This window comes from Numenius arquata, unplaced genomic scaffold, assembly GCF_964106895.1.
Source record: "Numenius arquata unplaced genomic scaffold, bNumArq3.hap1.1 HAP1_SCAFFOLD_45, whole genome shotgun sequence".
In the NCBI taxonomy this organism is placed as follows: Eukaryota; Metazoa; Chordata; class Aves; order Charadriiformes; family Scolopacidae; genus Numenius; species Numenius arquata.
Window position 1 is genome coordinate 410,725 of NW_027415589.1, and position 69,954 is coordinate 480,678.

Sequence of the window (69,954 nt, forward strand, 5' to 3'; positions counted from 1 at the left end):
GCTGTCAAGAGAGTGCTGCACGGGTCAGGGCTTCTCAGGGGTTAAGCTCTTCCTCGTGACATTTCTAAGGGGACTTCTCAGGAAGCACATTCACTCAGCAGCATCTTCCCCTTTGCAGCCGCATCAGGTTTTGTGTGATCTGCTCTTTAGCCCCTGCACACGCAGAGATGCCCCTGGGAGGTGTTTGCAGGCAGAGGTGGGCGCCCAGCGGGTGGGATGGGGTTTGTGAGCACTGGCAGGAGTTGAGCTGGGGACAGGGAGACGGCTCCTGGCAGCAGAGACATGGGCAGGGAGTGAGAGGGAGCTGCTGCCAGAAAGGCTGGGGAAGGGGATGTGGGCACCTCCCTGCTGTCCCTGCAGCACAGACACCTTCCCCTGAGCAGCTCCTCCCTGGTCTCCTTTCCCAGCCCAGGCAGAGCCTCTGTCCTCAGGCCCATGGGGTCTTGGCTGCGCATCACCCCTGCGGCAGCCAGAGCCCAGGAAAGGGCAAACCCCTGATTTCCATCTTGTTTGTGTGTCCCTCCTCCCTTGGCCAGGAGCATTGTGGCATTTCACTGCCGTCCCCTCCTGCCTGTGCTGCCCTGGTTCTCACCATTGGCTTTCCTGAGTCAGTGCCGGGGGTGGGGGTCGGGGGCGGCAGATTCAGCTCCTGTTCAGACTCCCATCCTTTGGGTCCTGCTCTACAGACGTGTCTAGGGGAGAAACGTGCCCAAGTCTCCTCCAGGCCAGCTCAGGACATTCAGCTTTTTCCCTGGGGTGTCCTGTGGGGCTGCAGGGTGCCCTCCAGAAGTATCTCTGTGCTGCCCAGGATGCCCATGGAGAAGACATCTGGGTGCTGAGGCCGTGGAAATGCTGCTGGGCAGCGTTAGATGGGCCACTGCAGTGATCCCTCTGTGTCCCAGTCTGGGAGGGGAGAGATGAGAAAGGGCGAGGAGTCTGTGAATCTGCTCTTTGAACCTGGATTCCTCTGCTCTCTGCAGCGTCCTCTTTCTTTTTAGGGGGACATCGGAGTGTGACCCTCCTCCAGGTCCAAGCTGCCAACACAGGGCAGCTGAGAACAGGACCGATGGGCAGAGCAGCTCTCCTCTCTCTGCACTACGGGACAGTCCCTTTGCTGCTCGGGACCCACAGGATTTCACTTGGAATGCATTAGAAATGTGAAGGATTTCAAGCATCCAAACCCACTCCTAAACGTGGCAGGTGAATCTAGAACACATTAAACAAAACAAAATCCCCTCAGCTCAGTTCTGCAGCTGGGAAAATTGCAGGGAACAGAGACAAAAAGTTCTTTGATGTCTCACAAGTACATTTAATTTGAGATCAACCTGTGGCACAGCCAGAAGGAGTCCTCAGTTTCCCATTCCGGAGTCCCTGCTCCCAATGGCACCCTCATCCAGCAAAAGCCAGGGCTCAAGTGAGGGAGCTGCAGAGAGGTCTTCCTGAAAAGAGAGAGCCTGAGTGGGGGGTTGCAATGAGACATGCAATCAGTTTTGCTCAGAGAAGTCAGGGTGAACTTTGTACTGCCTTTTCCTTCTCAACAGATAACCACAGCCAGTGGTAGCAAATGCCCAACAGCAGCTCCATCACCCAGTTCCTCCTCCTGGGATTCACAGACACACGGGAGCTGCAGCTCTTGCATTTCGGGCTCTTCCTGGGCATCTACCTGGCTGCCCTCCTGGGAAACGCACTCATCATCACCGCCATCGCCTGTGACCACCGCCTCCACACCCCCATGTACTTCTTCCTCCTCAACCTCTCCGTTCTTGACCTGGGCTCCATCTCCACCACTGTCCCTAAATCCATGGCCAATTCCCTGTGGGATACCAGGGCCATCTCCTACTGGGGATGTGCTGCACAGCTCTTCTTTTTTTTCTTTTGCATTGGTGCAGAGTTTTATCTTCTCACTGTCATGGCCTACGACCGCTACGTTGCCATCTGCCAACCCCTGCACTACAGGACCCTCCTGGGCAGCAGAGCTTGTGTCCACATGGCAGCAGCTGCCTGGGGCAGTGGGTTTCTCAATGCTCTCCTGCACACGGCCAATACATTTTCCCTACCCCTCTGCCAGGGCAATGTCCTGGACCAGTTCTTCTGTGAAATCCCCCAGATCCTCAAGCTCTGCTGCTCACACTCCTACCTCAGGGAAGTTGGGCTTCTTGTGGTCAGTGCCTGTTCAGGCTTAGGATGTTTTCTTTTCATTGTGGTGTCCTATGTGCAGATCTTCAGGGCCGTGCTGAGGATCCCCTCTGAGCAGGGACGGCACAAAGCCTTTTCCACGTGCCTCCGTCACCTGGCCGTGGTCTCCCTGTTTCTCAGCACTGCAGTGTTTGCCCACCTGAAGCCCCCCTCCATCTCCTCCCAAGTTCTAGACCTGGTGGTGGCTGTTCTGTACTCGGTGGTGCCTCCAGCAGTGAACCCCCTCATCTACAGCATGAGGAACAAAGAGCTCAAAGGTGCAGTGTGGAAACTGATGACCAGATGATTTTCAGAAACAATAAGCTGTTTTCTTTTACAAATCACTGTTAATGTAACTCATTATATGTCAAGCTCATGTACTGTAGTTTATGTTAGTTTTAATTCTGTGTTTAGGCCTTTGTTTGGTTTTTGTTGGTTTTTTTTTTGCTTTACTTTGTATAATGTTTTCTACCAAAAAAACCAACTTGTTTTGCTGATTCGAATTATGTATTTTTCCAAATTTGTGAAATCTACATACTGTATAAATGAGGACCTGCTCTCTCTGTGGATTAAAATAAAATATAAAACCATCCAGCGACCTGTTGCCCGAAATCCTTCCTCTCAGGCTTTCTCTGGAGCTGCAGGGCAATGCCTGTGAGCAGAGGTGGAGGGGAAAGAGTCCGAGCACAGCAGCTCTGTCAGCGAGCACCAACCTTGGTCTTTTCCAGCTTGTGCTCTTTCCACTCCCACGCTCTCCTTCTGAGCCCTTGCCTTGCTATGGAGCCCGAGTGCTCTGGCAGCTCATCCTCCTGCTGTGGGGCAGCCCTGGACCACAGGTCGGGACAGGCACTGGGCAATTCCCTTCCAGAGCTGAACTCCCTAACTAGCACCAGCCACACAAACCAAAAAATAAAGAAACCAAACACCAAAAACGAAACCGAAACCACACAAAACAAACACCCACAACCACACAGCACACCCACCCACAAACAGGCACAACCCAAGAATCTCGGGCACTAGAGCATGCCCTGAAGTGCCATGGCTACACGTTCCTTAAATACCTCCAGGGATGGTGACTCCACCACCTCCCTGGGCAGGCTGTTCCAGGGCCTGACCACTCTCTCACTCAAGTAATTCTTCCTAATATCTAATCTAAACCTCCCCTGCTCCAACTTCAGACCATTTCCTCTGGTCCTGTCATTATTCCCTTGGGAGAAGAGGCCAACACCCACCTCTCTACACCCTCCTTTCAGGGAGTTGTAGAGGGCAATGAGGTCTCCCCTCAGCCTCCTCTTCTCCAAACTAAACATGCCCAGTTCCCTCAGCCTCTGCTCGTATGACTTGTTCTCCAGACCCCTCACCAGCTTGGTGGCTCTCCTCTGGACACGCTCCAGCAGCTCCATGTCCTTCCTGTAGTGAGGGGCCCAGAACTGAACACAGCACTCGAGGTGAGGCCTCACCAGTGCCCAGTCCAGAGGCACCATCACTGCCCTCCTCCTGCTGGCCACGCTGTTCCTGATACAGGCCAGGATGCCGTTGGCCTTCTTGGCCACCTGGGCACACTGCTGGCTCATGTTAAGCTGGTTGTCCACCATCATCCCCAGGTCCTTTTCTGCTGGCAGCTTTCCAGCCACTCTTCCCATAGCTTGTAGCGTTGCCTGGGGTTGTTGTGACCAAAATGCAGGACCCATCACTTGGCCTTATTAAACCTCATTCCATGGGCCTTGACCCAATGATCCAACCTGTCCAGGTCCCTCTGTAGAGCCTGCCGACCCTCAAGCAGATCAACACTCCCACCTGGTTTGATGTCATCTGCAAACTTACTGACGGTGCACTCAATCCCCTTATCCAGATCATCAATAAAGATATTAAACAAGACTGGCCCCAAAACTGAGCCCTGAGGGACACCACTGGTGACCGGCCGCCAACTGCATTTCACCCCATTAATCACAACTCTCTGGGCACGGCCATCCAGCCAGGTTTTACCCAGTAAAAAGTACACTTGTCTATGCCATGATTCGCCAGCTTCTCCAGGAGAACGCTGTGGGGGACTCACCAAAGTCCAGGTAGACAACGTCCACAGCCTTCCCCGCATGGAGAAGGCGGGTCCCATGGTCATAGAAAGAGATCAAGTTGGTTAAGCAGGTCCTCCCTTTCATAAACCCATGCTGGCTGGCCCTGATCCCTCGGCTGCCCTGCACTTGCCGTGAGAGCTCACTCAAGATGATCCTCTCCATGATCTTTCCCGGTACTGAGGTCAGGCTGACAGGCCTAGAGATTCCCGGATCCTCCTTCCGGCCCTTCTTGTAGATGGGTGTCACATTGGCCACCCTCCAGTCATCTGGTACCTCTCCTGTTGACCAGGATTGTTGATAGATAATGGAGAGAGGCTTGGTGAGCTCTCCCGCCAGCTCCCTGAGTACCCTTGGGTTAATTCCATCAGGCCCCATAGACTTACGCGTGTCCAGGTGCATAGGCAAATCATTAACTACTTCCTCCTGGATTACGGGGGGGTTGTTCTGCTCTCCATCCTTATCTTCCAGCCCAGGAGGCTGTACACCCTGGTGGTAGCTGGTCTGACTATTGAAGACAGAGGCAAAGAAGGCATTAAGTATCTCAGCCTTCTCCTCGTCCTTGGTCGCAATGTTTCCCCCCTCATCCAGGAAGGGATGGAGATTCTCCCTGATTCTCTTTTTGTTGACGTATTTACAAAAACTTTTTTTGTTGTCCCTTATATTAATGGCCAGGTTGAGTTCCAGCTGGGCTTTTGCCTTCCTAATTTTTTCTCTGTGTAACCTAACAAGATCTCTGTACTCCTCCTGAGTTGCCTGTCCCTTCATCCAAAGGTGGTAAACCTTCCTTTTTTCCCCTAAGTCCCATCAAAAGCTCTTTGTTCATCCAGGCTGGCCATTTTCCCCACTCTTTAATTTTGCGCTTCATGGTGACAGCCTGCTCCTGGGCTTTTAGGATTTCCTTCTTGAAGAGCATCCAGCCCTCCTGGACCCCTTTGCCCTGCAGGATTCTCTCCCAAGGGACCCTCCCAACCAGGGTTCTGAACAGGCTAAAGTCCGCCCTCCGGAAGTCCAAGGCGGAGGTTTTGCTCACCCCCTTCCTTACCTCACTAAGAATTGAAAACTTGACCATTTCATGATTGCTAAGACCAAGACGTCCTCCGACCTCCACATCTCCCACTAGTCCTTCTTTGTTTGTGAAAAGTAGGTCTAGTGAGGCGCCTCCCCTGGTAGGCTCTCCTACCAGTTGTGTCAGGAAGTTATCTTCCATACACTCAAGGAACCTCCTAGACTGCCTGCTCTCTGATGGATTGTATTGCCGGCAGATATCCAGTAGGTTGAAGTCCCCAACCAGAACAAGGGCTGGCAATTGCGAGACTTCAGCCAGACGCTTACAGAACACTTCATCAACCTGCTCATCCTGGTTGGGTGGTCTATAACAGACTCCCAGCACAAAATCCCCCTTGTTAGCCTTCCCCTTCATCCTTACCCATAAACACTCAACTTCATCGTCACTGGAATCAAGCTCTATACAGTCAAACACTCCCGAATGTACAGAGCCACATCCCCGTCTCTCCTTCCTTGCCTATTCCTTCTGAGGAGCTTATAGCCACTCATCGCAACATTCCAGTCGTGACCGTCGTCCCACCGCGTTTCTGTGATGGCAACTACGTCATAGCTGTCCTGCTGCACAATGGCTTCCAGCTCATCCTGTTTGTTGCCCATCCTACGTGCATTAGCGTAGATGCACTTGAGCTGGGCTCCCCATTTCACCCCCATCCTTGCCCCTTTACCCCCAGGCTCATTACCAGTGGGCCCGGTTTTATCCCCTTCCCCCTTCACTTCTAGTTTAAAGCTCTGTCCATGAGCTTTGTTAACTCCTGGCCTAGTACCCTTTTCCCCTTTCGGGAGAGGGTTTTCCCATTGTTCGCAATCAGAAATTTCTAAACGTCTATCCCTTTGCTCAAATGAAATGGCAGAGCGAGAGTCCTCACTAGTCCAGCATCCTTCAAGCCCTGGCGTGCTTCCCTTGGGTTTAATCCTGACAGGCCCAGTTATTTCCCCTTCCCCCCTCATATCAAATTTAAAGCCCTGTCAATGAGCCCTGCTAACTCCTGCCCCAAAATTCTTTTCCCCCTCTGGGATAGGTGCATCCCACCTGCCACCAGCAGGTGCTGATGTTCATCCTGAGTCAGGGTGCCTCTAGCAAGAGCATCATTGTAGAAGCTGCAGGACGCTACAGATAAGAAGACAGTACTGGTGTAATGGAGTTGCTAATCAAAGTAGAAAGCACTGGGATACCATCTCAGAAACAGCAAAGGTGGGAGCAAAGTGAGGAAAGGCAGCGCCAGTGGGGAAATGGTGAAAAGGGGTTGACTTTTTGCAAGGGAGAGGATGAAGTTGGTTAAAGAGTGGGACTTGAGACGTGGGAAAATAGTGCAATGGGAATGAATGGTTAAGCAAAGGAAATGATCTGGGCTGTTTGGAGATACCTGTCAAGTAGCCCTGCATCTGAGCAACCCTGCCTGGAGCAGGACAAGAAACATGCAGCTGGTCTGACTGTACCAACATCTGACTGACTTCCATGGACACGGGAAACCCGAGAGCTTTCCCTGCTGTCACCACTTCCTCACTGAGGCTTGATTTACCCTTGGAAAGTCCGCGCTGACTGCTTTTGGACACATTGTCCTCTTTCCGGTGCCCAGAAATGTCACCCAAGGGGACTCTCATTGATGGCACACTAATCACCCCAGGGAGCTTGTACAGCCTGTGGGTCCCTGGGCTGGGCCTCTTTCAAAGGTGGGGGCAACATTGGCTTGTCCTCACCCACAAGAGAGCTCTGCCAAGCCTGTCACCTTCCAGAGGTGATATTCCAAAGAAATCTCAGTCTTCCCTTGTGACTTCACTACAACTATTTTGTCTGTTATATGGCGTATTTTGTTTCTCTAATCTTTCCTATACTTACACTTGTCCTGATACAATGGTCATTTGCAAAGTCATCTTTTCAGATGCAGACTGTCTAGGAAAAGGCCCTCTCCATCATTCTCCAGTTTTCTCCTCCCTTTACTCTTTGTTCATCCAGGTACCTCTCACCTCTGCTGCTCTTTCACCCTCAGGGAGTAAAACCTTGCCTGTCTCTCAGTAGTCTCATTGTCTCCTCAGCCAGCTCTTTCATTATGTTTATATCTATCTTTGTGTATCTACCTACCTCAACTATTTCTCCTAAGATTATCCCTTGTAGAAAGGCAACCTCATTAGAGGCAGTTTGTACTTTGCGTATGATTACACAGTGTTTTCTTGTTTATGAAAACTGACTGTGCTTTACTTTTCTTTTCTGAAGAACAGGCAGAATTCCCCTGTGGCTGTGAGCAGCCAGGTCTCTGAGGAGAGCAGGTGGGAGATGGTGCAATGGAGCTGTCACATCCAGACTGGAGTGGAGAAGTCTGATGCAAGGAACAGTGATGTCAGTCCCAGGTGGGCGAGGTCAGACCTGGTGGGGTTGGGGAGGTGAGGAGCAAAGCTGTCCATACAGGGATGGACATCACGGGACTGCTTTTCCTGACCTGGCCAGACCTCCTGAGGAGACACTCGGCCTCAGTATCCCTTGGAGAATGCTTCCATCACCTCCTCTGTAAACTGAACACTCATAAAATACATCCTTTACAATCAAGAAAGCATTTTCATTAGATGCACTTTGAAATCTTCCTCCTTAACTACACCACAAAACCTCCCCAAGTAGCTGTACAAGTCTTGAAGGAAATTGCAAAGAGATAAATTCCTTGTTAAGGCTTTCTGTTTCCAAGGAGCCCCATGGGGTATTTGCTGCTGAGTCCATGAGCCTCAGATACTGAGAGAAGATTGAAGAAAGTGCTCAAGAAATCAGAAGCACAACCCAAACTTCCTGGAAGCCTTAAGGAGCCCCACTGAGGGCAGTTACTGACAAAGGCTCCCTGGGGACTCGTTAGAGCAGATAATTGGAGGCTGTGATTGCAGGTAGGCAAAGGCAGAGTGCAGGTGGCTGTAATGCTGAGGAAAGCCTGGCTTTGTCTGAGGAAGCAGAAAGGCCAAGCCCTCACCCCCAGGCCCTGGCAAGGCAGATCCTGCCCCTCACTTGTGGCTCAGGGCTCTTCCTGGGGGCAGTGGGATGTGGGGGTGAGCAGTGCCCAGGGCAGGAAAATTCTGTGACACCTCCTGGCCTCCCAAAGAAGGGGCGAGGATGAAACAAAGTCCCAAGATTCAAAAGAATCGTAGACTCATAGAATCATTTAGGATGGGAAGGACCTTTACGGTCATTGAGTCCCTCACGCTCCCATGTCCACACCTAAACTACATCCCTATGTGCCCCATCTACACATCTTATAAACACCTCCAGGGATGGTGTCTCAGCCACTTCCCTGGGCAGCCTGTTCCAGCACTTGACAAACTCTTCAGTGAAGACATTTTTTCTAATATGCAATCTATATCTCCCCTCGTGTAACTTGCAGCCATTTCCTCGTGTCCTAACACTACTTACTTGGGAAGGGAGACTAACACCAACCTCGTTATAACCTCCTTTCAGTAGTTGTAGAGAGTGACAAGGTGCTCAGCCTCCTTTTCTCCAGACTGAACAACCCCAGTTCCCTCAGCCGCTCCTCACAAGACTTGTTCTCCAGACCCCTCACCAGCTTTGTTGATCTTTGGGAATGCTCCAGGACCTCCACGTCTTTCTCGTAGTGAGGAGCCCAAACCTGGACATAGCACTCAAGATGGGGCCTCACCAGTTCTGAGCACAGGAGAGACAATCACTTCCCTAGTCCTGCTGGCCACACTGTTCCTGATACAGGCAGGGATGCTGTTGGCCTCCTTGGCCACCTTGGCACACTGCTGGCTCATATCCAGCCAGCTGTCGACAAACACCCCCAGGTCCTTTTCCGTGGGGCAGCTCCAGCCACTCTTCCTGCCTCTTGTGGCGTCCATGGGGTTGCTGTGACCCAAGTGCAGGACTTGGGACTTGGCCTTGTTGAACCTCATACCATTGGCCTCAGCCCATTGATCCAGCCTGTCCAGATCCTTCTGTACAGACAGCCTAACCTCCAGCAGATCAACGCTCCCACCCAACTTGGTGTCATCTGCAACCTTACTGAGGGTGCAGTTGATCCTTTTATCCATATCACTGATAAGGATATTAAAGTGAACTGGCCCCAGTACCAAGCCCTGGGGAACACCACTCGTGACAAGCCACCAACTGGATTGAACTCCATTCACCACCACTCTCTGGGCCACACCCTCCAGCCAGGTTTTTTCCCAGCAAAGCATACACCTATCCAAGCCATAAGCACCAGTTCCTTCAGGAGAATGCTGTGGGGGATGGTGTCAAAGGCCTTACTAAAATCCAGGTAGACAACATCCACAGCCTTTCCCTCATCCACCAAGCGGGTTTCCTTGTCATAGAAGGAGATCAGGTTTGTCAAGCAGGACCTGCCTTTCACAAACCCATGCTGACTGGGCCTGGTTGTCCTTTCCATGCAGCTTGATGGCACTCAGGATGGTCTTCTCCATAACATTCCCAGGCACTGAGGTCAGACTGACAGGCCTGGAGTTCCCCGGATCTTCCTTGTTGCTCTTCTTGTAGATGGGCACCACATTTGCTTACCTCTGGTCAACTGGGACCTCCCCGTTCAGCCAGGACTGCTGATACATGATGGATAGTGACTCAGTGAGCACTTCCACCAGCTCCCACACTACCCTTGGGTGGATCCCATCCAGAGCCATACACTCGTGTACCTCTAAGGGCTGTAGCTGGTCACTAACTGTTTCCCCTTGGATTATGGAGGCTTCACTCTGCTCCCCTTACCTGCCTTGCAGCCCAGGGGTCTGGGTACCTGGAGGACAACTGGTCTTACTGAGGCCAAGAAGGCATTAAGTACCTCAGCCTTTTCTCATCCTTGGGCACCATGTTTCCCCCTGCATCCAATAAAGGATGGAGATTGTCCTTAGCCCTCTTTTAGTTCCTAATGTATTTATAGAAACTTTTTAATTGTCTTTTAAGGCAATATCCAGGTTAAGTTCCAGTTGGGTTTTGGCCATTCTACTTTTCTCCCTGCATAACCTTACGACATCCTTGTAGTCCTCTGGAGTTACTCGCCCCTTCTTCCAAAGGTCATAAATTCTGGTTTTTTTCCTGAGTTCCAGACAAAGCTCTCTGTTTGGCCAGGCCAGTCTTCTTCCCTGCCGGTTCGTCTTTTGGCACGTGGTGATGGCCTGCTCCTGTGCCTTTAAGATTTCCTTTCTGAAGAATTGCCATCCTTCCTGGGCCTCTTTTGCACGTCAAGAGAGCCATCCAAGGACAACCAGGTCTTTAAACATACCAAATCTGCCCTCCAGAAGTCAAAGGGAGAGGTTTTTCTAACCCCCCTCCTTATTTCTCCGAGAAATAAAAACTCTATCATTTCATGATTGCTGCCTCCAAGACGGCTGCCAACCACCAGGTCACTCACAAGTCCTTCTCTACTGGAAAACAACAGGTCCAGTGGGGCGCCTTTCCTACCTAGTTGGATCACTCATCAGGTGTGTCAGGAAGGCCTCTTCCACACACTCCAGGAACCTGCAAGACTGTTTTCTCTCTGCTCTATTGTCTTTACAGCCAACATTTGGCACGTTGAAGTCATCCACGAGAACAAGGGCCAGCGATTGTGAGACTTCTCCCAGCTGCTGACAGACTATTTAGTCTGCCTCTCGATCCTGGTTGGGTGGTCTATAACAGACTCCCACCGTGATACCTGCCTTGTTGGCCTTTCCCCTCATTCTTACCCATAAACACTCAACCTTTTCATCACCATTGTCAAGCTCTAGACAGTTAAAACACTCCCTAACATCCAGGGACACCCCACCACCTCTCCTTCCTTGCCTGTCCCTTCTGTAGGGTTTATAGCCATCCCTTGCAGCACCCCAGTCGTGCGAGTCATCCCACCACGTTTCCGTTATGGCGACGATGTTGTAGTCTTCCATCTGCATAAGAGCTTCCAACTCCTGTTTGTTGCCCCGATGCTGTGGGCGTTAGTGTAGATGCACTTCAGTTGGGCTATTGATCCCGCTACTTTTCTTGGAGGGAGAAGCCCTAATTCCTGCAGGAGAGTTTTCAAGCACTTCCGTGATTTCTAACATTTCAACAACCCTGTGGAGCCATGGGCTTGCTTTTCTTTCATAATAAACAATCCCAGGCAGTGCTACAGGCTTGGGGAAGAGTGGCTGGAAAGCTGCCCAGCAGAAAAGGACCTGGGGATGTTGGTGGACAGCCAACTTAACATGAGCCAGCAGTGTGCCCAGGTGGCCAAGAAGGCCAACGGCATCCTGGCCTGTATCAGGAATAGTGTGGCCAGCAGGAGTGGTGAAGTGATGGTGCCTCTGTACTGGGCACTGGTGAGGCCTCACCTCGAGTGCTGTGTTCAGTTCTGGGCCCCTCACTACAGGAAGGACATTGAGCTGCTGGAGCGTGTCCAGAGGAGAGCCACCAAGCTGGTGAGGGGTCTGGAGAACAAGTCATACGAGGAGAGGCTGAGGGAACTGGGCATGTTTAGTTTGGAGAAGAGGAGGCTGAGGGGAGACCTCATTGCCCTCTACAACTCCCTGAAAGGAGGGTGTAGAGAGGTGGGTGTTGGCCTCTTCTCCCAAGGGAATAATGGCAGGAGCAGAGGACATGGTCTGAAGTTGGGGCAGGGGAGGTTTAGGTTAGATATTAGGAAGAATTACTTGAGTGAGAGAGTGGTCAGGCACTGGAACAGCCTGCCCAGGGAGGTGGTGGAGTCACCATCCCTGGAGGAATTTAAGAAACATGTAGATGTGGCACTTCAAGGCATGCTTCAGGGGCTGAGATTGTAAGGGGTTTATTTCCGTGTGCGTGTATGGTTGGACTCGGTGATCTCAGAGGTCCTTTCCAACCATGATGATTGTGTGATTCTTTGCATGGGGACGGGGTTCCTGTGCTGTCCATGGCAGGTGCAGGCAGTTGTGCTGCAGAGCCCTGGCACCTCCCACAGCACCACAGGCCTGAATTGGTGACTGAAATTAAGATTCAGCTGCACTGAATTAGGTGAGGCAATGAAGGGATGCACAGGAGACAACTGCCAGACAGAGAGAGACTCAGCTGTCCCTGTGCCACACGACCCCACGAGGTCAGCTGAATCCCTCTCTGGGCTGCCCTGGACATCAGGACAGTTACAGGTTCACTTCTCCTACAGGTGGGCACCTTGTGTCGTTTAAGTTTGGCAAAGGAATTTCCCACCCTCAATCAATCCCTTCCCTCAGCAATGGCAGATGAGATCATTCCCTGTCCCTGTCTGGGTGTCCTCTCTGAAGATGGGACAATGATCAGGTGACCCATGGGCCTCCCTCTTTTTGTAATGGGAGAAATGACAGTGCAGGAAAGAAGTGTCTGTCCCCAGCTGAGAGACTGAAAACAAGTGATTGCCTCAGCCTGTTTCACAGCAGGTTCCCCTGGAGCCCCAGGGACACCTCAAGGAATTCCAGAGGGGCCAGAGGAAGCGCTGCCTTGGGCTGTTGCTCTGCTGCTGAGCTGGGCCGGGCTCCTGGGATGGAGGGAGCTCCTGGCCATGGGGCAGCGCATCAGAGAGACAGCTCTGCCCAGGAGCAGCTCCTCTGCCAAGCGCAGCAGGGCTGAGGGCACTGCCTGCAGGCACCGAGGGGAGTGAGGTACAGAGAGGATAGAGGCAGTCTGGGGAGTGGGGGGACGGTTCTGAGCTTGTTCATGGAGAAATCTTCACATCTTTTGACACAGTAAGTCTCTGGCTGTAGGGACATTAAGATGACTATCTTGGAGAGGTGTTCTAGAGCTGACACATTACATGACTGATAGGACCTCTCAGGATGGCTCTCCTGGTTTCTTTGGTGTGGAGAAGGAGGATGTGCTCCAGAGCAGGGCTTCAATGCCACACCATCACGGGGACAAGGATTGAAGGCTGCCTTCTGCCGGGGACAGCCGAGAGGGTGTGAAGCTGGGAGTGCATCCAGGGGTGCCCAGGGCTGTCCTGCAGAGCAGGGTCCCTGCACCCCAGGGGTCTGTGTGCCAGGACAGGGACTTTGCTGCCTGCCAGGGTCAGCTCTCAGCCTGCCCGGGGAGCTCCCCATGGAGCATCTGTGGGGAGAAGCTGGAGTGGAAGGAGTGACCCCTGTCAGTAAAAGATCCTACTTCATTCACGAGGGCTATCAGGGATGTCCTACTGCGTGGGACAGGGCTGCTGAGAGCTCCAGATCACCCCCAGGACATTGGCAGAGGCAGCATTTCAAGAGGAAGGGCAAGGCAGGGGCTCCATTAAAGACGAAGACTTTTCATTTTTCTGTGCTGTCAGCTTTCTCCCAAGGGAAAAGGGAAAGGAGCTCTCACTGAACTGAGGGATCAGCAGATCTGCCAGAAACCTCATACCGTGCCTTCCCCCACTCCTCTCCCTGCAGACAGCAGCAGCATCACCTTTGCCTGCAGCATCAGGCTTTACCTCATCTACTGCTCAGGAGCCACAAACAGGGAGATGTCCCTGGGCAGTGCCCTGCTGCCAGGAGGGGTCTGCAGGGCAGAGCTGAGCACAGGGTGGGTGGGGGTCTCTGGGAGCAGTGACAGGGAGAGACCTGGGGACAGAGAGACAGCTCCCAGCAGGGACAGCCCCAGGCAGCAGAGAGCCAGGCCGCCCCTCTGCATCCCTCTCTGCTCAGCTGCACAGGGAAAGGGACAACAGACGGGAGAAATGGACTTGGAACCTGGACTCTCCCACACTCACAAAAGGCCGTTTTCTTCCTCAAGGACGGTGTCAGGGAGACCATTCTCCCACGGAGAGAGGTGTAAGCACAGGACACCTGGGTGGTGACCAGCAGGTACTGGTGTGCAGAGCAGCTCTCCTGGCTCTGCCCCAGGGCACAGAGAGCCTTTTTGTCACCCAGGGATCAGCAGTGTCCAGGCTAAAGACAACGGGAAGGAGAGGGATATCCGCCCCTGCAAAGGACGTGCCCTCACTCAGCAGCACACACCTGAGCTCACAGTCAATTTGGCGGGATTTTTTTTGGAAAACAGCACAGGACAGGGTCAAAGAAGTCGGTCATAACTTGTCAATGTCTTCTTCTCTTTCAACAGTCCCCCATGTGTAGGGTGAACAAATGCCCAACAGCAGCTCCATCACCCAGTTCCTCCTCCTGGCATTCGCAGACACACGGGAGCTGCAGCTCTTGCACTTCGGGCTCTTCCTGGGCATCTACCTGGCTGCCCTCCTGGGAAACGGCCTCATCATCACTGCCATCGCCTGTGACCACCGCCTCCACACCCCCATGTACTTCTTCCTCCTCAACCTCTCCGTTCTTGACCTGGGATCCATCTCCACCACTGTCCCCAAAGCCATGGCCAATTCTCTCTGGGACACTAGGGCCATCTCCTACCGGGGGTGTGCTGCACAGCTATTTCTGTTTGTCTTCTTGATGTCAGCAGAGTTTTATCTTCTCACTGTCATGGCCTACGACCGCTACGTTGCCATCTGCCAACCCCTGCACTACGGGACCCTCCTGGGCAGCAGAGCTTGTGTCCACATGGCAGCAGCTGCCTGGGGCAGTGGGTTTCTCAATGCTCTCCTGCACACGGCCAATACATTTTCCCTACCCCTCTGCCAGGGCAATGTCCTGGACCAGTTCTTCTGTGAAATCCCCCAGATCCTCAAGCTCTCCTGCTCACACTCCTACCTCAGGGAAGTTGGGCTTCTTGTGGTCAGTGTCTGTTTATCATTTGGTTGTTTTGTGTTCATTGTGGTGTCCTATGTGCAGATCTTCAGGGCCGTGCTGAGGATCCCCTCTGAGCAGGGACGGCACAAAGCCTTTTCCACGTGCCTCCCTCACCTGGCCGTGGTCTCCCTGTTTATCAGCACTTCATTTTTTGCCCACCTGAAGCCCCCCTCCATCTCCTCCCAAGTTCTAGACCTGGTGGTGGCTGTTCTGTACTCAGTGGTGCCTCCAGCAGTGAACCCCCTCATCTACAGCATGAGGAACCAGGAGCTCAAAGGTGCAGTGTGGAAACTGATGACCAGATGATTTTCTGAAACAATAAGCTGTTTTCTTCTACAAATCACTGTTAACGTAACTCATTATATGTCAAGCTCATGTACTGTAGTTTATGTTAGTTTTAATTCTGTGTTTAGGCCTTTGTTTGGTTTTTGTTGTTGTTTTTTTCTTTTTTGCTTTACTTTGTATAATGTTTTCTACCAAAAAAACCAACTTGTTTTGCTGTTTCGAATTATGCATTTTTCCAAATTTGTGAAATCTACATACTGTATAAATGAGGACCTGCTCTCTCTGTGTATTAAAATAAAATATAGAACCATCCAGCAACCTGTTGCCCGAAATCCTTCTTCTCAGGCTTTCACTGGAGCTGCAGGGCAATGCCTGTGAGCAGAGGTGGAGGGGAAAGAGTCCGAGCACAGCAGCTCTGTCAGCGAGCACCAACCTTGGTCTTTTCCAATTTGTTCTCTTTCCACACCCACACTCTCCTTCTGAGCCCTTGCCTTGCTATGGAGCCCGAGTGCTCTGGCAGCTCATCCTCCTGCTGTGTGGCAGCCCTGGACCACAGGCCAGGACAGGCACTGGGCAATTCCCTTCCAGAGCTGAACTCCCTAACAGCACCTCCATCATATCAGAGACTCCTCAGGGCAGGGCATGAAGTCATAGTTCTTTTTATAAAGTTGGCATTTCCTTTTCCCAGGAAAGTGCCCCACAGTTGAAAACACAAGTGCAGAGCTTAACTGTGTGAGTGTGCAAGGCGTGGGCACACAACAGAGTCCTTGCACAGCCAGGCATCCTAGGAAAGACAGGAAGGACCAGCAGGGCAGGTTCTCCTCTGGTCCTGTGAGTGCTGGACACCCCAAGGAAGCTTCCCCAGGATAATTGTCACACACCCTGCCAGTAACAACCACCATTTCTGGCTCTGGCCTCTTATCCCAGCTTGGGGAGGCTGGTTGTCCCTCTAAAGAATCATAGAGTTTTCTAGATTGGATGGGACCTTTCAGATCATCGAGTCCAAGCATAAACCTAACCCTGACAAAAACCATCACTAAACCATGTCATTAAGCACCACGTCTTTTAAATACTTCCAGGGATGACAATTCCACCACTTCCCTGGGCAGCCTGTTCCAGTGCTTGATAACCCTTTCAGTGCAGAAAGTTTTCCTGATATCCAATCTGAACCTCCCCTGGTGTCACTTGAGGCCATTTCCTCTTGTCCTGAAGAATTCCATGTTTGTATTGGACAGCTGAGATGTCCGCATGTACGTCGTGTGTGCGTGGTGAGATTAACTCCAGTGAGTACAAAGACCAGCAGAAGTTCCTGTGAGTTCCTCAAAGGTCTGTGGGACAGTTAGTTTCTTGAGATCCGTTCATTTTGAGGGTAACATCCTGGGAAAGCCGCTGGATGCAGCACAGGGATGGGCTTCCTTGGACCGAGGTCCCTGTGTCCATTCCTCAGCTGTGGGGCATCTCAGAGAGGTGCAGAGCAGGAGACAGCCCGCAGGGCCGAGGGGCTGCAGCCTCTGGGGGTGGCCACCGGAGGCCAGGGAGTCTGCTGCAGGGCCTCTGCCTGTGCCAGGGAAGGACTCGTGTCTCTGAACAGCCCTGTCAGAGCCCTGACATTGCTGTGTGTGACGCCAGAACAGCCCCCACCATCCCAAGGAGATTTCTCTCACTTGCTCTCTCTCACCTCCCCTGTGCCCCCCAGGGGAGTGGAGACTCGCCTGGCTCTGAGGGGATGCGGATCAGGAGGGAGCCCGGTGGAGGCAGGACAGCCCTGCTTTTGGTCAGCAAAGAGAAGAAGATAACAGGAACCGTTGCAGGTCTTTGCTTCTTCAAAGGGCCATCATGTCCAATGAGTGACCTTTGCCTCATTGCCTGTGAAATGCATATTAAAGTTGACCCCCCTGCATATGCTAATGAGGATTATAGACATCATGCGAAACATATATGACCGTAGCACTCGTCTCTGCACCCAAATCATACAACCTGGGGGAGGGAAACCTCATAATTTTGGAAAGAAAAAGACGGAGAAAATGACTGCTAAACTGGGAGAGAAGAACCTCGACACCTGAGGGACCGGTCGAGGGGCTGCGTTCTCTCCCTCCACCCCAGGCAGGGACGCCTTCCTGGGTCAGCGCTGCGCCTTTCACCCTCTGGTGAATGTTACCCTGAGCTGTTGTATTATTACTATTTTTACCAGCAATATTAACCTCAATTAGTAGCGCTATTGTAGTTAGTGAATTTATCAACGCCAATCTCAAATCTGTTCTGAGGTTCTCAATAAAATAAATCATTTTGATTGATTGTGAATCTGACTCACTGCAAGTCCTTTGCTGGGACTCTGACAGACAAATCAGTGAAGGTCCTGGGACCCTGACAGACAAAACTAAAACTACATTCCTTTTGACACGACAGGCACGAACAGGACAACCAGGCGATCAGGCCCAGTCAGCATGGGCTTGTGAAAGGCAGGTCCTGCTTGACAAACCTGATCTCCTTCTATAAAGAGGTGACCCACTTGGTGGATGAGGGAAAGGCTGTGGATGTTGTTTCCCTGGACTTTAGTGAAGCCTTTGACAACATTTCCCACAGCATTCTCCTGGAGAAATGGCTGCCCATGGCTTGGATGGGAGCAAGCCAAATTACTCTTTGCTTGGTAAAAAACTGGCTGGGGGCTGGGCCCAGAGAGTGGTGGTAAATGGAGTTCAATCCAGTTGGCAGCCAATCACCAGTGGTGTTCCCCAGGGCTCAGTATCAGGGCCTGTTCTCTTTCATAACTTTATCAATGATCTGGACGAGGTGATTGAGTGAACCCTCAGTAAGTTCACAGAAGACACCAAGTTAGGTGGGAGTGTTGATCTGCTGGAGGGTAAGAAGGCTCTACAGAGTGATCTGGACAGTATGGACGGATGGATGTGCCTAGGCCAACGGTGTGAAGTTCAACAAGGCCAAGTGCCAGGTCCTGCACTTGGGTCACACCAACCCCATGAGCTCTACAGGCTGGGAGAAGAGTGGCTGGAGCTGCCCGGCAGAAAAGGACCTGGGGATGTTGGTCAACTGTCAGCTGAATATGAGCCAGCAGCATGTCCAGGTGGCCAAGAAGGCCAACAGCATCCTGGCCTGTGTCAGCATCATCAGTCCCTCAGCATTTCCCCTTGGATGCTACCTGAAAGGAGGGTGTAGAGAAGCGGGGGTCAATCTCTTCTCCCAAGTCACGGGCGACAGGACTAGAAGAAACGGCCTCAAGTTGCGCCAGGGGAGGTTCAGGCTGGCTATTAGGAAAAATTTTTTCCCTGAAAGGGTTATCAGACATTGGAATGGGCTGCCCAGGGAGGTGGTTGAGGCACCATCCCTGGAGGTATTCAAAAGACAGGTTGACGTGGTGCTGGGAGACATGGTTTAGTGATGGTGTTGCATTTTCTTGTTTTGTGGGTGTTTATTTTTGTCAGTTAGGTTGATGGTTGGACAAGATAATCTTGAAAGTCCCTTCCAACCTAGAAGATTCTGTGTGATTCTGTGTGATTATGGGGGCTTCATTCTTCTCCACACCCCTATCTACTATCACAGGGGTCTGGGTACTCAGGGAACAACTGGTCCTACTACTATAGGCTGAGGCAATTAAGGCATTAAGTGCCTTAGACTTTTCCTCATCCTTGGTCACTATCTTACCGCCCCCATCTAATAAAGGATGGAGAGTCTCCTTAGTCCTCCTTTTCTTGCTAATGTATTTGTAAAAACTCTCTTTATTGTGCTTAACGTCCAAACAGTCCTGGTTGTTTATGTTCACACGACTGATTTCTGACCAGAAAGCTGCACGGTGTTATTTTATATTTTTTATTTATTTTTTACGTTTGAAAAAAATATACAAGCACATGTTCATCATCTGAATCATCGGAGCACGTTTAAGAAATGGCCGAGTTTCCCACCATGACAGAATTTCCTGGGAGTGTACTAATGGCAGAAGAAATACTGATCTTCCCCTGTAATTTGTATTACCACTACTCTGTTAATTACTTCATCGACCTCGTTACTCAGGTGTTTCCACCTCTCCTGGTTCAATGGCCATGTCTAAGGACATCTTTTCAGCAGACTACCTGGATGCCTGCCCTTCCCATTGCTCTCGCGTTTCTCCTCCGCTTGCTCTTTGGCCAGTCAGATGCCTTTCCACTCTCTACTTTCTGCTTTGAGGTTCAGGGAGTTAGAAACCTGCCCCATTGTTCAGAAGTCTCTTTAACTCTTTAGTCAACACCTTCCTTGTGTTTATATCTATCCTTTCTTACCTCTCTGTCTAAAAATGTTCTTGTCTGGAAACCCCTTGTGAAAGCTGGACGACAGGAGATGCTGCTTAGACTTTGCCTACATGTGAGGAGAGAGTTCTATAGTTTATTAAATTACATCAAGTTTAACTTTTCTTTGTCGGCAATGAAGAGAAACCTTTCTGTGCCGTTGTGCAGCCCGGTCTCTAAGGAAAGCAGGTGGGAGCTGGTGGAAAGGAGCTGTACCATCCAGCTGCAGAGTGCGGTGGAGAAGTCTGATGCGAGGAAAAGGGATGCAAGTGTGAAGTGGCCGAGGAGGGAACTGGTGGGCTTGAGGAGGTGAGGAGTGAGGTTGTCCATACAGTGTTGGACCTAAAGGGACTGCTTCTCCTGCCTGTACAGGTGTCTCCAGGAGACCCGCTGGATCAATACCCATTGGAGAATGCTGTTCTCACTTCTTCTATAAAGTAGAACAAGATAGAAAATACCCTTGAAAGAAAGAATCCTCCTTTATGAGATCTTCACGTAAAGCTTCATATTAGGTACCCAACTGAAACCTCTCCAATTAGTTGTACAAGTCCTAAGGCCTTAAAGAAAATTACAGGTAGAGACATAGCTCATTAGGGCTTTCTGTATCTTAATGAGCCCCATGGCATATTTGGTGCTGGGTCCATGAACCTCAGATGCCAAGCGGAGATTGAAGAAACCTCTCAAGAAATCAAAGTCAGAAGCAAACCCCAAAGTACCTTGAAGTATAAACGGGCCCCTGTGAGGGCCATTCCTGACAAAGCCTCCCCAGGGACTCGTTAGAGCAGATCACAGGAGGCCATGATGGCAGGAAGGCAAAGGTGCTGTGCAGGCAGCTCAGGTGCTGAGAAACCCCTGGCTTTGTTTGATGAAGCAGAAAGGCCAAGCCCTGACCCCCAGGCCCTGGGAAGGCAGATCCTGACCCTTTTGTGTGGGTTAAGGTTCTTCCTGGGGATGTGGGGAGTGCAATGCCAAAGACAGGACAATGGTACGACACCTCCCGGCCTCCCTGGGAGGGTTGCAAGGAGGCAACGATGCCCCATTGCCATGAGGATGATGTGTGTCTTCTTAGGCCATCGGCCATAGCCAAGGGGGCAAAGACCTGGGTTCTGCCAGGGCCTTTCAGCCCTGACAGCGCCCTTGGCCATCTGCACCACAGGCTGTCCTACACTGTCCCATGCCTGTGCCTGTTTCCCTACAGGCTGCAGACACCCAATGTACTTCCCCATCTTGTTCTCACGCCAGCATGTCCCTATCTGTACCGGTGTCTCTCCTTCCTCACCAGATGTTCTTTGAAACACAAAGCCATGGGCTGGTCCAGACTCCCTCTCAGGGACTTTTTGCACCACAGCACCACCCTCAGAATGACATTTCTTCATCCTCAGGTGCACTTTGGACGTCCAAAGCTGCAGTGTCTGATGATTTTCCTTTGCCATCCTGTTTCCCACTGTCAAAAATGGTGCCATCATCTTGAAATGTTCAAACTGTCTTGAGCTACTGCTATTCTTCCCTCAGCCTCCACTTCACTGGGCTAAGTAGCCCAGGTCTCTCAGCCCCTCCACACATGGCCCATAGCCCCATCCTGGCAGATGTGACCATTCCTTCCAATTCCTCCAGAACAGGGAGTCAACTCCCTGGGGAACACCACTCCCAATGTGGCCGCACTCCTGCTGAGTCAGGATGGACAATAAGTCTCCTTTTCTGGGTGGCCATATTCCTCCAACGTGCTCATGGCCATATTCTTGTTGGGCTGCTCTGGCTGACCTTGGGATGCCCAAACCTTTCTCCTTGAGGTTGCTCCTCAACCAGTCCTGTCTGAGCTTGCCTTGATGTACGGGTGTTGTGGTATAACCTTGGTAGACAGCTCAGTCCCACACAGCCACTCACTCACTTATGACGTCATATGGTATGGAATATGCTCATTTAGCTCAGCTGTCCCAGCGATGTCCCCTCTGAACTTCCCATGTACCCCCTGCCTACTTTTTGCTGGGGCAGCATCAGAAGCCCAAATGGCCTTGATGCTGTGCAAGCTCCGCTCAGCAGAAACTACAACATGGATGTGTTACCAGGTGGGTAACACACGGGGTGACTCCACACTGCCTTGGGTGCCTGGAACCATTGCAGTGACCAGGGGGAGAGCCCTGTCTGTCTGGGCACTGGGGCTGGTACGAGGCAATGGGGTCTGGAAGGAGGTTGCTGGCACAGTTTCCCCTGTCTGTCCATGCAGCAACAAGCCAGGCTGGATCTTTGGAGTGAGGGACTCTTCTTGAGGGCTCCCATGGGCATGGGGATGGTCTACAGTTTCCCAAGTCTCTGTATACTGCCTTTTCTGCTGGGGGACCACAGAAGCTGCGACCCCAGCAGAGGACCCAGGAGAAGTCTTCCTGTGGTCACAGCTGGACCCCAGTCCTCCAGCTCAGCCCCTGCTGAGGAACCTTGTCTAGGGGTGACTTTTGAGGTAAGTGCTGACACCCAGAGTGGGGAAGGTTGCCTGAAGAACATGTTCTGGGCACAAGGACTGAAGGATGGCAGCAAAGTGATGTGGCTTCCTTCAGTGCAAGCCCTGATACAGGGTCCCAGCCTTCCTTTCCATGACACCCTTCAGGAGTGATGATGGCACCAAGAGATGGCAAGTGGTGGACACCAGTCCTTCTCCAGCCACTTCCCAGGCCTGGTGGAGCACCAGCACAGCAAGGACCCTGCACCGTGAGCGTCCTTTAGGGTACCCAAACTCAGGGTATTGTCTTGGAGCGGCTGAACACATTCATTTTTCTCTCCAAGGCTATTTCTAGCCGTGGTGGGCTCCTCTGATCTCTCCCCACCCCTCCTCTGGTCCAGCCTGGTGGCGCTGTGCTCCTCACAGGGCCCCACGCTGGCAGTGATGCTCCACAGAGCAAGTGGGCTGTGGGCCCTTGGAGTGACTCCACACTGGCTGTGCTGGTCAGGGAGGGAAGCAGAATCAGCTGGAGGGGCCGCACTGCCACTGAGCTCCTTCCCAGGGGTCTACAGCTGTGGAACGGGCTCAGAGCTTTTTTCATGACTCAGGATGTTTTCCCATGTGCACATTGACCCATCCATGGGCTTTTACTGAAGGACACACGAATCACTCTCCAGTCTCCTTTTGGAGGGTCCCACCGGCCTCCCCTGGGATGGCAGAGCCCTTGTTTGCTTGTGGATACTGTTACGGTTTGAGAAAACCCATAACAATTTATGGTCATTTAGACAATTATTCTCTCACCCAATGACCCCTCCCCACCAGGAAAGGGGAATTGATTTAATAAGGGGAATCAATGTAATCGATTAAATAAATTTAATAATTTAAAAGGGAATAGATTTAATAGGATAAGACTAAATAATTGACAATAATACTAAAGAACCAGTATCAATCCCGATACTAATCTAAGATTTACAAGAATTATTCTCAGCCCATTCCATCAGCAGGAAGCTGTGTGCTCCCAGCAGGAACAGCAAAGGTTGGACACTGCAAGGGCTGAGGCTTTGGGGGGAAGGAAAGGGCTCAGGGGTTCAGAACCAGGGCGAGGAGTTCTCTGGACCATCACCATCAAGGGAGAGAGAAACTACACAGCAAACTTTTCTAATTTATATTGAATGTGACGATCATGGTATGAAATAATCCTGTTGGCCAGCCCAGGCCAAATGCCCAGGCCTTGCTCCTCCTTGTGCCTGCACCTGGCAAGGCTCAAAAACACCGAGACCTTGAATCCCACAGAGTCTGGCTGGCTATAAAGTAAATATTTTCATGAATTCAGACACTAGAGCTTCTAAAAGTGCAGTTTTCCCCAGCACTTAAAGAGAAGTTAGCCCTGTGACACCCAACCCAGGACAGATACTTAAAATTAGTGAGACCTGGGTCCAGCCCTCTCTCCCCAGAATGTCTCCCAGTGCCCTCTCCCCATAAACCCTCCGAGAACCAAGCTCAGCAGCAGCCATGGCGAGTGCAGTTCCTGGAGCCTGCTCCTGCCTTCAGCAGGAAGAAGAGCCCAGGCTTCAGGAGCTGCCCTTGGGAGAGATGCCCTTTGATTACAGAGATGCTCCTCAGGAAGCCAGCTCTGACACCGTGATGGCACATTTACCAAAGGCCTCTGTATTGTTCAGCACAGTAGGAGCATGCTTCTGGAGATGTGGAGCAAATACAGACATTCCTGTATGAACACAATGACCACAGATGAAAAAGAAATGAAGCACAAACCATCCTGAGAAAAGCTAAGAAGAGTCTGTGAGGGGAGACGGGCAGCTCTACAGCTGCTGGAGGTGAACCCATTGAATGAGTTTCTTCAATGCTTCTTTGAGCTCCTGGTTCCTCATGCTGTAGATGAGGGGGTTCACTGCTGGAGGCACCACTGAGTACACAACAGCCACCATCAGATCCAGGGATGGGGAGGAAATGGAGGGGGGCTTCAGGTAGGCAAATGTGCCAGTGCTGACAAAGAGGGAGACCACGGCCAGGTGAGGGAGGCACGTGGAAAAGGCTTTGTGCCGTCCCTGCTCAGAGGGGATCCTCAGCACGGCCCTGAAGATCTGCACATAGGGCACCACAATGAAAACAAAACAACCAAATGCTAAACAGGCACTGACCACAAGAAGCCCAACTTCCCTGAGGCTGGAGTGTGAGCAGGAGAGCTTGAGGATCTGGGGGATTTCACAGAAGAACTGGTCCAGGACATTGCCCTGGCAGAGGGGTAGGGAAAATGTATTGGCCGTGTGCAGGAGAGCAGTGAGAAACCCACTGCCCCAGGCAGCTGCTGCCATGTGGACACAAGCTCTGCTGCCCAGGAGGGTCCCGTAGTGCAGGGGTTGGCAGATGGCAACGTAGCGGTCGTAGGACATGACAGTGAGAAGATAAAACTCTGCTGCAATCATGAAGAGAAACAGAAATAGCTGTGCAGTACATCCCCAGTAGGAGATGGCCCTGGTATCCCAGAGGGAACTGGTCATGGCTTTGGGGACAGTGGTGGAGATGGAGCCCAGGTCAAGAACGGAGAGGTTGAGGAGGAAGAAGTACATGGGGGTGTGGAGGCGGTGGTCACAGGCGATGGCGGTGATGATGAGTGCGTTTCCCAGGAGGGCAGCCAGGTAGATGCCCAGGAAGAGCCCGAAGTGCAAGAGCTGCAGCTCCCGTGTGTCTGCGAATGCCAGGAGGAGGAACTGGGTGATGGAGCTGCTGTTGGGCATTTGCTACCACTGGCTGTGGTTATCTGTTGAGAAGGAAAAGGCAGTACAAAGTTCAGCCTGACTTCTCTGAGCAAAACTAATTGCATGTCTCATTGCAACCCCCCACTCAGGCTCTCTCTTTTCAGGAAGACCTCTCTGCAGCTCCCTCACTTGAGCCCTGGCTTTTGCTGGATGAGGGTGCCATTGGGAGCAGGGACTCTGGAATGGGAAACTGAGGAGTCCTTCTGGCTGTGCCACAGGGTGATCTCAAATTAAATGTACTTGTGAGACATCAAAGAACTTTTTGTCTCTGTTCCCTGCAATTTTCCCAGCTGCAGAACTGAGCTGAGGGGATTTTGTTTTGTTTAATGTGTTCTAGATTCACCTGCCACGTTTAGGAGTGGGTTTGGATGCTTGAAATCCCTCACATTTCTAATGCACTCCAAGTGAAATCCTGTGGGTCCCGAGCAGCAAAGGGACTGTCCCTTAGTGCAGAGAGAGGAGAGCTGCTCTGCCCATCGGTCCTGTTCTCAGCTGCCCTGCGTTGGCAGCTTGGACCTGGAGGAGGGTCACACTCCGATGTCCCCCTAAAAAGAAAGAGGACGCTGCAGAGAGCAGAGGAATCCAGGTTCAAAGAGCAGATTCACAGACTCCTCGCCCTTTCTCATCTCTCCCCTCCCAGACTGGGACACGGAGGGATCACTGCAGTGGCCCATCTAACGCTGCCCAGCAGCATTTCCATGGCCTCAGCACCCAGATGTCTTCTCCATGGGCATCCTGGGCAGCACAGAGATAATTCTGGAGGGCACCCTGCAGCCCCACAGGACACCCCAGGGAAAAAGCTGAATGTCCTGAGCTGGCCTGGAGGAGACTTGGGCACGTTTCTCCCCTAGACACGTCTGTAGAGCAGGACCCAAAGGATGGGAGTCTGAACAGGAGCTGAATCTGCCGCCCCCGACCCCCACCCCCGGCACTGACTCAGGAAAGCCAATGGTGAGAACCAGGGCAGCACAGGCAGGAGGGGACGGCAGTGAAATGCCACAATGCTCCTGGCCAAGGGAGGAGGGACACACAAACAAGATGGAAATCAGGGGTTTGCCCTTTCCTGGGCTCTGGCTGCTGCAGGGGTGATGCGCAGCCAAGACCCCATGGGCCTGAGGACAGAGGCTCTGCCTGGGCTGGGAAAGGAGACCAGGGAGGAGCTGCTCAGGGGAAGGTGTCTGTGCTGCAGGGACAGCAGGGAGGTGCCCACATCCCCTTCCCCAGCCTTTCTGGCAGCAGCTCCCTCTCACTCCCTGCCCATGTCTCTGCTGCCAGGAGCCGTCTCCCTGTCCCCAGCTCAACTCCTGCCAGTGCTCACAAACCCCATCCCACCCGCTGGGCGCCCACCTCTGCCTGCAAACACCTCCCAGGGGCATCTCTGCGTGTGCAGGGGCTAAAGAGCAGATCACACAAAACCTGATGCGGCTGCAAAGGGGAAGATGCTGCTGAGTGAATGTGCTTCCTGAGAAGTCCCCTTAGAAATGTCACGAGGAAGAGCTTAACCCCTGAGAAGCCCTGACCCGTGCAGCACTCTCTTGACAGCAGAGGCACCGTGCCCTCACCTGCTCGTCCCTACCCTACCGTTGTGGTGGTCACTCCTTCCACCCACAGCTTCTCCCCACACTCCCCGGGCAGGCTACAGCTGACCCTGGCAGCAGCAGAATCCCTTCCCAGCACACAGTGCCCTGGGGTGTAGGGTCCCCGCTCTGATGGACAGCCCTGGGCAGCCCTGTTTGCACACGCGGCTTCACGCTTCTGATGCCCAAGGCCTTCTCTGAAGCATGTCCTCCTCCTCCACACCAGAAAACCCAGCAGAACCTTCCCGACAGGTCCTATCGGTCGTGGCATGTGCCAGGTCTAGGAGACGCTTCCAGGAACTCAGCTGCATTGCCCTGCAGCCAGAGACTTACCGTGTCAAAGCCTGGGAAGATTTCTCCCCCTGGTGAGCTCTCACTCACCACCCCAGCCTGCCTTTACCTCTCTCTCACATCTCTTGTCTCCCCTCGGTGCCTGCAGGCAGTGCCCTCAGCCCTGCTGCGCTTGGCAGAGGAGCTGCTCCTGGGCAGAGCTGTCTCTCTGCCGCGCTGCCCCATGGCCAGGAGCTCCCTCCATCCCAGGAGCCCGGCCCAGCTCAGCAGCAGAGCAACAGCCCAAGGCAGCGCTTCCTCTGGCCCCTCTGGGCTCCCTCACAGATGTCCCTGGGGCTCCAGGGCAACTGACTCTGAAACCAACTGAAGTCATTAATGATGTTTATTTCTTCCGCTGGGGAGAGACACTTCTTTCCAGCAGTGGCATTTCCCCTCTCAGAGACAGAGTTAGGTCCAAGAATGACCTCTTCTTGAGGTCACTGTGAGACAGGACACCCAGGCAGTGAAAGGGAGGAATCTCCTCTACCTCCTGTACCCATGCAAACCACAGGTGGCATTTGAGGTGCCAGAGGTGGTCCAAGACACTTGCAGATAACTGATGGAAACATTCAGAAGGACTGGGCAGCACCTGGGCTCATCTCCTCCTCCTCACCACCTCCTCCCTCGGAGGCTGGTGGAGCATGCCTTTGGCCAGCTGAAGTGACAGCAGATGTCCCCATTTAGGGCCATGAAGCTGATCCTGCTCATTGTGTCCAGGGCAGCCCATAGAGCTATTCCTCTGAGAGAATGGAGTCATTGCCATCAGGAGAGCTAAGCCTCTCTCTTCTCCACCAGCTGCATTTACCAGCTCTCCAGGGGCAGTGAGGGCAGGTTTGTCAGAGACACCCCTCCAAGGCCTCACCTAACTCAGGGCAGCTGCTCAATTTAGAGGTTGACTCCATCCTGTGGTGCTGCCTGAGGTGCCAGGGCTCTCCAGCACAGCAGCACGCAGCCAGCAGGGACAGCACAGGACTTGCAGGAACACCGTCCCCATTCAGAGCAGCCACATCGTCACAGACCCCAGGAGAACCTCAGACACGTTCAAGGTTTTCATTAAAGCAACCGCAGGGGGTCAAGTCCTGTCCCTTCTCCATCCAGTAGATGCTGGCAGTGCTGCTCCCGCATCCTTTAGTCATCCCTTTGATGATGCAATCAAGGAGCAGAGCAATGGTTTTCACAGTGTTGGATCACAGGTTGTCCGTAGCCAAGGACATTTTCAAGAGCACCTTGTCCTTCCTGGAGATCAGCTTCACCTGCACCACAGGCCCTCCAGGGCTGCAGAGACACCACAGGCAGCAAAGCCCTCTCCTGCCAGGGCCGCGCAGTCCAGCCCTGCGTCTCTCTGGTCCGAAGGGTTTGCTCTCCTCAGGGACATTTCATTTCCTCTTTACAGGTGTGGCTACTGCTGAATTTTGTCAGAGAAGGTGCAGATGTGTCTGAGGTCCTCTTTGTCCTCTTTGTCTTCAGCCATAAGGTCTCCCAGGCCTGTGTTCCTTGAAGCAGGACTCTGGAGGAGAACAACCAGCAGTGGATGTGGGGCAAGTCAGGGGTTACTTGAGCAAGCTCAGACATGAAGTGGTGGGGCAGGATCGAAGGGTTCTGACAACTTGGGAATCAAATAGAATAGAATAGAATAGAATAGAATAGAATAGAATAGAATAGAATATTTCAATTGGAAGGACCTACATCAATCATCTAGTCCAACTGCCCGGCCAATTCAGGGCTGGTCAAAAGTTAAAGTCTGTATTTGAAGGCATTTCCAAATGCCTCTTAATCACTGCCAGGCTTGGGGCATCAACCACCTCTCTGGGAAGCCTGTTCCAGTGTTTGACCACCCTCTCGGTAAAGGAAAGCTTCTGGATGTCCACTCTAAACCTCCCCTGCTCCAGCTTTGAACCTTTCCCACGTGTCCTATCCCTGGTTCCCAGGGAGAAGAGACCAGCACCTCCCTCTCCACTTCCCCACCTCAGGGGACTGTAGAGAACAAGGAGGTCATCCTTCTGCCTCCTTTTGCCCAAACTAGACAAGCCCAAAGTCCTCAGCCGATCCTCATCGTGCCTTCCAGCCCTTTCACCAGCTTTAATGCCCTCCTCTGGACGCTTTCAAAGACCTTCACATCCTTCTTAAATGGTGGGGCCTTGAACAGCACACGCTATTCAAGGTGAGGCCACACCAACACTGAATGCAGTGGGATAATCCCCTCTCTCGACCGGCTGGTTCTACTGTCTTTGATGCCCCCCAGCGTGTGGTTTGCCCTCTTGGCTGCCAGGGCTCCCTGCTGACTCCCAGGGACTCCTGCTGGGACTCCTGCTGCCAACCAGCACCCCTGATCCCTTTCTGCAGGGCAGCTCTCCAGCCACTCCTCTCCCAATTTGTACTTGTGCCCGGCAATACTCCGTCCTAGGTGAAGGATCTGGCATTTGGACGTGTTAAATTTCATCACATCAATCATCGGCCAGTGCTCCAATCTCTCTAGATCTCTCTGCAAGGCATCTTGTCCCACAAGAGGGTCAATAGCAACGCCCAGTTTGGGATCATCAGCAGACTTGCTCACGGTGCATTCAACTCCTGCGTCCAGATCGCTGATAAATGTATTGGATAGAACCGGCCCTAGAATTGAACCCTGAGGAGCACCACTGGTAGCCCTATTCACTGCAACCCTTTGAGCTCTGCCCTTCAGCCGCTTCTTCACCCAGTGATCAACCCAGAAGCTCGTCTAGAAGGATGCTGTGAGGGACAGTATCAAAAGCCTTACTAAAACCCAGAAAATCTACATCCACTGCTTTCCCTTCATCCAGTGGGCGGGTGACCTTATCATAGAAGGATATCAAATCAGTTAGGCAGGACTTTTCCTTTGTGAACCCATATTGACTGTTCTTTAAGTGCCTTTCAATAGGACCCAGTATAACCTTCTCCATAAATTTTTCCAGGAACTGAGCTTAGACTAACAGGTCTGTAGTTCCCTGGGTCTTCCCTCACACCCTCTGGGTAAATTGGAATAGCAATGGCTACGTCCCAGTCAGGGGGGACCTCTCCTGACTCCCAAAACATTTGGTAGGTGATGGACAGGGGTCCTGCCATCACATTCACCAGCTCCTTCAGTGCTCTGGGGTGAATCCCATCAGGCCCCGTGGACTTGTGAACATTAATCTGATCCAGTTGGTGCCTCATGATTTCAGTGTCCACAAATGGACAGTCTCTGTTCCCACAGCCAAGCTCCTCCGACTCAGGGGACCGGGCAGCCCAAGCTCTAGCTGCATTATTAAAGCCTGAGGCCAAAAAAGCATGGCATGCCTCTGCTTTCTCTTCGTCCCTATTAGTCAGATGACCATCTTCAACACGTATTGGTCCAATGCTTTCTTTTGACCTCCCCTTGCTATTAGCATACTTTAAAAAGCCCTTCTTGTTTTCTGAGACAACACTGGCCAGTTTCAACTCTAATTGAGCTTTGGCCTTTCCTGCCTTCTCCCTGCATATACGAACCACAGCTCTGTAATCTTCCTGCGAAGCCTGACCCTGCTTCCAGAGACTGAAGCATTTCTTTTCCTCCTGAACTTCACAAGGCAGGATCTGCAGTTCAGGAACTTGGCTCATTAACATGCAAAATGCCCTAACAAGCCAAGCCTCTGGGCAGTTTTCAGGAATCCCTCGGTTCTTATGCAGTTACTGATCGGGATTTCAGAAGTGACAGTATCACAATACTAAAAAATAAGAAACTATTTCTTCTCTTTAATATTTTATCTATTTTTTTCTTACACGTGGGGTGATATCAGCAATCTCCAGTCAATATTGATCCTGAATGTCTCCCAATGCAGTTTGAATATGCAAGTCAAGACCCTTTATGTCAGACTCTCCACAGGCACTCGTTTTCTCAGTAAGGTCTGTAGCTGCACGTTTCAGCTCGTTGGCACCAATTCCCACCTGCTTTCCTTGGAGAGCAAGCTGCACCCAGACACAGAGGGATGTTTTTTTTATTCACAAAGAAAAACAAAGGAAGGCAGAGTTCAGTAAAGGACAAAGGACATTCTTCAGCCGTACATTAAGTCCACTTTACCTCCACTCAGACCCACTTCCGACACTGGATAGACTTAGACCAAGAGGAAACTCAGTTTTGTGTCAAGCAGAGATCCCAGCATCTCCCAAAACACTCCCTGCCCTGCACTTTGTTTGATTGTCCATTTCCGTTCTTTGCACACAGTGAGACACAGACTGAAGTCACGAGCTCCCTCGATTCACAGAGGGCAGCAAAGAGACAAGGTGAATTAAATGCTCTCCTTTGAACAGCCAAATCTGCACTAAGCCCTGTGCCTCTGGTTACTGGAGCACCGTCAGGCAGACTCTGCAGCATCTACACCCACTCATTTTGCATTCCCTGCAGGGTGAGTTACATGTGCCTCCGGTGTAGGTGAAGGCAGGGATGAGAGTGATCTTCTTTAACATTGGACACCTTGGATGCAATTGCCCAGGCTTCTCTTTCGAGCCAAAGGAGAGAAATCAGTTGTCTCAACCGAGACGCCTTGACCTACCCTGCCAATCACCCAGCGCCTGCTCCAGAGAGGTTCCTGTAGCTCCTGGCTTACATTTCCCAGTCCCAAGTGGAAGTTTCAGCGTCTCCCATGCATCCTGGAGGAGGAAGCCCCCGCCCGGTGTGGGCAATCGAATCAACCCCTGATGGAAGATGGAATGATGGAAGATGTCAGGCAGAAGTTGCAACATATGCCGAAAAGGCCTTGGTGTAACAGGAGCGTAAGAAGTCTTTGACACTGGTCTGCAAATTCTCATGATTGTTTTTCATGGGACATGGACCAGCAAGGTGATGACACTTTCTCTGCCCCTACGTACATATAGATTTATGCAGCCATTTGCGTAAACACATTTCCTCCCAACACACTGAATGGACAAACTCTGTTTCGAGGACATGTTTCTATCAGGACATTTCACATCTCCATTTCATATTTCATATGGGGATGTGAGTGGAGGCCCCGGTGTGATGTGCCTTGTGTTCCTGGACATCTACTGCGTAGAGAAGGGACAGAGCTTTCCTCGCTGCAGAGGTGGCAATCAGTCATTGCCGTTAGGAAAATTTGCAACTGGCCTGCGCTGACCGAGGAGAGAGGCTGAGACACCGAGTACAGAATTACAAAGCAGAAATATTTATTCACGCGCTTGAGGTGTCCCAGCTAAATTGGGGTATCCCAAATGTGGTTTCACATGGGGTTCTTACACCGTTCAAGCATTCAGGTACAACAGGATTTGATTAATGACTACTTAAGAGACACACTGCCACTTACTAATCATAGTGAAACTTCAGAGAGCAACTATATTTCTGCAGTGTTAACGTCCATCAGCATTCTCCCTGTGGGTCTGTCTATAACAGATGTCCCTGGAGTTGGTCCTGCGATAGTTATTTATCTGCGATGGCACATGCTGGGAGTGTTTCAAACTGTGCGAGAGGGGCCGGGAAGCTGGTGTTCCCTTGGTTCTCCAGCAGTATCCTTTGTCCTTCATGGACAACTAACTCTAAGATTCTGGGAGGCACAGTCCTTATTTCCAGAGCAGGGCTGCTCTTCTGCTCCTTGTGGTGAGCTGGTGTCCTTTCCTTTGCTTCCTCAAGGAGGATAAATCAGTATACAATGTGAGATGCCAGCTCGCAGGTACATGGAGGGTCTAAGAGCAGCTCCTGGGGGGATCCATACTGTCTCTGGGTCTATAGAGATACACATCTAAAGCTGACACAGCCCAGCACGCAAACAGCCCAACCCCCATTTCCCTTTCTCCACTGACAGTAGTTTGCTTGCCCTGGAGACCTCCCAAGGTCCCTTCCAAGATGAGTGATTGTGCCTTTCCTTCCACCATGGCTCTTCCCTTAACGATGACAGGGAGAGCACGCAGGTTCCCCATGACCAGAGAAGTCAGCAGGCATAAGTTTGGTCCACTCAGCTGTGGCTTTTTTGGCCCACAAAACTCATTGACCCAAGGCTGCTGGGCTGGTAACCCCAAACAGGCCTCCTCATATCCTGAGCTGAATCTTTTCTTGTCCTTTTCCCTCGTTCCCACTCCCAGCTTTTTCTCTTTTATCGTTCTCATACGTTCCTCTACAAAGAGCCCAATTCTCCTCTGGCTTTGTGCCCCCATTCAGTGTTTCTGAGATGGTTGTTGTGCAGATTCCAATGTTGGTCAGTACAAAACTAGTAACTCCTGTTCCTGTCTGCAATGCCCTGTGACTTCCCATGCTGTGATTTTGTGGTGATGGACCATGACAAGCCGGGTGAGCCGTCTGTAGCAAACATTAACAGCCGACACAATGGAGCTTCAGTCCAGGTGTCCCTCTGTGGGAATTCCTGCTCAGGAGAGGTGGGGAGGAACCGGAGAGGGCCAGAGGAGGTTGGCGCATGGCCTGTACTTTAGGCCCCAAACCCCAGCATTCTCCTGGCTCAGCAATGGCCCCTATCAAAACTCAGTTGAAACTTGAAAAGGAATTCCAGGGCACCAAGATGAGCTTTTGGTAATTCAGGAACCATTAAAGCAGAAGAAGAGATAACATGGGGCCACTGCTGAATTTAGTAGGAGACGGTGTAGATAGATCTGAGATAGTCTATGTCCTCTTTCCCCGAGTTGCCACCAGCGAGGTCTCCCAGCCCTTTCTGCTTTGAGGCAGGACTCTGGAGGAGAAGAACGAGCAGTGGACGGGGACCCAGCCAGGGGCTACCTGAGCAAACTACACCCTTACCAGTCCATGGGACCTGAGTGTTGGCATCCAAGGTTGCTGAAAGAGTGGTTATAACCAGGAGGTGCTGGTCTGTGATGATCCCAGTAAGAAAAGCACTCAGACTCCACAAGGTATCTTTTAAAATGCTCTTCATGAGGAGAGCGCTGTAAGGGGAGCATCACAGAGGCAATCTCATGTCTGTTTCGATGGTGAGAACCCCAGGAGGCGTAGCATTGAATGGGCCTTCGACCCAAATGCAGCAAACCATGCAGACAACCACGCAGACCCCCTCCATAGGAGACAGTCTCCTCTTTTGGTCATTCAAACCACTCCAGGATTTTCTTACAAGGAAACAACACTATTCATCATCTCGACAGTCAAACAGACAGGACGTTTCCATGAGAACTTCCTGCAGCAGTGCCGGGTACAGGGAGGGCCACGCGGGAGGCAAAATGTCTGGTACAGACTGGGACCTTTCTGCAGGCTCCTGTGTGACAATGTGCTGCTGAGGTTGTCCTGTGGCCAAGGCATCTGTGCAGCACAGCCCAGGGGTGAAGGCCACTCTGTACGTACAGCCCAGCCCAGCACGAACTGCTCGATGTACAATGGTTCTTCTGGGCAGGATCACAGCTCAGGTTTCCCCGTGAGAAGTCAGCTGAGGTGCTGTGGCCCAAATATGCACTGCCAGGAGGAGTCCCATGTCTACTCACAGAACTGGGATGGTTTGGGATTGAATGAGATGTGGTGGGACATCTTGCTGAGCTGTGGTGCTGCAATGGAAGGGTACAGGCTCTGCTGGAGGGAGTAGCAGGGAAGAGGACGACCAGCAGAATGCCCCCTGAGTGAAGGAGCAGCTCAGATCTATGGAGCTCCTGTATGAGATGGGGCAAGGGTTGAGTGAGCTCGTGTGAGTGAGGATGAGAGGAGAAGCCAGTAAGAGTGAAAATGTCTTGGCCATTATAATCCACTTGATCGGGCACAGTAGGCAGAATAAGTCTTCTAACAGCAACCTGAAGAAGTCTCCAAGTCAATGAGCAGGTTCCTATGGGGAAGAGTAGTTGCCCTGGCATTCACTGGCCAGGCAAAGACACAGGGTGCCAGCAGCCTGGAGGACCTTGGGACAACTTCTTAACACAGCTGCCAGGTGGGCAAACAAGGGTGATGCTCACCTGGACCTGGTCCTGGCAAAAAAACAAATAAAAAAAAAAAAGAGTGGTCAGGGAGGTGAAAATCAGTGTCAGCCTTGGCTGCTGTTATCAGGAAATAGTGGGGTCCCAGGTGCCGAAGAGGAGTGAGGAAGGCCAGCAGCAGAGCAAAAACGGGTGGACTCCAGAGAAGAAGACTTTGATGTACTTGGGAGACTGATGCGAGTGGTGCCATGGGAAGCAGCTCTGAAGGCTGAAGGATCATGGAAAATCTGATAGGCCTTACAGGACAGCCTCCTCCAGGCACAAAAACGATCTCTCCAACTCCTCTTGAAAAGAAGCCACTGTCTCAGGAGGCTGCTTGTTGGAACTGACTGAGCTCCAGGACAAAGAGGCAGCACAAAGGAGGTGGAAGCAGGGAAGCTGCAGAGGAGGAATTGAGAAACCTTGTCCCAGGACGTAGGGATGATGTCAAAGCCAAAGCTCCCATGGGCTTGACAGATGAAGGGAAGGACAGCAAAAGCACAACGAGCTGATCCAGGCTTCGAGGGTCATGGGAATGAGTCACCCTCTGCCTGGAGGCCTGTGACAAGTGGGCACTGCAGATATTTGCATCCTGACTGCCTCAGCGTGGGCGATGGGGATCCCCCTGCTGGGGGTGGCTCTGCCAGCCCATCCACATGGGTCTGGATGGTGCAGACTCTACTTGGAGACATTCCTGTAACCCAAATTCCTTGGCGTTAATGCAGAATTGGCAAGTTGAAATCAAGCATTTCATGCACTTGGCCTCTTTGCTTTGATATCTTTTTGCTTTGACTCCACTCCCGAAAGCTCTCTAATCAACCACAGAAGAATTGAAGATGAAGGGAAAATTATGGCCTGGCATGGCTCCTCAGGGCGTTTTGCATGTTAATGAACCCTCTGGTGCCAAGTTCCTGAACTGCAGATCTCTAAAGGCTGACCAAGTCTCTAGAGGACTAAGAGCCAGCAGCAAACCTCCAGGTTTCTGAGAGTGTTTGCAGGCCCTGCTGAAGTCCATCACTGAAGAAACCATGGAGGGAATGAGCAGACAAGGGTCCTGTCCCTGGGGGCTGGTGAAGCAGGAAGTTGGAGACACTTGGTACAATGGAAAATTTAAATGTAGAGATCACTGTGGAAGCCCTTGATGAGCTCTTCCAAGCAGGAAGGCCACGTCCTTACCCACATCCGCTACAGATGGGGCTCCTTTCCCTCTTGGCATGTTCGGGGCTCTTCCTGGGGGCAATGTGATTGGGAGTGTGTGTTGCCAGGTGCAGGTCAGCAGTAGGGCACCTCCCAGGATTTATGGGGGGTGGCTGAGGAGGCAACGAGGCACTGGAGCTGGAAGGACCTTGTGTTCTCTCCTGGGTCTCAGTGGAAGAGACAGAAGCCATAGGCAAGAGAGCAAGGGTCTCAGATCTGTTGGGGTGTCAAAGCCCCACCAAGGCCCTTGGCCATCCCCACCACAGCTACGCTGTCCTGTGCCTGTGCCTGCTTCCTTGTTTCCAACACCAAAATGTGGGTGTCTGAGGATTTGCCAATGCCAGTGAGTTCCCCACATCTCACCTGGTTTCCTCCAAAGCCTTGCTACTGCTCATTTATCCCCAAGATTTCCAAGCTCCAGAATCCTGGAGAATCCACGCCAGAATCCTCTCTGTAGCTCCACATCCCAGCACTGAACAGCCAACCCCCAATATTCCATTTCTTCTTCCTGCCTTTAGCACACTCACTGCTGCCCCCACACTGCTCTCTCCCTGCACGCCCATGTGTCTCACAAACCCTTCCCCTGCCCCTGCAGCGCTGAGACCTCAGCCCAGGAGGGTTGTGCATCCTCCAGGCTCATGGATGTTTCCTGAAGTCCATCCAAGTGTGGGCAGTGAAGGAGGGGAAAGGAGCAAGTTGTCAGCCCATGGGGCATTCCTAAGAACAGCCACCCCCAGCAGTGGGCATTCCCCATCCGCCAGGCTGAGGCAGGCACACAAGAGGTGAATGTCTGTATCACCCCTGGTTTGCAGAGGAAGGGTCTTCTTCCTGCCATTGTCCCAGGACAAGCCTCTTCCTCAGCCTCTACCCACAAACATCCACTGCTTCCCATGGCTGGCTTCAGACACGGCTGTAAGGATTGGCTAAAGCCATCAGCCGTCCCCTTGCTTCTCGCTGACATTGCTTGACCCTCTCTAACAGACTTACACGTGGCCAATCACCACTGCTCAGGGCCACTCGCCCTTTGGAAGAGCATTTTGGACTTTCCTAGTGCTTTTTATAATCTTCCTCGCTCCCTCCAGAGCACATGGTGGGCTTTCTTGGCCAAACAGGGCCTTTTTCACCATCTCTTAAGAAACAGTCGTCTTTTTATGATCCTCTATGTGGGAATAGTCATCCCAGAAAAGCACCAAAAGTATCCAAATAGCAGTTGAGTGAAGTGCCAGTAAGAACCAGGTGAGCTCCCCCCATGGCCGTGGCTCCCTGGCAAGGAGCCTCTTCTGAGAAGGTGATCCGGCCTCTGCCACTCTCTGGAGAGGGAAACCAGCAGCGTCTGTGCCACACGGGGACACAAGGGGTGACTTTTGCAAGACCACCCTTCATCTGAACCACTTTCAATATGTACTTCAGGATGGGATATCATACCTTATATGGCAAATACTAATTTAATTGCCTTTGTCCAGATTTGCTATTGTGGAAGTAGACTGTTACTTTAACATTTCTTTTCATCATTATTATTATTTTTTGCCACTCTAAAGGAAATCACAGAATCACTGGAAGGATCACTGATGCTTTATCAACAGAAGACCCGCCAGCTTTGCATCTCAAGAAATAGGATGCCAGAGGTCAAGAGAAGGATGGGTTGGGAAAACTCATGGGATTTGGGAAACTGAAGCGTGTGCCCCTCTCCCCGACATCCTGCCCTCCTCCGTGACCTGTGTGAGAAACTCCATCCACTGGGTCTGAGCTCACAGTCGTGTCAAGAAAACGGTGTGTACCTGCAGCCAATGTTGCCTTCCAGTTCAGGATTTGAGCTCCCACTTAAGACCAAGAAGCCCAAGGATCCCAGTTCCTAGAGGGCCAACTAATGAGGACATCCCACAGGCTGGGGGAGTTTTTCTTTACTGACAAAGATTTTGTTGACTTTTTTTCCTCCCTCTTTGTAACTTGACTGTCAGAATTCATGCATTGAATCTACTTTGACCCTTTAAAACTGTCTCTGTGAAAAAATAATCCAGTATAGTTTTGGTTTTGGTTTTTTTTTTTTTCCCCCCGACCTGACTGTATTTGGAGCATTGAAGAGTCTTTCCAGATTTGGAGTGGTTTTTCAGAATGTCTGCTCCAAGAGGGAAAATATCTCAGCCTGCAGATGGAAGGACGGGAGGAGGACAGCATCATTCAGGCTCAAAGGGAATTGGAGGATGTCTTGACCAACCTCCCATTGAAAACAGGGTCAGACCTGAAGAGTCAGGGCGTTGTTCAAAGATGTCTGGATCCCTTTCCAGGACAGAGCTGTTGCACGCTCTCTGGGAAACAGCTTCCAGTGCTTGACTATCCTCATGCTGGAAAAAGTTCCGCCTTATCTGGCTTGACCGTCCCTTTTCTCAGCCCATTGCCTCTTGTCCTTGTATCTTCTACCATGGATTTGACTCAGGCTCAGTCTTCCTGGTAACTGTGTGATGCTGCTCCATGTTCCCCCCAAGAGCTCCTCTCCTCCAAGCTGAACAAGCCCAGCTCTCTAAGCCTCTTCTCACAGTACAAGCTCTGTCAATGTTGGTGTCCCTCCACTGACCTGGCTCCACTTTGCAAGGGCTCTCTGGCACGGTGTGGTGCCAAAACCTAGGGAAGTATTCTGGATAAGGTGTAACAAGTGCTGAGCAGACTGGCTGTGCTCCTGCAGCTCAGGAAGCTCTTGGCCACCTTTGCTGATGGCTCATGTTTTACCCAATAGAACCCAAGGGCCACCAGAGCCTTTCCCGCAGAGCTGCTGCCCACCTGGGCAGTCCCTGGTCTCTGTCATGGCATGGGTTTAGTCCACCTCCAGGTCAGGACCTATTGGCTCTCCTGAAGTTCCTATCGGTCTATCCCTCCAGCCTGTCTAGGTCCCTCCGGATGGCAACCTTGCCCTGCAGTGCAGTGTCTGCTCTCTTCCTTGTGAGGTCATCTGCAAATGTTATGAAAAAGGACTCTCTCATACACTAACCCAAAGACAGCCCCCCAGCTTGTAGAAATCAGATCCTGCCCTGTCACCCTCCTGGTGTGCTGCCTCACGATAGGATAAGGAAAGGCGATTCTTAGTATTCTCATGGTTCTCATGCCCAAGTCTTCTCCTGACAGGAGAAATGACACTGCTGGAAATGAATCTCTCCCACAATCTCTCCCATCTCCTGAGAGAACATCAGGGCTGACTTCATCCTGTTTCACAGCAGGTTCCCCTGGAGCCCCAGGGACACCTCCAGGGATCCCAGGGGGACAGAAAAGTGATGTCTTGGGCTGTTCCTTGGGCTGTTGCTCTGCTGCTGAGCTGGGCCGGGCTCCTGGGATGGAGGGAGCTCCTGGCCATGGGGCAGCGCGGCAGAGAGACAGCTCTGCCCAGGAGCAGCTCCTCTGCCAAGGGCTGAGGGCACTGCCTGCAGGCACTGAGAGACAACTTGTGAGGCCAGGAGAGCTGAAAAGCATTCAGGAATGGATGAAAACTGAGAGCTCACTGGGGGAGAAACCTTCACCGCCCTTCACAAAATAAGTCTCTGGCTGCAGGGCATTGACTCTGCAGTTGCTGGAGGGATCCAGGAGCTGCACAACCCACAGCCCGTGGGATCTGTAAGTACAACTCTCACAGTTTCTCTAGTGTAGAGGAGAAGGAGAACTTGTGGAGCAGGGCTTCCCTGCTGCCGGGGCAGAGGGACAGGGCGTGATGTTTCTCTCTGGTGCAGTATAATGCAGAGAGGCTTCCTGGAGCAGTCTCCTACAGCTGGCATAGCCCGTGTCTCATGTGATCTGTCAGGAAGGCTCTCAGGGATCTGTTGGTGCTGAGAAGGATTTTCTTGAGAGCAGCGGATGCCCACCACATCATCAAAGTGCCAGGACGTGTCGGCTGCCTTCTCCCAGGGATGGCTGCAGGGCTGTGAAGGTGGGCGTGCAGCCAGGGGTGCCCAGGGCTGTCCTTCCTAGCAGGGTCCCTGTGTCCCAGGGAACTGTGTGCTGGGGCAGGGACTCTGTCTCCTGCCAGGGTCAGCTCTCAGCCTGCCCGGGGAGCTGCCCATGGCAGTGTGGGGAGAAGCTGTGGAGGGAAGGGGTGACCCCAGTCTGGGCATGGCAGGGTCCTTCTGCAGTCGAGAGGATGCTGCGTGGGTCAGGTTTGCTCACAGCTCCACATCACCCCCAGGACATTTGCAGAGGGTCCTTTTGAAGAAGGACACAGAGGCAGCATTTAGCCAAAAGAAATGGAATCTGTGCTTTGAATTTTCCCCTCTTGGTTGGTTAGATGGGCGGTGGGAGATCTGAATTTACATCTCCATTCCCATGAGGGCAATGAGACCCCAGTTTTTGTTAGCACTTGTCCGAGCTGCTCCTTTAGCCCGTGCACACCCAGAGATGCCCCTGGGCCATTCCCTGCTGCAGAAGGTGTCTGCAGGGCAGAGCTGAGCCCTCAGCAGCTGGGATGGAGTCTCTGAGCACTGAAAGGGAGGAGACCTGGGGGCAGAGAAACAGCCCCCAGCAGCGACAGTGCAGGCAGCAGAGGCATGGGCAGGGAGTGAGAGGGAGCTGCTACAGGAAGGGTGATGGGAGGGGGGATTCCAGCACCTCCCTGCCATCCCCTGCAGCGCAGATGCCTTCCCTGCAGCAACTTCCCTCTCCCACACAGTAGAGTCCCCAACCCCTTCATATCTTGGGGACTTAGTCCTGAGTCTCCCTCCCAGCAGCCCAAGCACCAAAGAGGAGAAATGCTCGCGTGTCTGACTGTGTCTCCCTGTCCCGACTCTCTTGGCAGGAGAACTTTGGCGTGTTCCCCTCTTGCCCCTGCTGCCCTTGTTCCTCCCCTTCTTTTGGCTGTGGTGGGGGGGTGAGGATTCAGGTGAAGCTCAGACACTGGTGTGTCCATGGATGAAAAGCATCCCAATGACCTTAATCTTTCAGGCTCTCGTGACTGCAATGTGTTGGGTGAGTGTAAGCCGACACTCACATCAGGATATTCCATCTATAGGACAGTTGACTTGAGTCAACTCAAGTCAACATCCCCTTGCAGTGCCCTGTTGGGTGCCACGCTGCCCTCCAGAAGGGCACAGCTCTCCCTTTACATCTCTGTGGTTTTTAGGAGCCCCACGGAATAGACCTGACAGTGGCAAGGCCATGTCAGTCCTGCTGGAGGGCTAAATGTAGGCAGCTGCAATGAGCCCTGTGTGTCGCTGGCTGGGAGGGGAGAGCTGAGATCCTCCTCAGGTCCTGCGAGATGGGGTGGGGGGTTGGGAACAATACTGATGGATAGACGGGCTGTCCCCACTCTGTACTGAGGGACAGCCCTTTGGCTCTTAGGACCCACAAGGTTTTACATAGTGTGCAGCAGAAATGCCAAGGGTTTCTGTCTTAAAGACACTCCTCAGGTGTGGTGGGGAAAATAGAACAGAACAAACAGAGAAATAAAGTGCCCTCAGCTCTGTTCTGCAGTCGGGTGAATTGGGAATGACAAGGCTGAAAAGCCCTTTGATGCCATGAATGGATTTAATCTGAGATCGCCCCAGTTCCTATTTAACTATTGCTGTAGGACAGGACTGGATCCTGCAGAGCTAACACCTCCCTGATGGATCATCAGCCAGCTCCAACCAGTGTGTGCAAAAAGGATGCGACAAATACATTCCCAAAAGGGGAGAGGCAGTTGGCTGGGTCTCAAAGAGTGATTGAAGAGGCTTTTTTGAGAGAAGTCTGCCCTAACTTCTCACTGTCTTTCCTTCCATGGACAGGTCTCTAAGCCTAGGGGAAGATAATGTCCAACAGCAGCTCCATCACCCAGTTCCTCCTCCTGGCATTCGCAGACACACGGGAGCTGCAGCTCTTGCACTTTGGGCTCTTCCTGGGCATCTACCTGGCTGCCCTCCTGGGAAACGCGCTCATCATCACCGCCATCGCCTGTGACCACCGCCTCCACACCCCCATGTACTTCTTCCTCCTCAACCTCTCCGTTCTTGACCTGGGCTCCATCTCCACCACTGTCCCCAAAGCCATGGCCAATTCCCTGTTTGACACCAGGGCCATCTCCTACTGGGGATGTGCTGCACAGCTCTTCTTCTTTCTCTTCTTTATCACAGCAGAGTACTGTCTTCTCACCGTCATGTCCTACGATCGCTACGTTGCCATCTGCCAACCCCTGCACTACGGGACCCTCCTGGGCAGCAGAGCTTGTGTCCACATGGCAGCAGCTGCCTGGGGCAGTGGGTTTCTCAATGCTCTCCTGCACACGGCCAATACATTTTCCCTACCCCTCTGCCAGGGCAATGTCCTGGACCAGTTCTTCTGTGAAATCCCCCAGATCCTCAAGCTCTCCTGCTCACACTCCTACCTCAGGGAAGTTGGGCTTCTTGTGGTCAGTGCCTGTTTAGCATTTGGTTGTTTCATTTCCGTTGTGGTGTCCTATGTGCAGATCTTCAGGGCCGTGCTGAGGATCCCCTCTGAGCAGGGACGGCACAAAGCCTTTTCCACGTGCCTCCCTCACCTGGCCGTGGTCTCCCTCTTTGTCAGCACTGCAGTGTTTGCCCACCTGAAGCCCCCCTCCATCTCCTCCACATTTCTAGACCTACTGGTGGCTGTTCTGTACTCAGTGTTTTCTCCGGCAGTGAACCCCCTCATCTACAGCATGAGGAACCAGGAGCTGAAGGAGGTCATTAGGAATCTGATTTCATGGATATTTTTCAAGAGGGAGACATTTACCACCTCTTTCCACAAATGACTCCCACACTATCTGATTCCATCTGGGTTTTTGTGTGTTTTGTTTGTTGGTTGGTGTTGAATTTTTAAACATTATCTTTATTGTCATTCATGGTTTTTATGTTTCTACACAAAGGTTTCATTTGTGTCACTGCACCTGAGACCATGTACCTGCTTGATGTCACCTGGTTCCCTTATAAAATTTAATTTAATAGTGGCTCCGAGCTGGCATCTTTCATAGCATCTCTGTAATAAAATGGGATCCCTTTCAGTGCAGTGCTTTCATACCAGGCTCCTTCTCCAAACAGGCCTGAGAACTGCACCCCTGAACTTCCTCTTCCTCCATCAGTTCAGGAATGAAAAACTTAGTGTCTGTGACATTTTAGAGATGTAGAACTGGATTTTGGAGTCACCAGTCGGTGTTTGCTGACAGGTAAGATGGTGAGTGGAACTGAGGGATGTGCCCAGGCTTTTCACACAGGTTGTATTAAGGACATCCATCCTCTGGGAGGGGACTCTGGAGCGGTCTGGAGAGCATCCTGGTTCTCCTGGGTCAGCATGTTCCTGGTGTTGTGTTGAGATGGAAACAGTCGGCAGAGATGGGTTTTGGGGCCATGAGTAGTGGAAAAGGGCCTACCTCCTCCAGACACTCTCCACTTCCTCCCCACCTCTCTACAGCAGGAATTCCCACAGAGGGACACACACACGTGTCCAGGTGTGGCCACCACACAGCTCACTGGAGGGGTATGAAAATTTAAGATGCTGGGGGGTGACCATGCTCCTCCTAATAAATCCCCCTTTGCAACTGGCCTTGCTCATGGTGAGCATGAACCACTGGCTCATATGGTGTCCCTCATAATGCCTAGGTCTTCTTCTCAGGGTCACTGCTCATCCTTTCAGGTCCTTTCAGGTCCTGATATACGAGGTTTATCTTCCCTCTGATGCAGGACTGGTGACTCCTCCTTGTAAAACTTCGGAGTTTGCTGCTGGCTGAATCCCAGAGTTTCCCAAAGTCCCTCTGGACTGAAGCTCCATTTGGTCCATTCTTAATGTTTGCATGCAGACAGCTCACAGTGGTTGTGGTGATCCATCAGCACAAGATAACAGCAAGAGCAGTTGCAGGGCACTACAGGAAATAAAGGACATTACTAGTTTGTACTGACCAACATAGAAATCAGCACAACAACTGTGTCAGAAATATCTTTATGCCCTGTAGAGAGAGCACAAAGCAAGTAAAGGAGAACAACCAAAACAACATGGTGCCCAGCGACTATTTAACTAATACAATAAATGTATATAACAAATTCATTTTAGCACGCTCTGGTCAGATCTGTCGTTATCTCAACCCTTCGTGTGCAACATCGATTGCCGAAAAGGACTGTCGTGGTTTAGCCTCAGCCACTCTCTCGGGCCGCCCAGCACCCCCCTGGCCATGAGGGGAGAATCGGAAGAAAAAGGCAAAACTTGTACGATGAGACAAAGGCAGCTTAACAGAACAGCAAAGGGAACAGGAAAACAACAGCCATAACACTGACAGAGGAATGTACAAACACCATTACGGTACCACCACTCACCCATTGGACCCAGGACTCCCCATCCTGCTCCCAAGTGGAGACTTCCTGCCCCGTCCCCTGGCCAGCTCCTGGCTACAGACTGACCATGGCTCACCTGGGATGGAATAGCTGTGTCCCTGACAGAGCCTGGGGAGAATTAACCCTATCCCTGCCGGAACCAGGACAGGCAGACATCACAGCAATGCTCCTCCCAGTCCATTTTATTTTTCTTAATGCTCTGTCAAAAGATCCCAAGAGGCAGTTTGTGGCTGTTGCCTCTGTCATATCCATTCACCACTGCAGAAGAGACCTTGGGTCTGTCACCTCTCCAGGTAGGTGTAGGCTTTTACACAGGTCACCCCAGTCCTCCCCTTCTGCAGGATAGAGACGCCCAGTTCCCTCAGACTCTCCTCACAGCTCAAGCTTTAGGGACTTCACCATCTTGTCAGACCTCCTCTGGACCATCTCCAGTCTCTCCATTTTCCTTTTGAAATGCAAATCATTTCAAATGGCTCATCATGGCAGCCATCATGACTCAAAAGCCCTTCTCCTCAGGGCGCTCCTTAGCTGGTGTGGTCACTGCCCGTGCTGCTGCATGGAGTTGTTGTGAACCTCTTTCTTCTAAACATTCAGGTTCCTGATGGCCAAATCCCCAGGTGGGTCAAGGTCCCTCTGGACATAAGCTCCAGCAGTCAAGCATTGGAAGTACACGTGCTGATGTTCATCCTGAGTCAGGGTGCCTCTAGCAAGAGCATCATTGTAGAAGCTGCAGGACGCTACAGATAAGAAGACAGTACTGGTGTAATGGAGTTGCTAATCAAAGTAGAAAGCACTGGGATAGCATCTCAGAAACACCAAAGGTGGGAGCAAAGTGAGGACACGCAGCGCCAGTGGGGAAATGGTGAAAAGGGAGAGGATGAAGTTGGTTAAAGAGTGGGACTTGAGACATGGGAAAATAGTGCAATGGGAATGAACGGTTAAGCAAAGGAAATGATCTGGGCTGTTTGGAGATACCTGTCAAGTAGCCCTGCATCTGAGCAACCCTGCCTGGAGCAGGACAAGAAACATGCAGCTGGTCTGACTGTACCAACATCTGACCGACTTCCATGGACACAGGAAACCCGAGAGCTTTCCCTGCTGTCACCACTTCCTCACTGAGGCTTGATTTACCCTTGGAAAGTCCATGCTGACTGCTTTTGGACACATTGTTCTCTTTCCAGTGCCCAGAAATGTCACCCAAGAGGACTCTCATTGATGGCACACTAATCACCCCAGGGAGCTTGTACAGCCTGTGGGTCCCTGGGCTGGGCCTCTTTCAAAGGTGGGGGCAACATTGGCTTGTCCTCACTCACAAGAGAGCTCTGCCAAGCCTGTCACCTTTCAAAGGTTATATTCCAAAGAAATCTCAGTCTTCCCTTGTGACTTCACTACAACTATTTTGTCTGTTATATGGTGTATTTTGTTTCTCTAATCTTTCCTATACTTACACTTGTCCTGATACAATGGTCATTTGCAAAGTCATCTTTTCAGATGCAGACTGTCTAGGAAAAGGCCCTCTCCATCATTCTCCAGTTTTCTCCTCCCTTTACTCTTTGTTCATCCAGGTACCTCTCACCTCTGCTGCTCTTTCACCCTCAGGGAGTAAAACCTTGCCTGTCTCTCAGTAGTCTCATTGTCTCCTCAGCCAGCTCTTTCATTACGTTTATATCTATCTTTGTGTATCTACCTACCTCAACTATTTCTCCTAAGATTATCCCTTGTAGAAAGGCAACCTCATTAGAGGCAGTTTGTACTTTGCGTATGATGACACAGTGTTTTCTTGTTTATGAAAACTGACTGTGCTTTACTTTTCTTTTCTGAAGAACAGGCAGAATTCCCCTGTGGCTGTGAGCAGCCAGGTCTCTGAGGAGAGCAGGTGGGAGATGGTGCAATGGAGCTGTCACATCCAGACTGGAGTGGAGAAGTCTGATGCAAGGAACAGTGATGTCAGTCCCAGGTGGGCGAGGTCAGACCTGGTGGGGTTGGGGAGGTGAGGAGCAAAGCTGTCCATACAGGGATGGACATCACGGGACTGCTTTTCCTGACCTGGCCAGACCTCCTGAGGAGACACTCGGCCTCAGTATCCCTTGGAGAATGCTTCTATCACCTCCTCTGTAAACTGAACACTCATAAAATACATCCTTTACAATCAAGAAAGCATTTTCATTAGATGCACTTTGAAAAAATTGTCATTAACTACACCACAAAACCTCCCCAAGTAGCTGTACAAGTCTTGAAGGAAATTGCAAAGAGATAAATTCCTTGTTAAGGCTTTCTGTTTCCAAGGAGCCCCATGGGGTATTTGCTGCTGAGTCCATGAGCCTCAGATACTGAGAGAAGATTGAAGAAAGTGCTCAAGAAATCAGAAGCACAACCCAAACTTCCTGGAAGCCTTAAGGAGCCCCACTGAGGGCAGTTACTGACAAAGGCTCCCTGGGGACTCGTTAGAGCAGATAATTGGAGGCTGTGATTGCAGGTAGGCAAAGGCAGAGTGCAGGTGGCTGTAATGCTGAGGAAAGCCTGGCTTTGTCTGAGGAAGCAGAAAGGCCAAGCCCTCACCCCCAGGCCCTGGCAAGGCAGATCCTGCCCCTCACTTGTGGCTCAGGGCTCTTCCTGGGGGCAGTGGGATGTGGGGGTGAGCAGTGCCCAGGGCAGGAAAATTCTGTGACACCTCCTGGCCTCCCAAAGAAGGGGCGAGGATGAAACCAAGTCCCAAGATTCAAACAAATCGTAGACTCATAGAATCATTTAGGATGGAAAGGACCTTTACGGTCATTGAGTCCCTCACACTCCCATGTCCACACCTAAACTACGTCTCTATGTGCCCCATCTACACATCTTATAAACACTTCCAGGGATGGTGTCTCAGCCACTTCCCTGGGCAGCCTGTTCCAGCGCTTGACAAACTCTTCAGTGAAGAAGTTTTTCTTCATATCCAATCTACATCTGCCCTGGAGAAACTGCCAGCCATTTCCTCTCACCCTATAAACTTGTTACTTGGGACAAGAGACACACACCCACCTTGCTATAACCTCCTTTAGGTTGTTCTAGAGAGCAAGAATGTCTCCCTTCAGCCTCCTTTTCTCCAGGCTGAACAACCCTAGTTCCCTCAGCTGCTCCTCATGACACGTGTTCTCCAGACCTCTCACCAGCTTCCTTGCCCTCCTCTGGACACGCTTCAGCACTTTCTTATAGTGAGGAGCCAAAACCTGAACACAGCACTCGAGGTGCAACCTCAGCCGTGTCAAGTACAGGAGAGACCATCACTTCCCTGCTCCTGCTGGCCACGCTGTTCCTGATACAGGTCAGGATGCTGTTGACCTTTGTGGCCACCTGGACGCTCTGCTGGCTCATATTCAGCTACTGTCGACTGACATCCCCGGTGCTTTTCTGCCGGGCAGCTCCAGCTGCTCCTCCCCAGCCCGTAGCGCTGCATGGGGTTGTTGTGATTCAAGGGCAGGACCTGGCACTTGGCCTTGTTCAATCTCATCCTGTTGGCCTCAGCCCATCGATCCAGCCTGTCCAGATCCCCCTGTAGGGCCAGCCTAACCTCAAGCAGGTCAAAACTCCACCCCACTCCGTGTCATCTGGAAACTTACTGAAGGTGTACTCGATCCTCTCATTCAGGTCATTGATAAATATATTAAAAGGAACTGGCCCCAGCACCGAGCCCTGGGGGACACCACTAATGACCAGCCGCCAACTGGATTGAACTCCATTCAGCACCACTCTCTGGGCCCGGCCCTCCAGCCAGTTTTTTACCCAGGGAAGAGCACGCCCACTCAAGCCATGAGCATTCACTGTGTCCAGGAGAACTCTGTGGGAAACAGTGTCAAAGGCTTTACTAAAGTCCAGGGAAACAACATCCACACCCTTTCCCTCATCCACCAAGCGGGTCACAGAATCACAGAATATTTTTGGTTGGATGGGACCTTTGAGATCATCAAGTCCAACGAACAAAAAAAAAAAACAGAAACAAACAAACAAACAAACAAAAAAAAAATCCCAGAACACCAAACACCAAAACCAAACCAAACCAAATGCCCACAACCACACCTCACCCCACCATCAAACAGACAGAAACCAACAATCTCGGGCACTAGAGCATGCCCTGAAGTGCCATGTCTACACATTCCTTAAATTCCTCCAGGAATGGTGACTCCACCACCTCCCTGGGCAGGCCGTTCCAGGGCCTGACCACTCACTCAAGTAATTTTTCCTAATATCTAACCTAAACCTCCCCTGCCGCAACTTCAGACCATTTCCTCTGGTCCTGTCATTATTCCCTTGGGAGAAGAGGCCAACACCCACCTCTCTACACCCTCCTTTCCGGGAGTTGTAGAGGGCAATGAGGTCTCCCCTCAGCCTCCTCTTCTCCAAACTAAACATGCCCAGTTCCCTCAGCCTCTCCTCATAGGATTTGTTCTCCAGACCCCTCACCAGCTTGGTGGCTCTCCTCTGGACACGCTCCAGCAGCTCAATGTCCTTCCTGTAGTGAGGGGCCCAGAACAGAACACAGCACTCGAGGTGAGGCCTCACCAGTGCCGAGTGCAGAGGCACCATCACTGCCCTCCTCCTGCTGGCCACGCTGTTCCTGATACAGGCCAGGATGCCGTTGGCCTTCTTGGCCACCTGGGCACACTGCTGGCTCATGTTAAGCTGGCTGGCCACCAACACCCCCATGTCCTTTTCTGCTGGGCAGCTTTCCAGCCACTCTTCCCTGAGCTTGCAGCGTGTCCTGGGGTTGTTGTGACCAAAATGCAGGACCCGGCACTTGGCTTTATTAAACCTCATCTCATTGGCCTTGGCCCAATGATCCAACCTGTCCAGGTCGCTCTGTGGAGCCTGCCGACCCTCAAGCAGATCAACACTCCCACCTAGCTTGGTGTCATCACTCATGATCCTCTCCATGATCTTTCCCAGTACCGAGGTCAGGCTGACAGGCCTATAGTTTCCCGCATCCTCCTTCCGTCCCTTCTTGTAGATGGGCGTCACATTGGCCACCCTCCAGTCATCTGGTACCTCTCCTGTTGACCAGGATTGTGGATAGATAATGGAGAGAGGCTTGGTGAGCTCTCCTGCCAGCTCCCTGAGTACCCTTGGGTGAATCTCATCCGGCCCCATGGACTTATGCGTGTCCAGGTGCATAAGCAAATCCTTAACTACTTCCTCCTGGATTACGGGGGGGTTGTTCTGCTCTCCATCCTTATCTTCCAGCCCAGGAAGCTGTACACCCTGGGCGTAGCTGGTCCGACTATTGAAGACAGAGGCAAAGAAGGCATTAAGTTTCTCAGCCTTCTCCTCGACCTTGGTCGCAATGTTTCCCCCCGCATCCAGGAAGGGATGGAGATTCTCCCTGACTCTCTTTTTGTCGACGTATTTATAAAAACTTTTTTTGTTGTCCCTTATATTAATGGCCAGGTTGAGTTCCAGCTGGGCTTTTGCCTTCCTAATTTTTTCTCTGTATAATCTAACAAGATCTCTGTACTCCTCCTGAGTTGCCTTCCCTTAAAAATGTTAAACAGTACCGGTCACAGCACGGACCCTTGAGGGACACCACTTGTCACTGCTCTCCCTCTGGACTTCAAGCCATTGAGTACCACCCTCTGGGTGCGACCATCCAGCCAATTCCTTATCCACTGAACAGTCCACCCATCAAATCTGTATCCCTCCAATTTGGCAAGCAGGATGTTGCGAGGGACCGTGTCAAAGGCCTTACTGAAGTCCAGATAGATCACGTCCATAGGTCGGCCCTTATCTACTGACCTAGTCACTCTATCATAGAAGGCCACTAGGTTAGGCAGGAAGGACCTGCCCCTAGTAAAGCCGTGCTGGCTATCTTGAATCATCTCCGTGTCCTCCGTGTGCCCAAGCATGGCATCTAGAAGGATCTGTTCCATGATCTTCCCAGGCACGGAGGTGAGGCTGACAGGTCGGTAGTTCCCAGGGTCCTCCTTTCTACCCTTTTTAAAAATGGGTGTGATGTTTCCTCTCTTCCAGTCCACAGGGACTTCACCTGACCGCCACGACTTTTCAAATATCATGGAAAGTGGCTTGGCAACTAAGGTGGTCAAAGAAGTCAGTAACATTTTAGGAACGGATTGGCAGTTACATACTCCATACCGCCCACAGGCCAGCGGCCAGGGGGAGAAAACAAACCATCTGATAAAACAACAATTGGCTAAACTTTGTCAGGAGGTTAATTTGCACTGGGATCAGGCACTTCCTTTGGCCTTGCTAAGGATCCGAACCAAGGCAAGGTCCAAGGAAGGAATCAGCCCTTTTGAAATTCTGTGTGGAAGACCCTAGCAATTGCAGTATGCCAGAGATCTTACACAATTAGGTGACAATTATTTACAACAATATGTAATTAGTCTGGGGAAACTGTTAAATTCAATTGAGAAAACTGGGTTAGCTGGAGAACTGAAATAAAGACAGATTTCTCGACTGAGCGGGTTGGTTGGATTTTACACAGCGGGTGAAGGGCCCTGATTCAGGGACATCTCCTCCCGCCCCGTTTTTTCCCATTCCCTGCTGCAGCTCCCTTTGGGTGAGCCCTGGCACCGGCTGCTGGAACCTGCTCCCCTGCACCATCCTGGGCCTCCACAATAGACCTGCCTCCCCGCTCCGGACTGAGGGGACCCAAAGGACACGTGGCAGAGCGGTCCCCAGGGGGAGTCGCCACTGTCCCTCCCCGCAGCGGCGAGAGCAAGGGTTGGTGCAGGGCTTCTTGGTCTGAGGAGAAAGAGCCCTGGAGAAAGGATCTCAGCACAGAGACCGCCAAAGCCCAGGCTGAACAGAGCTGGAGCAGCCCCTCCAGCTTTCTCCATGAGACAAAAGCTGGGTCTTTGTTCTGGCTGGTCACCTCCTGACCCGTAAGAGCTGCCGTGTGATGAGACGTAAGGAATGGAGAATGGTGAGGGGTGGGTGGCTCAAAGGCCCGGCAGGTGCCGCCTGGAGACTGGGCTGGCACTTGTCCATGAGGAGGGGCTGGGTTTTCCCGTGGCATTTCCATACATCCAGACCTCTTTGGGAAGGACGGGCACCACCTGCCCCGGCGTCCCACAGACAGTCTGCAAGGCTCTGGGCAAAACCCACTTGACCAGTGATGGGATGGTTGGGGAGAAGTGCTTAGGACAGGAAGGAAGCGAAATGTGTTGGGATTATTAACTTTGGGGGGGTGTACGTATTAAGCTGCCCCCCCGTTAAGGGGGCTCGTCCCCATCCCCGCTGCGCATCCCGTTGCCATGGTCCGTGTTCCATCTGCAACTGCCAGTGCCTGGTGACGGGCACGACGCAGCCTTCTGCCCCGCGCCTCACAGCCCTTCTGCCCTGCTCCTGGTGCCTTGGACCAACGACCCGGCCCTTCCCTTCCCGCTCCCAAAACCACCTTCCTCCCTCTCTTTTGCACTCTGGGAATCATGAAGGCCCTCAGGAAGAGGTCGCTTGTGCTGGCAGAGGTACGGCCCCGCTCCACGGAGGTGGGCACCCCCCAGTGCCCAGGCAGGATGGAGAAGGCTCCTCAGGGATGGGGTGGGATGGGGCAGGGACCCCGCTCTGGGGAGCTCGGGGGGCCAGGAGCTGGGCTCGCCCTCTCCCCCCAGCCCTGCAAGGCCAGGGGCTGGCAGAAGTCCTCCTGGGCTGCTCGTGCCCAGCTGGGATGGAGCATCCCTGCGCGGGGGGACACGTCCCCGGGGGAGCCCAGGGTGCCCCGGGCTGGTGCCACAGGGATGCTCGCCGGGAGCAGCCGGGTGCTGCCCGGAGCCTGAGCCCGTGCCTCCTCTGCCCCTTTCCAGGCTGGAGCCGGGGGAGCCGAGCCCTGCCCCCAGAGCAGCGCCGAGCCCAAAGGGCGGCTGCACAGAGTAAGGAGCTTCTGGGAACCCAGGCAGGCGCGGGGCCGGGGTCTGCGCCTGCGGGGCCGGGGTCTGTGCCCGGGCCCCACGGGGCAGGGAGCAGGGCCGCTCACCCCTCTCCTCTCTGCTCCGGCAGATCCAGAAGACCTTGACACACCCCAAACTCAGGAAGGAGAAGAAGGTGAGGAGCCTGCAGCTGCAAGCAGTGGCCCTCGACTGCTGGTGGGTGCTGGTGGCCAAGGAGTCGCCCAGGTCCGGCCAGCTCCTACTGGGGAAATGCCCAGGGGTCCCATCACCCCACGGCTCTCTCCGGGTGGCGAGACCCCTGTTCCACGGGTCCTCTTGGCTGGCCAGGGCAGGACCAACGCACTTTTCTGCTTGCATTTGGGCTTAGGATGTGCCAAGTTGCCCTTGAGTCTGCAGAGGCAGCTGCCCAAAGTGTAAAAGAGTGGATCGAGCTGGAGCTGGCAATGGAGATCGATGAAGATGAGCAGGAGCAGATGGAGGTGGATGAGGAGGAGGAGGCAATGGATGTAGACCCCCCACCAGCAGCACAGGCACGTGCTCGCTGTCTACTGCCCGCAGGGAGGGAGGGTCTCCTGCCGCCGGGCTGGGGCTGGGGGGTCCCCGCTGCAGGGACAGAGCTCCCGGTGCCCTCGTCCTGGCGGCACAACCGCCCCCACCGCGCTGCCCTGAGCCCCCGTCCGCTTTGGGACGGGAGCGGGTTCTTGGGGCCGGGACACCCAAGTGTAAGCTGGAGCCCAGACGGGGCTCAGCGCTGGCGGCAGAGTCCCGCTCTCCCCAGCGTGTCCCAGGGCTGTGGCCATCGAATGCCCGTCAGGGGCAAGCCCCAGCCCAAGCAGCTGCTGCCACTGAGCTGGCTCAGGAAGCCCCAGCTCTGCTGGGCCAGGCGCTGCTCGTTAGCCAAACGGCCCTGCCACTTGCTTTGCTTCCAGGGCCAGCAGAGCTGTGGGGACCAATGGCGAGGAAGAGGAGTGATGAAGAGGAAGCGCTGTAAATAGTTCTAGAGAGTTGGTGTTTTGTTAATAGTTTTACAGGGTTGGGTTTTTTTTTTTTTTGTTAATAGTTTTACAGAGTTGTTGTTGTTGTGTTGTAAACAGTTGTTGAAAGTTGTTTTGTTGTTCATAAAGAGTTGTATGTATGTTTTTCAGACCCAAGCTCTCTCTATATTTCCTTGGGCACCCGCGGCGTTTGCAGAGCTGTGGTTTCCACTCGCTGGGGGTTCCCGGGGCTGGAGGGGGCTGGGGGTGCTGGCACGGCCGCCCCGGGGGCAGGGGGTCCCTGTGCACAGAGGGGTCCCGCTGACGCAGGGGACGGCACTGGGCAGCAGCGGGGTTCATGGGCTGCTGGAGAGCGGTGTCCCCAGCAGCAACGGGGTCCCCAGCAGAAGCCTGAGCTCTGAGGTGACCCACCCCTGCCGTGATGCCGTCAAAGCAGCAGGAAACCTTCTGCTCCCCTTCCTGCTGGAGGGAAAGGGAAGGGACTCACGGGGCACGAGCCGGGATCAGGCCACTGCGACGCAAGAGGCAAAATCTTGAACCTTTCAAGTCCCCACACTCAGGGCTTTGCTTCTCCTCCTGCCTGGTTTTCCCCTGGGCCGTGAGCAGAGACGAAGCCCCGAGCAAAGCCCTCCTTTCCCTGCTGCCATTCCTGCTGCTGGTAGTGGCCCTGTCCCCGACTCGGGGCGACCCGTGGAGTGCGCAGCGCAGGCTGCGGGGGAGGCTGCGGGGGGCTTTGGGGAGAGGGAGCTGGTGAAGGGGTGCCCTGGGGCCCGTGGGTGCAGGCGGGGAGCTGTGGGTGCAAAATCTCAACTAACCCCCTAAAGGCCATGACATCCTTGGGAATGGCTGGTGCCAGGATCAGGGAGAACGTTTTGTAGCTGTAGCTGCTGATGTTAACCAGCTCCCCTGGTGTTAACTAGCCAGGTGGCCTTTGCTAAATGTGTATCCCGATGTTTTAAAGTCCCACCACCTCTTGCTCTCAGTGTCATTTTTAACAGCCCATTGTACCCTTCGACCTTCCCAGAGGCTGGTGTGTGGTGTGGGATGTGATAGACCCATTCAATGCCGTGCTCTTTGGTCCGGGTGTCAATGAGGCTGTTTTGGAAATGAGTCCCATTGTCCGACTCAATTCTCTCTGGGGTGCCATGTCACCACAGGACTTGCTTTTCAAGGCCCAGGATGGCGTTCTGGGCGGTGGCGTGGGGCACAGGGTATGTTTCCAGCCATCCGGTGGTTGTTTCCACCATTGTGAGCACATGGCACTTCCCTTGACGGGTTTGTGGGAGTGTGATAGAATTGATCTGCCAGGCCTCCCCAGATTTATATTTCAGCCATCGTCCTCCACACCAGAGAGGTTTTAACCGTTTGGCTTGTTTGATTGCAGCACGTCTCAGCTCGATCCACCTGCTGGTTGTTCTGATGTTCCTTAGTGGCCTGACTCTTGGGTACATGGGCATCTATGTGACGTACTTTCACAACCAGATTCTCTACCTGGGCAGCAATATCTTGCCACAGTTCAGCAGCCCAGATGGGTTCGCCTCTGCGCTGCCGGTTGCTCTGCTTCCACTGCCGTAACCACCCCCACAGAGCATTTGCCACCATCCATGAATGGGTGTATGTCCCGGTTTGAAGTAAAACCGAACCAATTTTCTGTTCTGTAAGTTTACATCCTAGCTAGGCCTCTTCTAACTCTCTGAAATTAACGGCATATTGTGGAGAAAACTGCTCGTTCTCAGAGTGATAAGACCAATGTTTGTGCTCCATGCCAAGGGATGGTGTGCAGGGAGGCCCTTGCTTATACTTATTGCTATAACAACCAAGGTCAGCCAATTTCGTTATTTGCCCCCTTAGAGGGTCGGAAACGGAAAAAACGTAGAGGGGTCACGTCGGTGGGGAGGAGTGGACAGGACAGGTGACCCAAATCTGACCAACTGGGGTATTCCATCCCATCTGCCCCATGCTCAGTATAAAGGCTGAGGGATCAAAGGGTCAGCCCCTTCCTGCGATGGCCGACGTCCAGAGAGGACTCTGTCTGTTCATCTGCCTTTGATCCCGATCCGTGTGTTCCTGACTCCAGAGCTGGAATCCAGTTCCCATTCGTCACTGAGCCCAGTCTGGGACTTCCCCAGTGCCTGCCGGTGATGTGACTGTCATCCTGGGAGCTTGATACGGTTTTGTATATATTGTATCTATTTCATTATTTTTCTCCTTTATTTTTATTTTAATATTAATTCTTCATTAAAGTAGTTTAGTTCATTCTAAACTTCTGAATCTCCTTATCTCTTTCTCCTCCTCTCTCCTCTTTTGGGGGGGGAGGGGGGGAAGGGCCATCTGCCGGTCCGGTTTTGGTAAATTCAGCCAAAACCACGACAGATTCATTGGCGCCCAACGTGGGGCTCGACGACTGTGGTCTGTTAAGATTGCCTGAATAGTTTGAATTCCAGTTTGCTTTCACCATGTTGTACCTACAGGATATGGTATATGATATTTTTAGGGACTTTTTTATGAAGTTGATTGATTTAGTGGTGCTTAACTGGTTGGACATATTGACTTGTTGTATTGAGGTAGGTTTATATTTGTTCTGTGTTTGGATGCGATGGTATAGGCGTGCTATGTTGGTGTGGGCTGGTGCTCAGGTGTATAATCTGAGATTTGCATTTGGTAGGGTATCTTCATGTTTCGGGCATCGCATAATAGATTCTGCCGCTAATTATACTTTTGATTTTGCCTGGGGAAAGTTTACTTTGCCTGTTCATGATTATTTCAAAATGTTACCAATTGAACTAAGGGGTGGAAAACCTACGGGCTGGACAGAGAATGATTGTTATGATTGTCTCTGTCATGTGGGCCTGATTTTGATACTTATGTCACTGAATGTGCTGCAGGCGTTAGATCTTATTAGATTTGAGGAGTATCAGAATGAGCGTTGTGTGACATGCACTATTGCTGCTCAGACACAAACAGAACCAGCCCCAGCCCCGGCCCCGGCCCAAGCCAAGCCAGCGGCACCGGCCAAGGCCACGCCGACACCGGCGCCAACGGCATCGGCTGCTCCCCCACAGCCACCGGCACAAGCCAAGGCTCCGGCCCCGGCGAAAGCCACGCCCCTGGCCCCGCCAACACCGGCCCCAGCGGCAGCGGTCGCCCCCCCACCGGCTCCGGCACCGGCTTCGGCACAAGCCGCGCCCCGGCCCGTTCCGGCCCCGGTCACTCCGCAGCCGGCGGTAAAAGTGGCTCCGCCGCCCGCACCCCCCGCATCTCCGTCGCCAGCCCCTCCTACGCCCGCAGCTGCACCGGCCGCTCCGGCCCCGACAGCCAGCGCTGTCACTGCTCCAGCTCCCAAACCGAGCACTGCCGCTCCCCCAGCGCCAGCAGAACCGGCACAAGTTGCTCCGGTGACCAGGAAGCAGAAAAAGAGGTTGGCTCCGTCCCCTGCCCCTTACGACAAGGACATGCCCAAGCTAGAGAGCTCGGGAGAGGGTTCCTCTGATGAAGATGCAGGACAGGGTCCGTCTGGTGTAGATAAAGGAAAGCACCCTCTTACAACACGGTCAACAGCCCCTTCTCAGGTAGATAGGGGAGAGGGTCCTTCTCAGCCAGCCTCGATACAGGATGATGCCTCAGATGTAGATGTAATTATTAACTCTTTGTCCTTAAAGGATTTGCGAAATCTGAGGAAGGATTTTACTCGTCATGATGGGGAGCCACTTCTCTCTTGGTTGCTCCGATGCTGGGACAGTGGAGCTAATTCCATAGACTTAGATGGTAGAGAAGCCAGCCAGCTGGGAAATCTGGCCAAAGAGGGAGGTATTGATAAAGCGATTGGGAATAAGGCAGACGTACTCAGTCTCTGGAGGCGACTGTTATCAGCTGTAAAGAGCAGATATCCCTTTAAGGATGATATCCAAAGCCGTCCAAGGCAATGGACCAGCATGGAGAAAGGTATTCAATACCTGAGAGAACTGGCTATTCGAGAAGTGATTTATGGTGATTGGCAAGTGACTATAAATCCTGATGAAATGCCATGTCAACGACCTTTGTTGAAAAAGTTTGTGCAGAGTGCACCATCAGTGTATTCCCACACTTTGTCAACAATGGTCTGGGGAGCATCTGATACTGATACCCCAACTGTAAATGAGGTCGCTGATAGGGTGCGACAGTATGAAGATAGTCTCTCTCGTCCCATCGGTGTTGCAGCAATAGAAAACCTGACTAAGAAAGTGGCTGAACAAACTGAGAAGATGGCTGAACAGAATAAGACACAGAATGAGACAATAGAGAAAATGACCAAGGCAATAGTTGAGCAAAACGAGACAATTTTTCACAAACTGCTTGAAAAACTTGCTGAGATTGGGAGAGAATCTTACTCTTCTCTAGCTCAGGCTCAAGTTGCAGCTCAGGCTCAAGTTCCTGCTCAGATCCAAGTTGCAGCTCAGACTGAGGTGCCTGCTCAGACCCAAGCTGCAGTTAAGACCAGAGTTGCAGCCATTAAGAAAAAACGCCCTCCTATGAGACCAACCAAAGGGAAACAGGACTCGCTTCGAGGTTTCCTGTGGCTTTGCCTCTGCAATAATGGAGAGGACATGAGGAGATGGGATAAAAAACCTACTTCAGCCCTACAGTCACGAGTGCTTGAGTTGCAAGGTAAAGCAAACAGAAGAAAGGATGGTTACATGAATATGGCTGCTCCAGTTCAGAATATGCACTGCCCCTGTCCAGACAGGAGCTCACCTTGCAATTGGAGATGCTGTCCTCAGCATTAGGGTTGCCCTGCCTCCAGCCAGGAGGAGGAGAGGGATAACCGAGTTTATTGGACTGTGTGGATTCGATGGCCTGGCACATTAGAGCCACGAAAGTATAGAGCCCTGGTGGACACTGCTGCACAGTGTACCCTAATGCCATCGAATCATAAAGGGACAGAATCAGTAACTATTGCAGGAGTGACAGGAGGATCTCAAGAACTGACTGTACTGGAGGCCGAAGTGAGCCTGAATAAGAATAAATGGGAAAAGCATCCTATTGTAACTGGCCCAGATGCTCCGTGCATCCTTGGCATAGACTACCTCAAGAGAGGGTATTTCAAAGACCCGAAAGGGTATCGGTGGGCTTTTGGTATAGCAGCTGTAGAGACTGAGGGTGTTACACAGCTGTCTACCTTACCTGGCCTTTCAGACGACCCTTCTGTGGTAGGATTGCTGAAGGTTGAAGAACAGCAGGTACCACTTGCTACTTCCACGGTGCATCGACGACAGTATCGCACTAACCGAGATTCTTTGATTCCCATTCAGAACCTGATTCGTCGGCTGGAGACTCAAGGAGTGATCAGCAAGACTCGCTCACCCTTTAACAGCCCGATATGGCCAGTGCGCAAGTCTGATGGTGACTGGCATCTAACAGTAGACTATCGTGGCCTGAATGAAGTCACACCACCACTGAGTGCTGCTGTGCCAGACATGCTAGAACTGCAATATGAACTAGAGTCGAAGGCAGCCAAGTGGTATGCTACAATTGACATTGCTAATGCCTTTTTCTCTATTCCTTTAGCAGCAGAGTGCAGGCCACAGTTTGCTTTCACCTGGAGGGGTGTCCAGTATACCTGGAATCGACTGCCCCAGGGGTGGAAACACAGCCCTACTATTTGCCATGGACTGATCCAGACTGTACTGGAGAAGGGTGGAGCTCCAGAACACCTGCAGTACATTGATGACATCATTGTGTGGGGTAATACAGCAAAAGAAGTTTTCAAGAAAGGTAAGAAGGTAATTGAGATTCTTCTGAAAGCAGGTTTTGCTGTGAAAAGAGGTAAGGTCAAGGGACCTGCACGAAACATCCAATTCTTGGGAATTAAATGGCAAGATGGTCATCGTCAGATCCCAATGGAGGTGATTAACAAAATAACAGCTATGTCCCCACCTACTAACAAAAAGGAAACACAAGCCTTCTTAGGCGTTGTGGGATTCTGGAGAATGCATATTCCAGGTTATAGTCAGATTGTGAAACCTCTCTATGAAGTGACTCGAAAAAAAAATGAGTTTGTGTGGGGTCCTGAGCAACGACAAGCCTTTGAACAAATTAAACAGGAGATTGTGCGTGCGGTAGCACTTGGACCAGTCCGAAGAGGACAGGACATTAAAAATGTGCTGTATACTGCAGCTGGAGATAACGGCCCTACCTGGAGCCTATGGCAGAAAGGACCAGGGGAAACTCGAGGTCGACCCCTGGGATTTTGGAGTCGAGGCTATAAAGGCTCCGAGGCCAACTATACTCCGACTGAGAAAGAAATCTTGGCAGCATATGAAGGAGTTAGAGCTGCTTCAGAAGTAATTGGTACTGAAGTACAGCTCCTCCTGGCGCCCCGATTGCCAGTGTTAGGTTGGATGTTCAAAGGTAAAGTTCCTTCTACTCATCATGCCACCGATGCTACCTGGAGTAAGTGGATTGCCTTAACCACACAGCGAGCTCGAATAGGAAATCCAAATCGTCCAGGAATTGTAGAAGTGATCACAAACTGGCCCGAAGGCGGAGATTTCACAATGCCACCAGAGGAGGTGGTAACACGTGCTGAGGAAGCCCCACCATATAATGAACTCTCAGATAATGAGAAACAGTATGTTTTGTTCACTGATGGATCTTGTCGTATTGTAGGAAAGCATCGAAGATGGAAAGCTGCTGTATGGAGTCCTACACGACGAGTTGCAGAAGCTACTGAAGGAGAAGGTGAATCAAGTCAATTTGCAGAGGTAAAAGCTATCCAGCTGGCCCTAGACATTGCTGAACGAGAAAAGTGGCCAATACTCTATCTTTATACTGACTCATGGATGGTGGCAAATGCTCTGTGGGGATGGTTAAAACAATGGAAGCAGAGCAACTGGCAGCGCAAGGGTAAACCCGTTTGGGCTGCTGAATTATGGCAAGATATTGCTGACCGGCTAGAGAAACTAGTCGTGAAAGTACGCCATGTAGATGCCCACGTACCTATGAATCGAGCCACTGAGGAACATCGGAACAATCAGCAAGTGGACCGAGCAGCTGAGATTTTCCAGACAGATTTAGACTGGGAACATAAAGGTGAATTGTTCTTAGCTCGATGGGCCCATGACACTTCAGGTCATCAAGGAAGAGATGCAACGTACAAATGGGCTCGTGACCGAGGGGTGGATCTAACCATGGACGCTATTGCGCAGGTTATCCACGACTGTGAAACATGCGCCGAAATCAAGCAAGCTAAAAGGTTAAAACCTTTGTGGCATGGAGGTCGGTGGTTGAAATACAAGTATGGGGAGGCTTGGCAAATCGACTATATCACACTCCCTCAAACCCGCCAGGGCAAGCGTTACGTGCTTACAATGGTGGAAGGAAGCACCGGATGGTTGGAAACCTATGCCGTGCCCCATGCCACGGCCCGGAATACCATCCTGGGCCTTGAAAAGCAAGTCTTGTGGCGACATGGTACTCCAGAAAGAATTGAATCTGACAATGGAACTCATTTCAAAAACAATCTTATAAGTAGCTGGGCAAAAGAACATGGTATTGAGTGGATATATCATATTCCCTATCATGCACCAGCTTCTGGAAAAATTGAACGATACAATGGATTGTTAAAAACTACCCTAAAAGCGATGGGTGGTGGATCCTTTAAAAATTGGGACAAGCATTTAGCTCAAGCTACTTGGTTAGTTAATACCAGGGGATCCATCAATCGAGGTGGTCCTGCTCAATCAGACCTTTTACATATTGTAGAAGGGGATAAAGTCCCTGTGGTGCATGAAAGGAATATACTAGGGAAAACTGTATGGGTTTTTCCTGCCTCGGGCAAAGGCAAACCCATTCGTGGGACTGTTTTTGCTCAAGGACCTGGATGTACTTGGTGGGTGATGCTGAAGAATGGAGAAGTTCAATGTGTACCTCAAGGGAATTTGACCCTGGGTGAGAATACTTAATTCCGAGTATGATGTTAGTTGTTTACAATACTAACAGTGTTCTATAAGTGTTTTTCAGGATGAAACCTAGCCGGATTGATCAAGTGGCGTCTAGTAAAACTTCTCTGAGATGGACATGTTACCCATGGGCACGAACCACAATGAATTTCACACTGTCTTTCCTACCCTGAGAACCTGATCTGCTGTGAAATGGACTTAAGCTTTTGTATATAGAGATAAATTATACCTGAGTGATTTACATATATCTATCTATATATGTATGTATGTATAGATTTTAGAGATGATAGTCGTTGTAATCTAAGCATGATGCAAATGGTATGGAATAAGGGGTGGAATGTCCTGGTTTGAAGTAAAACCGAACCAATTTTCTGTTCTGTAACTTTACATCCTAGCTAGGTCTCCTCTAACTCTCTGAAATTAACGGCATATTGTGGAGAAAACTGCTCGTTCTCAGAGTGATAAGCCCAATGTTTGTGCTCCATGCCAAGGAATGGTATGCAGGGAGGCCCTTGCTTATACTTATTGCTATAACAACCAAGGGCAGCCAATTTCGTTATTTGCCCCCTTAGATGGTCAGAAACTGAAAAAACGTAGAGGGGTCACATCGGTGGGGAGGAGTGGACAGGACAGGTGACCCAAACCTGACCATCTGGGGTATTCCATCCCATCTGCCCCATGCTCAGTATAAAAGCTGAGGGATCAAAGGGTCAGCCCCTTCCTGCGATGGCCGACGTCCAGAGAGGACTCTGTCTGTTCATCTGCCTTTGATCCCGATCCGTGTGTTCCTGACTCCAGAGCTAGAAAGCAGTTCCCATTCGTCACTGAGTCCAGTCTGGGACTTCCCCAGTGCCTGCCGGTGACGTGACTGTCATCCTGGGAGCTTGATACGGTTTTGTATATATTGTATCTATTTCATTATTTTCTTCTTTATTTTTATTTTAATATTAATTTTTCATTAAAGTAGTTTAGTTCATTCTAAACTTCTGAATCTCCTTATCTCTTTCTCCTCCTCTCTCCTCTTTTGGGGGGGGGAAGGGGGGGGGGAAGGGCCATCTGCCGGTCCGGTTTTGGTAAATTCAGCCAAAACCGCGACACCAAGGAACACGCTCGACTCAGGAGGACCACCATGCTCTCCAGACCGCTCTAGATTCCCCTCCAAGACGCTGGGTGTCCTTAATGTCACCTGTGTGAAAGCCCTGAGTACATCCCTCAGATCCATTCACCATCTTATCTGTCACCAGACACCAACTGGTGACTTCTAAACCCAGTTTTACATTTCTAAAACGTCAGAGCTTTTCATTCCTGAACACATGGAGGAAGAGGATCTCTAGAGGTGTGCTTCTCAGGCCTGCTGGGAGATAGATCCCGGTATGAAAGCAGGACACTGCGGAGATCCCCTTTTATTACAGAGATGCTGCGTAAGAGGCCAGCTCTGAGCCACTGTTAAACACACTTTTATAAGGGAAGCAGGTGACACAAAGAAGGTACATGTCTCAGGTGCAGGGATGCAAACGCAAACATTTCTGTAGAACTAAAATAAACATGAACACAAATAACAACAGCAATCATGATAACTAAAATGCTTTAAAATAAAAAAAAAAAAAAAAGGACGTAATCAGATAGTGTGGGAATCATTGGTGGGGAGAGGTGGCAAATTTGTCACTCTTGGAGAAGGTCCATGAAATCAGCCTTCTAATGGCATCCTTGAGCTCTTTGTTTCTCATGCTGTAGATGAGGGGGTTCACAGCTGGAGGAAGCACTGAGTACAGAACAGTCACCACCAGATCCAGGTATGGAGAGGAGATGGAGGAGGGCTTCAGGTGGGCAAACACTGCAGTGCTGACAAAGAGGGAGACCACGGCCAGGTGAGGGAGGCACGTGGAAAAGGCTTTGTGCCGTCCCTGCTCAGAGGGGATCCTCAGCACGGCCCTGAAGATCTGCACGTAGGACACCACAATGAAAACAAAACACCCAAATGCTAAACAGACACTGACCACAAGAAGCCCAACTTCCCTGAGGTAGGAGTGTGAGCAGGAGAGCTTGAGGATCTGGGGGATTTCACAGAAGAACTGGTCCAGGACATTGCCCTGGCAGAGGGGTAGGGAAAATGTATTGGCCGTGTGCAGGAGAGCATTGAGAAACCCACTGCCCCAGGCAGCTGCTGCCATGTGGACACAAGCTCTGCTGCCCAGGAGGGTCCCGTAGTGCAGGGGTTGGCAGATGGCAACGTAGCGGTCGTAGGACATGACAGTGAGAAGACAATACTCTGTTGTGATAAAGAAGAAAAAGAACAAGAGCTGGGCCACACATCCCCAGTACGAGATGGCCCTGGATTCCCAGAGGGAAACTGCAAGAGATTTGGGGACAGTGGAGGAGATGGTGCCCAGGTCAAGAACGGAGAGGTTGAGGAGGAAGAAGTACATGGGGGTGTGGAGGCGGTGGTCACAGGTGATGGCGGTGATGATGAGTGTGTTTCCCAGGAGGGCAGCCAGGTAGATGCCCAGGAAGAGCCAGAAGTACAAGAGCTGCAGCTCCTTCTTGTTTTCAAATGCCAGGAGGAGGAACTGGGTGATGGAGCTGCTGTTGGACATTTTCTTTCAGCAGGCTTGGAGACCTGTCCATGGAAGGAAAGAGAGTGAGAAGACAGGGCAGAATTCTCAGAAAAAAAAGTTTTCAATTTCTCTTAGAGACCCACCCAACTGGCTTTTCCATTTCAAGAAGACCTTTAGTACTTCCATTTTGCACACTCTGGTGGGTGCTGGCTGACGATCCATCAGGGAGCTGTGAGCGCTGCGGGATTCACTCCTGCCCTACAGCAATAGTTAAACAGGAACTCGGGGCGATCTCTGATTAAATCCACTCCTGGCATCAAAGGGCTTTTCAGCTTTGTCACTCCCAATTCGCCCGACGGCAGAGCAGAGCTGGTCGGACTTTTTTTGTTTGATCTGTTTCAGTTTTCCCCACCACACCCGAGGAGTGTTTTTAAGGCAGAAATCTTTGGCATTTCTGATATGCCCCGAGCAAAACCTTGTGTGTCCTAAGAGCCAAGGGGACTGTCCCTCCGTGCAGAGCGAGGACAGCCCGTCTGTCCATCGGGATTGCTCTCAGCTACACTGGGCTGGTACCACTTTGAGATGGAGAAAGATTGATCACACCAGATGTTCCCTGAGAAGAAATGGACACTGCTGAGAGAAGAAGAGCCAAATTTACAAGTGGAGGTCTCCCAACCCCCCACCCCATCTCGCTGGACCCGAGAAGGATCTCAGCTCTCCCCTCCCAGTCGGGGACACAGAGGGCTCATTGCAGCTGCCTACATTCAGCCCTCCAGCAGGACTGACATGGCCTTGCCACTGTCATGTCTATTCCGTGGGGTTCCTAGAAAACACAGAGATGCCGTGGGAAAGCTGTGCCCTTCTGGAAGGCAGCGTGGCACCCAACAGGACCCTCCAAGGAAAGAGTCCACTGTCCTATAGATGAGGAGTTTTGATGGGAGGGTCGACTTACCCTCAGCCCCACACAGTGCAGTCCCCAGAGACCCAGATATTCAGCAATTTGGATGCTTTTCCTCCATGGATAAACCTGGATGACAGGATGCAGCACCAGCATTCAGCTGCACCTGAATCTTCACCCCCCACCACAGCCAAAAGAAGGGGAAGAACAAGGGCAGCAGGGGCAAGAGGGGAACAGGCCAAAGTTCTCCTGCCAAGAGAGGCAGGACAGGGAGACACAGTCAGACACGCGAGCATTTCTCCTCTTTGGTGCTTGGGCTGCTGGGAGGGAGACTCAGGACTAAGTCCCCAAGATGTGAAGGGGTTGGGGACTCTACTGTGTGGGAGAGGGAAGTTGCTGCAGGGAAGGCATCTGCGCTGCAGGGGATGGCAGGGAGGTGCTGGAATCCCCCCTCCCATCACCCTTCCTGTAGCAGCTCCCTCTCACTCCCTGCCCATGCCTCTGCTGCCTGCACTGTCGCTGCTGGGGGCTGTTTCTCTGCCCCCAGGTCTCCCCCCTTTCAGTGCTCAGAGACTCCATCCCAGCTGCTGAGGGCTCAGCTCTGCCCTGCAGACACCTTCTGCAGCAGGGAATGGCCCAGGGGCATCTCTGGGTGTGCACGGGCTAAAGGAGCAGCTCGGACAAGTGCTAACAAAAACTGGGGTCTCATTGCCTTCATGGGAATGGAGATGTAAATTCAGATCTCCCACTGCCCATCTAACCAACCAAGAGTGGAAAATTCAAAGCACAGATTCCATTTCTTTTGGCTAAATGCTGCCTCTGTGTCCTTCTTCAAAAGGACCCTCTGCAAATGTCCTGAGGGTGATGTGGAGCTGTGAGCAAACCTGACCCACGCAGCATCCTCTCGACTGCAGAAGGACCCTGCCATGCCCAGACTGGGGTCACCCCTTCCCTCCACAGCTTCTCCCCACACTGCCATGGGCAGCTCCCCGGGCAGGCTGAGAGCTGACCCTGGCAGGAGACAGAGTCCCTGCCCCAGCACACAGTTCCCTGGGACACGGGGACCCTGCTCGGAAGGACAGCCCTGGGCACCCCTGGCTGCACGCCCACCTTCACAGCCCTGCAGCTGGGAGAAGGTAGCAGACATGTCCTGGCACTTTGACGATGTGGTGGGGATGCCCTTCTCTCGAACACATCTTTCTCAACGCCAAGGGATCCCCAAGAGCCTTCTTGACGGAACATATTAGACATGGACTATGCCAGCTTTAGGAGACTGCTCCAGGAAGCCTCTCTGCATTATACTGCACCAGAGAGAAACATCACGCCCTGTCCCTCTGCCCCTGCAGCAGGGAAGCCCTGCTCCACAAGTTCTCCTTCTCCTCTACACTAGAGAAACTGTGAGAGTTGTACTTACAGATCCCACGGGCTGTGGGTTGTGCAGCTTCTGGATCCCTCCAGCAACTGCAGAGTCAATGCCCTGCAGCCAGAGACTTATTTTGTAAAAGGCTGTGAAGGTTTCTCCCCCAGTGAGCTCTCAGCTTTCATCCATTCCTGAATGCTTTTCAGCTCTCCTGGCCTCACAAGTCTCCTTTCAGTGCCTGCAGGCAGTGCCCTCAGCCCTTGGCAGAGGAGCTGCTCCTGGGCAGAGCTGTCTCTCTGCCGCGCTGCCCCATGGCCAGGAGCTCCCTCCATCCCAGGAGCCCAGCCCAGCTCAGCAGCAGAGCAACAGCCCAAGGAACAGCCCAAGGCATCACTTTTCTGTCCCCCTGGGATCCCCGGAGATGTCCCTGGGGGAACCTGCTGTGAAACAGGATGAAGTCAGCCCTGATGTTCTCTCAGGAGATGGGAGAGATTGTGGGAGAGATTCATTTCCAGCAGTGTCATTTCTCCTGTCAGGAGAAGACTTGGGCATGAGAACCATGAGAATACTAAGAGTCGCCTTTCCTTATCCTATCGTGAGGCAGCACACCAGGAGGGTGACAGGGCAGGATCTGATTTCTACAAGCTGGGGGGCTGTCTTTGGGTTAGTGTATGAGAGAGTCCTTTTTCATAACATTTGCAGATGACCTCACAAGGAAGAGAGCAGACACTGCACTGCAGGGCAAGGTTGCCATCCGGAGGGACCTAGACAGGCTGGAGGGATAGACCGATAGGAACTTCAGGAGAGCCAATAGGTCCTGACCTGGAGGTGGACTAAACCCATGCCATGACAGAGACCAGGGACTGCCCAGGTGGGCAGCAGCTGTGCGGAAAAGGCTCTGGTGGCCCTTGGGTTCTATTGGGTAAAACACGAGCCATCAGCAAAGGTGGCCAAGAGCTTCCTGAGCTGCAGGAGCACAGCCAGTCTGCTCAGCACTTGTTACACCTTATCCAGAATACTTCCCTAGGTTTTGACACCACACCGTGCCAGAGAGACCTTGCAAAGTGGAGCCGGGTCACTGGAGGGACACCAACGTTGACAGAGCTTGTACTGTGAGAAGAAGCTTAGAGAGCTGGGCTTGTTCAGCTTGGAGGAGAGGAGCTCTTGGGAGGAACATGGAGCAGCATCACACAGTTACCAGGAAGACTGAGCCTGAGTCAAATCCATGGTAGAAGATACAAGGACAAGAGGCAATGGGCTGAGAAAAGGGACGGTCAAGCCACATAAGGAGGAACTTTTTCCAGCATGAGGATAGTCAAGCACTGGAAGCTGTTTCCCAGAGAGCGTGCAACAGCTCTGTCCTGGAAAGGGATCCAGACATCTTTGAACAAAGCCCTGACCCTTCAGGTCTGACCTTGTTTTCAATGGGAGGTTGGTCAAGACACCCTCCAATTCCCTTTGAGCCTGAATGATGCTGTCCTCCTCCCGTCCTTCCATCTGCAGGCTGAGATATTTCCCCTCTTGGAGCAGACATTCTGAAAAACCACTCCAAATCTGGAAAGACTCTTCAATGCTCCAAGTACAGTTGGGTTGGGAAAAAAAAAACAAACAAAAAAACCAAAACTGTGCTGGATTATTTTTTCACAGAGACAGTTTTAAAGGGTCAAAGTAGATTCAATGCATGAATTCTGACAGTCAAGTTACAAAGAGGGAGGAAAAAAAGGCAACAAAATCTTTGTCAGTAAAGAAAAACTCCCCCAGCCTGTGGGATGTCCTCATTAGTTGGCCCTCTAGGAACTGGGATCCTTGGGCTTCTTGGTCTTAAGTGGGAGCTCAAATCCTGAACTGGAAGGACAACATTGGCTGCAGGTACACACCATTTTCTTGACACAACTGTGAGCTCAGACCCAGTTGATGGAGTTTCTCACACAGGTCACGGAGGACGGCAGGATGTCGGGGAGAGTGGCACATGCTTCAGTTTCCCAAATCCCATGAGTTTTCCCAACCCATCCTTCTCTTGACCTCTGGCATCCTATTTCTTGAGATGCAAAGCTGGCGGGTCTTCTGTTGATAAAGCATCAGTGATCCTTCCAGTGATTCTGTGATTTCCTTTAGAGTGGCAAAAAATAATAATAATGATGAAAAGAAATGTTAAAGTAACAGTCTACTTCCACAATAGCAAATCTGGACAATGGCAATTAAATTAGTATTTGCCATATAAGGTATGATATCCCATCCTGAAGTACATATTGAAAGTGGTTCAGATGAAGGGTGGTCTTGCAAAAGTCACCCCTTGTGTCCCCGTGTGGCACAGACGCTGCTGGTTTCCCTCTCCAGAGAGTGGCAGAGGCCGGATCACCTTCTCAGAAGAGGCTCCTTGCCAGGGAGCCACGGCCATGGGGGGACCTCACCTGGTTCTTACTGGCACTTCACTCAACTGCTATTTGGATAAATTTGGTGCTTTTCTGGGATGACTATTCCTGCACAGAGGATCATAAAAAGACGACTGTTTCTTAAGAGATGGTGAAAAAGGCCCTGTTTGGCCAAGAAGGCCCACCATGTGCTCTGGAGGGAGCGAGGAAGATTATAAAAAGCACTAGGAAAGTCCAAAATGCTCTTCCAAAGGGCGAGTGGCCCTGAGCAGTGGTGATTGGCCACGTGTAAGTCTGTTAGAGAGGGTCAAGCAACGTCAGCGAGAAGCAAGGGGACGGCTGATGGCTTTAGCCAATCCTTACAGCCATGTCTGAAGCCAGCCATGGGAAGCAGTGGATGTTTGTGGGCAGAGGCTGAGGAAGAGGCTTCTCCTGAGACAATGGCAGGAAGGAAGACCCTTCCTCTGCAAACCAGGGGTGATACAGACATTCATCTCTTGTGTGCCTGCCTCAGCCTGGCGGATGGGGAATGCCCACTGCTGGGGGTGGCTGTTCTTAGGAATGCCCCATGGGCTGACAACTTGCTCCTTTCCCCTCCTTCACTGCCCACACTTGGATGGACTTCAGGAAACATCCATGAGCCTGGAGGATGCACAAACCTCCTGGGCTGAGGTCTCAGCACTGCAGGGGAAATGGAAGGGTTTGTGAGACACATGGGCGTGCAGGGAGAGAGCAGTGTGGGGGGAGCAGTGAGTGTGCTAAAGGCAGGAAGAAGAAATGTCAAGGCGAAGAGGCCAAGTGCATGAAATGCTTGATTTCTACTTGCCAATTCTGCATTAACGCCAAGGAATTTGGGTTACAGGAATGTCTCCAAGTAGAGTCTGCACCATCCAGACCCATGTGGATGGGCTGGCAGAGCCACCCCCAGCAGGGGGATCCCCATCGCCCACGCTGAGGCAGTCAGGATGCAAATATCTGCAGTGCCCACTTGTCACAGGCCTCCAGGCAGAGGGTGACTCATTCCCATGACCCTCGAAGCCTGGATCAGCTCGTTGTGCTTTTGCTGTCCTTCCCTTCATCTGTCAAGCCCATGGGAGCTTTGGCTTTGACATCATCCCTACGTCCTGGGACAAGGTTTCTCAATTCCTCCTCTGCAGCTTCCCTGCTTCCACCTCCTTTGTGCTGCCTCTTTGTCCTGGAGATCAGTCAGTTCCAACAAGCAGCCTCCTGAGACGGTGGCTTCTTTTCAAGGGGAGTTGGAGAGATCATTTTTGTGCCTGGAGGAGGCTGTCCTGTAAGGCCTATCAGATTTTCCATCATTCTTCAGCCTTCAGAGCTGCTTCCCATGGCACTACTCGCATCAGTCTCCCAAGTACATCAAAGTCTTCTTCTCTGGAGTCCACCCGTTTTTGCTCTGCTGCTGGCCTTCCTCACTCCTCTTCGGCACCTGGGACCCCACTATTTCCTGGTGACAGCAGCCAAGGCTGACACTGATTTTCACCTCCCTGACCACTCTTTTTTTTTTTTTTTATTTGTTTTTTTGCCAGGACCAGGTCCAGGTGAGCATCACCCTTGTTTGCCCACCTGGCAGCTGTGTTAAGAAGTTGTCCCAAGGTCCTCCAGGCTGCTGGCACCCTGTGTCTTTGCCTGGCCAGTGAATGCCAGGGCAACTACTCTTCCCCATAGGAACCTGCTCATTGACTTGGAGACTTCTTCAGGTTGCTGTTAGAAGACTTATTCTGCCTACTGTGCCCGATCAAGTGGAGTATAATGGCCAAGACATTTTCACCCTTACTGGCTTCTCCTCTCATCCTCACTCACACAAGCTCACTCAACCCTTGAGTAGCTGCCCTGAATTCTGTTAGGCAATGAGGGGCTGAACTTGGGACAAATGCCATTGTAGTCACTGGAGATTGAGTAAATTCGGCTGATGGAAAAGAGAGAGACCTTGCTCTCCCTACAGGACATGACT

General features: G+C 51.9%; 5 protein-coding genes across 5 annotated transcripts; 3 read left to right on the top strand and 2 right to left on the bottom strand.

Moving 5' to 3' along the window:
* Nucleotides 1-1,732: 1,732 nt before the first annotated feature.
* Nucleotides 1,733-5,523, top strand: LOC141478852 (olfactory receptor 14J1-like). Its single transcript, XM_074167794.1, has 2 exons — nucleotides 1,733-2,453; nucleotides 5,513-5,523. The coding sequence occupies exons 1-2, from the start codon at nucleotides 1,733-1,735 to the stop codon at nucleotides 5,521-5,523; spliced, it is 732 nt and encodes a 243-aa protein (XP_074023895.1).
* Nucleotides 5,524-14,672: 9,149 nt separating this feature from the next.
* Nucleotides 14,673-15,245, top strand: LOC141478853 (olfactory receptor 14J1-like). Its single transcript, XM_074167795.1, has one exon. The coding sequence runs from the start codon at nucleotides 14,673-14,675 to the stop codon at nucleotides 15,243-15,245; it is 573 nt and encodes a 190-aa protein (XP_074023896.1).
* Nucleotides 15,246-23,755: 8,510 nt separating this feature from the next.
* Nucleotides 23,756-24,691, bottom strand: LOC141478854 (olfactory receptor 14A16-like). Its single transcript, XM_074167796.1, has one exon. The coding sequence runs from the start codon at nucleotides 24,689-24,691 to the stop codon at nucleotides 23,756-23,758; it is 936 nt and encodes a 311-aa protein (XP_074023897.1).
* Nucleotides 24,692-41,386: 16,695 nt separating this feature from the next.
* Nucleotides 41,387-42,415, top strand: LOC141478855 (olfactory receptor 14J1-like). Its single transcript, XM_074167798.1, has one exon. It carries the CDS (start codon nucleotides 41,456-41,458, stop codon nucleotides 42,413-42,415), a length of 960 nt encoding a protein of 319 aa, XP_074023899.1. The 5' UTR covers nucleotides 41,387-41,455.
* Nucleotides 42,416-62,431: 20,016 nt separating this feature from the next.
* On the bottom strand, nucleotides 62,432-63,391 carry LOC141478856 (olfactory receptor 14A16-like). Its single transcript, XM_074167799.1, has one exon. The coding sequence runs from the start codon at nucleotides 63,389-63,391 to the stop codon at nucleotides 62,432-62,434; it is 960 nt and encodes a 319-aa protein (XP_074023900.1).
* Between the last annotated feature and the right edge of the window lie 6,563 nt (nucleotides 63,392-69,954).

Coding starts and splice junctions, on each gene's coding strand:
- LOC141478855 (XM_074167798.1), top strand. CDS start 41,456: ATGTCCAACAGCAGCTCCATCACCCAGTTCCTCCTCCTGGCATTCGCA.
- LOC141478856 (XM_074167799.1), bottom strand. CDS start 63,391: ATGTCCAACAGCAGCTCCATCACCCAGTTCCTCCTCCTGGCATTTGAA.
- LOC141478853 (XM_074167795.1), top strand. CDS start 14,673: ATGGCCTACGACCGCTACGTTGCCATCTGCCAACCCCTGCACTACGGG.
- LOC141478852 (XM_074167794.1), top strand. CDS start 1,733: ATGTACTTCTTCCTCCTCAACCTCTCCGTTCTTGACCTGGGCTCCATC.
- LOC141478854 (XM_074167796.1), bottom strand. CDS start 24,691: ATGCCCAACAGCAGCTCCATCACCCAGTTCCTCCTCCTGGCATTCGCA.